The sequence below is a fragment of the Humulus lupulus genome, chromosome 2 (assembly GCF_963169125.1).
Source record: "Humulus lupulus chromosome 2, drHumLupu1.1, whole genome shotgun sequence".
NCBI lineage: Eukaryota > Viridiplantae > Streptophyta > Magnoliopsida > Rosales > Cannabaceae > Humulus > Humulus lupulus.
In genome coordinates this window covers 88,755,362-88,827,450 of record NC_084794.1, presented here as the reverse complement: position 1 = coordinate 88,827,450, position 72,089 = coordinate 88,755,362, and the positions used below count along the sequence as shown (strand labels likewise).

The window sequence follows — 72,089 nt, the reverse complement described above, 5'->3', positions numbered from 1 at the left end:
TATATGGTTTTATTATTTTTAAATAATTATGATTGTAAAATATCTCAGAAATATCTTATTTTAATTTATTTAATTATTTATTTATTTAAGTTTAATTCATGTTTGCAATTTACTGTTAAATATAAGAATATTCTGTTAAATATAAAAATATTCTATTAAAGCTAACTGGAAAAAATTAAAAAACCGTTAAAACAAAAAATTTGCGTTATCTACACACACTTTTTATATAGAATAGATATGTATTTTTTAATTAAGGCATATATTTTGTATATTGATACAATTAATGCAATTTTGGCCTTCCTGAAAAAAATTCTTGCATCCGCGGCCCGCCAACTGACTATCATCAACGGAGAGAGAGAGAGAATCAAGAAAGGACTTCGACTGGAAATGGAGAACATAAATGGACATAAATGAATTGGATCAACGTGTTACGATCATTCATCACAAACTAACCATCCCAACATTTGACTCGTGGCAACAACGTGTCAATGGTCAAACTCAAACTTACGTATTGATTGACAAGAATCCAAGTAGCTTCGGTTCTGTTATAGTAACAGTACCCACCAAACAGCTTTTGTGTTCTTTCTGTTTCGAAAACCTTTCTTCTTCTTCTTCTTCTTCCGTAAACAAACACCTCATTCTTTCTCATCTTCCCTTCCTTGACGATCTAATTCAGATACTTATTCGCATAAGAAAGTTGTCTCTCATTTCATTTTGGTCCCTTTACTTGCTCTGTTTAACTAGTGTCAAAAACAGAACGAACTATGTCAATGTTAAATAAAGATCCACATGCATTGGCCATGGCTTTTCATTGGAGGAATTTTAGTGCAAAAATTAAAAAACGCTTTAAAATTACAATTGGATTTTCTTTTATTTTTATTAATTTTTTTGTTTTGGGTCGTGTTTGGATTGGATAGTGCTTATAATTTTTTTATTGCAGGGTAGAGATGGTCCATGCTGCTTATTATAGGGGGTCCCCTCCCAGTATTTTGAAGGAGATTTGCTATGGAATAACTATTGGCCTCACAGCTGAGTACTTTTGGAAAAGGTACCACTGGAATGTCCAGAAGAGAAGGAAGGAATTTTACGATATGCTTGACAGGGGTGAAGTGAGTGTTGTGGTCGAAGATAAGTAGGGATATGTACACAAATAACAAGTATAGCTATCCAAATAAATAAATAAAAACTATGTTGTTTTAACTTTATGTCTTTTAATGCATGGTCTTATGTAATGAGATTTTATACTTTTGTAATACGTGAACCTATTGACCCTATTGATTAGACATGACTGAGTTTGTAGCTTACGTTTGATTTTATTGCAAATAAATTTTTGGGATGAGATGAGAGTAACTCAGTTGAGAATTTAGATTTATGCCTTGATTTGGATTAGGGTAGTGTGACAGATCACAGAAATGGTTTTTTATTTGGAGGCTTTCTCATTATACAATTCATATTCTCTCTGAAAGTGATAACAAGGCAATGAATTTATGTAAAAAAAATAAAAATGTGCACTTCTAAGCTCCTCTATAATGTCTTTTTCTCAATGTCTTTACAATGCTATTTAATCTTAGTGTTTCAGTAGACATTGTCAATAAACTTGATTTTAAAGATACTTATTTTGCTTTCACGTAATTTCATATCTTTCAGGATAGAAATAAGTTAGGAGTTTATGGTCCCATTTAGGGAGTAAATTAAGGTACAAGTTAGCTTAAAAAGATATTGTTGTGCTCATCAAAGCAACAATCTCCTCATTTATTACACAATTAATTATATAATATCATAGATATGCAAACTCACCACTTTTGTATAGTCTATGTCTATTCAAGATGTCACATCTAGTGTTATTAATATTACCTAACTACCACTACCTATATAATGCTGTATAATTCAATAACAATTATAAAAGCATTGTACCTGTCCCAGTGACAAGTACCAATTCGCATTACAGATTAAACCATATAATACACCGGTTTTGTCTAAAGAAGATAATGTTCATGACAGCTCAAGTAGAGTATAAGCCATAAGGAAATGAAACAAGGCCCCCCAATGAGTGTGAGACTAATACCATTAAGCAGGTCCTAATCAAACTGTCCCCACCTCCTCCTTTTGAAATTTATGGTAAGCATCAATTTTTGGAGGTGGTCCCTTGATTCTATATATAAAAAATATATATTCCAACATTGTGTACTGTATATCAATTCAGATTTGCTTTTCACATAACAAAAACTTGAGTAACCGTACTGTTAAACCAACCCTTGTGGCAGTATGTATGAGTAAACCATCCAAATAATTTGCCTCTTTCCCATTTGCATGATTAGTAATGGTTTTGCTATCAAGTAAAGTAATCACTTCACAAAGTTCGAATCTTGTACTTGCTAGTATCAGTCTCTCTGGACATGGTGAACTCTACTTGGACTCAGTTTAGTTTTGTAACTATCTATGCCAGTTATTTCTCATATTCTTGTTTGCCCTACTGAACTGTTGGAGCTAGAAATCTCTGAAGATGTGTAGGACGCTTCAACTCTAGTCACGGCGTTCGATACTAAGCTCTGTGAGCTGTAAGACCTTGTGGAGCTGGTTGGGTTTAAAGCACTGGCGTTTAGAAATGGGGGTTGGTTTGGAGCTGGTATCTCCTTTTCCCTGTTGGTTAGCATTGAAACTACTGCAGTCATGGATGGTCTAAAAGAGGCCGAGGCCTGCGTGCAAAGAAGCCCAATTTGAAGCACATTGGCTACTTCTTTTGCTGGGATGTCACCTTTCATGCAGTCAACAGCTTCGGCCAACTTATCTGACTTGTAGAGCATCCAAATCTGTATAAAGTCAAACAATCTCACTGAGTAAGATGCTTAAGAGTGAATATTTCCCACTTTCTCAAATAATCTCAAGAACCCATTTCGACAATCTAAGTAAAGATGCTTACTGTTTGTAAAAGAGAGCCTGAATCTTGTGTGAAAGCACAGTTTCTTCTACCGCAAACAATTTCAAGCACCAACACTCCAAAACTATACACATCTGCTTTTTCTGTGAGTTGTCCTCGAACAAGATATTCAGGAGCCATATATCCTCTGTTTCACATTATGGTATACAATCATTAATCATAAGGGGAACCAAAGAAAAAGTTTCATATTGAGAAACTACCTAATGGGAACTGGCAGGTCGGCAAAGAGAAAAAGTAGGGTGTAATAATAATTATAGAAAGGGAATGAAAAGTTTATTTTTAATAAGCCACCAAACTTTTAGGTACTCTCAATCTTAAAGAGAACAGTACAAAGTGCACATAAGAAAAATCCCAATAAAAAAGGGAGATTTTAACTCACAGTGTTCCAGCAATCCCAGTGCTGAGATGAGTCTTATCAGCACCAAAACAACGAACAAGCCCAAAGTCTGCAATTTTGGGAGTCAGATTCTCATCAAGAAGAACATTACTGCTTTTAATGTCCCTATGGATTATTCTTAACTGGGAACCTCCATGAAGATAGGCAAGCCCCTCGGCTGTTCCAACAATGATGTTAAACTTCTGCTTCCAGTTCAGAATCTGAACCTTGTTCTTCTCTGCATTTCAAAATATAATATTAGGACCCTTTGCTTGTATTGCAACCATTCAAATTGAGAACTAATGTAGAGAAAAAGAAAATTTACCAAAAAGAAACTGATCGAGGCTCCTGTTGGGTACATACTCATACACCAACAAGCTCTCCGGGCCTTCAATACTACAACCAAGAAGTTTAACAAGGTTCTTGTGTTGCATTCCACTAATCAAATTAACTTCATTGAAGAACTCATCCACCCATTGCCTTGTATTATAGATCAATCTCTTAACTGCTACAGTTTTCCCATTTGGAAGAGTCCCCTTATACACAGAACCAGCTCCACCCTGTCCAATTTTCTTTGAGGGACTGAAATAATCTGTGGCTTTCTCAAGTGTTTCATATTTGAAACTCAAACTAGACTTGTTAAAACAGAAAGAGCTCTGGCCCATGTTACGCCGAGCTAGATGAAAAATTCAACAGAAAAAAGTACATTAAATTAGTACCATTTTCTTGTTCATTCTTTTCAAACTGGAGAATTGTTAAGGCAGAAAGTCATACCAGCTTTAATCTTAATCATTTTAGCATAGGCTGCATAGGCACCAAACAGAGACAGCATTAAGAATGCTGCTGCTGCTAGAACAATCGCTATAATGATTCCTCTTCTTCTCGAAGTGCCTGAAACGCAAAGAAAATGTAAAATACATATATACACATAAGACAAAGTGTTGAATTCTGTTTGGTTACTGAGAAATTTTCTGGACTCACTCCTCTTCTCTGCTTCTGCCTCATCGTTATAGAACTTCTCAGTCGAATATCTCAAATAGCACCCTGCGTTCATACTCCTCCCTTCTCTCTTCGGCGCACACTTCTTCGCAGCCGTACTCGCCTTCTGCAAGCAAGCTCGGCAGCCCTCGGCGCTGACGGTTTTCCAACACTGAGCCAAGGCGTAAACACCATCTCCCGCCGCCACGCCAAACCCACTACCATTCTTAACCGTAGCAGCCCTCGTCGCGTTCCCAATCACGAACCCAACCTCGGCCACGAATTTCGACCTCGAAGTCGAACCATCCAACGGCGCAGATATCGCGCTGCAGTTGAACGAATCACGAACTGCGTCGGTACTCTCGTTATAGAAGCTGTAATTATCGTACCGAAGAAAACATCCGTCGAGGTAAATTCGAGCCGAGACGGAGGGCAAGCAACGGGGAAGCCTGGTTCGACTGGCGGCGTAGCAGAGGAGACAATCCATATGGGACAGGTCTTGATGACATTGGGCTAAACCGTACATGGGCAGCCCATTTGTAGAGTTATCGAAATGAGTGGCCCATTGGCTTGTGTTGACGCCTTGGGCAATGCTCTCCATTTCTCTGACGAAAGTCGGAACCAAGCTCACCTTCGCCGGAGGTTTCCCGATGCCGCAGTAGAGGCTGGCTTCGGTGATTCTAGGATCGGAGAGACATGGGCATGAAAGAAAAGAGAATATTATGGCCATCGAGACCAAGGATATGAAATCCCATGTCTTGTTTTTCTCATTGGAAATCAAAATTTGCATGGTTTTCATCATCAATCTACTGTGTAATGTAGTCGCAGAGCAAAAACATCAAAACTGAGAAAGTTAAAAAAAAAAAAAAAAACAAGAGAGAGTATTATTATTAGTAATACAAAAAAAGCTGCCAAATTTGACTACAAATATTACTACTGCTTCTTCTGAATTTTTTTATTCTTTTGGGTCATTATCACTGAAACGCAAGTGAAAGCAGCTGGTCTCTGGGTTAGGAAGAACAGAGTCATTATTAATTGCATAAAAAGTTAATTAAGATGATGATCATAAAATTGATTATTTGGATCACACTTTTCTTTTATAATCTTATATTCTTTACTTTTATTATTAGTTTTATTTTTAGAAAAAAAAAATAACTTTATTCTATCTTTGCTGTTCCAAATTGACCTGTATGATCTTTTATAATTAATTGTACTAAAATGTTGTTCTTTCCATGGTTTCTTTCTAGAATATATTACTATTGTTAGCTCACGTAGTTGGCATACCTGCTTCAACCCATAGTCTTTCAGACTTCAATTTTTTACGAGTGATTTTTCCATCAACTAAAGTTGTTTAATAAAAAATAAAACTTTTTGCGCTAGAATATTTTCAATGTTGAATTTTTCTTCCTTTCATTTTATTGGTTTAATATTTTGGAAGCTCTCCTGTCTTTTTCTTAAGCAAAACTTTAATACATTTAGCACGAGGATAGACATAAGACACCGTTTGGTGCTTAATCTAACTTGTGATGATGATAATATTTTAATTTATAATATTAGGACTTTTTTAAATTCAACATGTGTAATAAGTTGGATGCTACATTTTGTGATTAGTTAAATTTAATATTGAATCTATTTGGGTCAAAATCTTCCCCAAATCTTTTTTTTTTATTTTCATTTGAACACAAATTCAATTGTAGACATTTGTTAATGTAGTCCCGTTAATTAATACACATTCTGTTAGTTAAACCAATAGTATAAATGTGTTCTTCAATGGATTGTCTAGAAAGAACAAAAGGGAAGTACCTGCAAGAAGATATTCTGATGCTTACGTCAGTATATTGTTCTTACTCACAATCCACAGTCTATGCAAACTTTCATCAATCTAAAATTCGAGAGACCTAAGATAGGTCTCTGTAAAATCCATTTTTGGCTAAACTTTAATTTAAACAAAATATTTTAATTGTTTAAAGAAAAATCAGTAGCATATCTCTATATTGATTTTCGGTTTTATTGGAAATATTTTCAGCTGGTTTTGTAATGTGAAAAGATCTTTAAGTGTGAATATATTTGTTACCTTATTTATCTCAAATAATCAATTTTTGGTAAAAATATATTGTGCAAATATCTTGAGATTATTTTCAGGGATTATGTCTATTCTGGAATTAAGTTGTTGTCGAAAATAAACATGGTCAAAAGAAATGACCATGTTCGTTTTGCCAGATGAGACTAATTTCATTGCTGACTCATCAGTTTCCTTTTCTGTCGACACAGAATACATCTGGCTGGTTGATTTCCTAAATCAAAGGAATTCGCAAATTGATTCCAAAGGTACCAGAAAATCATGGCCTTGGACAATTTCCCTGCCTATAAATACCTTGCCAAGGCCTTTGGATTTTTCACCTCTTCCATTTTGAATATTTGTAAACGTTATGCTATTTTGAAGAGTGTGTTTATTTGTAGAGATTAAGTTTGTTCACCTTAATCTTTGTAAGTGTGCTGAGTGTACTTGTGGATATCTATCTAGTCCATTGTAATCAGATAGTGTCTATTGTGATCGTGTTCATAAGGATCTTCGGGAGAGGATTCGATCTAAGTCTCACTTCGGGAGGAAGTGTGCACTCGCTGTTCTTTGAAGGGAGTTCAAGAGAATCAGCGTTTCATCAAACCAGATTCGTAGAGAAGAGTACAACAAGATTGCGGCAATAGTTTAAGAGGGAGTCTTACATTGTTTAAGTCAATGCTTTTGTACACTTTGTTTCTTTACTAATTGGTTTATTCTCTGGGCGTGGCCTCAAGGAGTAGGATATTCGAAAGGGTTTCTGAACCTTGTAAAAATTCGCTGTGTTCTTTAATTTTTGCACTGTCTAATTTTTATGTTCAGTTCTGTCGTGACAAGTTCGGATTCTGTCCCGACAGAACCGTTTTCTATGTAAACAACTAATTACCATTCTGCATTTTAATTAATTAATTGTTTAATTAATCTGGTAATTACTAAAAACGGAATTTCAATTGGTATCAGAGCGGGTTACTAAACTCTTAGTGCGATCTTGTATTTTTTCGTTTGTTTTGTGTCTTGTGAAATGTCTTTCTTTGCAGAAGGTGGATCTATAACTCGTCCTCCTTTGTTGAATGATTCCAACTATCCTTATTGGAAGGTTAGGATGAGAGACTTTATTAAATCACAAGAAGAAAAGGCATGGAGATCAATCTTAACCAGTTGGACACCCCCGTCTGAATCTGATGATGTCACAAAGGTAAAATTTGAAATTAACTGGACTGATGCTGAAGATAAATTATCCAATTATAACAACAAAGCTTTGCATGCTATCTTTAATGGCGTTGGTGAAGGTTACATAAAATTAATATCTTCGTGTGAATCTGCCAAAGAAGCTTGGGAAATCCTTCAAACTCAATTTGAAGGAACTGCTGATGTAAAACGTTCTAGGCTCGTTATGTTAACTGCAAGATTTGAAAATCTCAGAATGACAGAGACTGAGTCTCTCACAGAATTCTATGAAAGATTGTCTGATATAGCTAATGAATATTTTTCTTTGGGAGAAAAATTAGAAAATAATGTGTTAGTTCGAAAAATGGTTAGAGTACTTCCTGACAGGTTTCAAACAAAGCTCACAGCAATTGAAGAAGCCAAAGATATCGACACAATGAAAGTTGAGGAATTGATGGGTTCATTGCGAACGTTTGAACTCAATCAACAAATTCGCCAAAAGGAAAATCCAATTGCTCCCAAAGAAAAATCAGTTGCTCTCAAATCATCCAAAATAAAAGATTCTGAAGAAAATGATGGTGAAGACGAAATGGCTTTGTTGACCAAAAATTTTCAAAAATACATGAAAAAGATTGGTAACAAAAAATCCTTGTTCAAATCTTCCAAAGGTAATCAATTTTCTAGACCTTTTGACAATAACAATAAAAGAGGCGTGCAATGCAGGGAATGTGAAGGATTTGGTCACATTCAATCTGAATGTGCTAACACACTGAAGAAAAATAAAAAGGTAATGGCAGCTACTTGGAGTGATCAGGACTCTGAAAGTAGTGATGAGGAAGATAACTTGAATCTTGCCTTAACCTCTGTTGTTTCTGCATTAACACTAAATTTGCAGGATAATAAAAGGGTTGTTTGTCTAAACAATACTGTACAGGAAGATAATTCTGATTGTGAATCTAGTGAGTCTGATCTAGACGAGGATTCTCTGAAAGAATCATACAAAGATATGTATGATCAATGGTTAAGGGTTTGTTCTGATAATCGGTTAATGGCAAGCAATAATAAATTCTTATAGGAAAAGAATGATGATCTTGTAAACATTGTGAACAATCTTGAAGAAAAAATTATTGCAAAAGATTGTGAAATTAAGCGATTGGCACATGAAATTAATCACATGATTAAAGGTGTTAAAATGCTTAATCCAAATTCCAGGATTTTGGATGATGTTATTGATGCAGGTCAAAAAGCTGGTAATTTTTCTGGATTGGGATCTGATGGTTTTAAATCAAAAGGAAAAACCATTTTTGTGAAATCTGGAATACATTCTGTTGCATCCGCTAACTTTTCTGCAGGTACATCTCACACAGTTGATTCAAAAAAAAGCAAATCTGTTTCCACATCTGTTAAACAGAGCAATTTTCTCAAAAGACCCAACACAGATCGATTCATTCCAATATGTCATTTCTGTGGAATGAAAGGACACATCCGACCCAGATGTTTTACTATGATGAATGTTTTCAAAAACAATTATTTAAATCATTATAGTAAAACAAAACATGTTGTGAGAAAACCTTCAAAATATGTTTGGGTTGAAAAAACAAGAAAAACTTGTCTTGCTGCTTTTACTTTGTCATAAATCTCGTGCTTCTAATTCTTGGTATTTTGATAGTGGATGCTCTAGACATATGACAGGTGATGCAAATATACTCACCAATTTCAAATCTATGAAATGTGGTGGAGTAACCTTTGGTGATGGTATGTCAGGTAATATTCTTGGAAAAGGTACTCTGAGTCTTGATGGTTTACCAAAATTGAGAAATGTTTTACTTGTTGAAGGACTTAAGGCTAATTTAATTAGTATAAGTCAAATTTGTGATCAAGGCTTCACTGTAAATTTTTCTCGTTATGATTGCAATGATGTTGATCAAAATGGCGTGAGTGTATTGAAAGGATATAGATCCATTGATAATTGCTATACTCTTTCTCCATCTCTCACATGTCACTCTGCTATAAGTAATACCACTGATTTATGGCATGAGAAACTGGGTCATATAAATTTCAAAAGTTTGAAAAAAATTGCAAGTGCAGGATTAGTTTGTGGTTTACCCAAGTTGGGTAATGAATCTGCAGGTAAATGTGAACCGTGTCAGTTGGGGAAACAATTAAAAAACTCCCACACAACTGTCACGGGAATCAATACTTCAAAAGTTCTTGAACTTTTGCGCATGGATCTTATGGGTCCCATTCAAGTTGAAAGTATCATGGAAAAAGGTATATCTTTGTGTGTGTTGATGATTTTTCACGTTTTACTTGGGTTGACTTCTTAAGGGAAAAATCAGACATGTTTGATGCTTTCAAAAATCTGTGCATTAAATTGAGAGTTGAAAAAGATTGCAATATAGGCAAGATTGTGAGAATTAGAAGTGATCATGGTAAAGAATTTGAGAATATTTTTTATGATGATTTCTGTAAATCTCTAGGAATCTCTCATGAGTTCTCAGCTCCCAAGACTCCAGAACAAAATGAGGTTGTTGAGAGAAAAAATAGAACCTTGCAGGAGATGGCCAGAGTAATGCTAAACAGTAAAAAACTCTCTAAACGATTGTGGGCAGAAGCAATATTCACTGCTTGCTACACAATCAATCGAGTTTTTCTTAGGCCAGGTACTTTCAAAACTCCCTACGAAATTTGGAAAGGTAAAAAGCCCAATGTAAGTTATTTTCATGTTTTTGGTTGCATATGCTATATTCTCAGAGATCGTGAGAATATTGGAAAATTTGATTCAAAAAGTGATATAGGAGTGTTTCTTGGATATTCTATGAATAGTAGAGCTTATCGTGTTTTTAACATGAGAACTCAAGCTGTAATGGAATCATCCAATGTTGTTGTTGATGATTTAAAAGATTTTTCTGAATATTCCAATGAAGAAGAAATTGACAAGTTTATTGCAGAAACCTCTCAGACAGAATCTCCTACGGTGAAAAAAGATGATGTTGTGCCCTCTCATACTGAATCTGTTACAACAGAAGCTGAATCTGTTCCAACATCGTCCGATCGATCAACAAAGGAAAGGCCAGAAATCATCACAGATTCAATACAGAGAGAACCTTTTACCATAATAAAAAATAATCATCCTTCAGATCTCATTCTTGGTGATATTGAAGAAAGCATGGTAACAAGAAAAAGGTATGTGAATTTGGTTCAATTCGTTTGTTTTACATCCAGCTTTGAACCAAAAAATGTGAAAGAAGCCCTGAATGATGAGTCATGGATAAAAGCAATGTAAGAAGAATTGGAACAATTCACAAGAAATAAGGTATGGACTCTTGTTCCTAGGCCAAATCATACAAATGTTATTGGTACCAAATGGATTTTCAAAAATAAAACTGATGAATTTGGTACAATAATAAGAAATAAAGCTAGGCTAGTTGCTCAGGGGTATACTCAAATTGAAGGAGTTGATTTTGATGAAACTTTTGCCCCTGTCGCAAGACTTGAGTCAATAAGATTGCTATTGGTTGTTTCCTGTGTTGTTGGATTCAAACTTTTTCAAATGGATGTCAAATCTGCATTTTTAAATGGAAATTTGAATGAGGAAGCATTTGTTGAACAACCAAAAGGATTTGAAGATCCACATAATCCTAATCATGTTTTTCAACTTAAAAAGGCTCTCTATGGTCTGAAACAGGCTCCTAGAGCTTGGTATGAAAGATTGACTCAATTCCTTGTTTCAAATGGGTATAAAAGAGGAGGAGTAGATAAAACTATTTTCATCAAAAATGTTTATTCTGATATTGTCATTGCTCAAATCTATGTTGATGATATTGTTTTTGGCTCTACTTCTAACACTTTAGTGTAGGAATTTGTCAAACAAATGACGAATGAGTTTGAAATGAGTATGGTAGGTGAGTTAACCTATTTTCTAGGTTTGCAAGTCAAACAGTCAGAAGATGGAACTTTTATCTCTCAAAGTAAGTATGCAAAAAATCTGGTCAAGAAATTTGGGATGGAGTCTGCCAAACACGCCAAAACACCAATGGGAACCATAGTCAAACTAACCAAGGATGAAAGTGGTGTTAAAGTTGATCCAACCTTGTACAGAAGCATGATTGGAAGTCTTCTGTATCTCACAGCCAGCTGTCCTGATATAAGCTACAGTGTGGGGGTATGTGCTCGATATCAAGGAGATCCTATGGAATCACATGTGACAGCTGCAAAGCGAATCATCTGTTATGTAAATGGTACTCAGGAATATGGAATTTGGTACTCAAAGGAAACAAACTCTAACCTTGTTTGCTTTAGTGATGCTGATTGGGCAGGAAATGCAGATGACCGAAAGAGTACAAGTGGGGGATGTTTTTATCTGGGAAACAATCTGGTTTCCTGGCATAGCAAGAAACAAAATTCTATCTCTCTGTCTACTGCTGAGGCCGAGTACATAGCTGCAGGAAGCTGTTGTGCGCAATTGTTGTGGATGAAAAAAATGATGACAGATTATGGGTTTGATCTTAAAACTTTGACTATTTTCTGTGATAACACTAGTGCTATTAATATCTCAAAAAATCTTGTCCAACACTCTCGCACTAAACACATTGACATTCGTCATCATTTTATTAGGGAACTTGTTGAAAATAAAAATTTGATCTTAGAATATATTGAGACTGACAAATAGATTGTAGATATTTTTACAAAAGCCCTTGATACAGGCAGGTTTGATTCCCTCAGGAAATCCTTGGGGGTTTGCCCCAATTAAATGGGTTTGTGTTGTACCTTATCCCTGTGCTTGAAAAAGTTGTGTGATGTCTCCTTGTCCTTGCTCACCGAAAAAGTCTCAATCATTTTGTCAAAATATATTTTTACTTTAGGTTAGAAATTATAGTTAATATATTTCATGCTATTTTTCTTTAAAATAAAATTCAAAAAACAAATAGTCCCTCCAATTAATATTTCTTCAATTCAATCTGTGTTTTTGTGTGTGATCTTTTGTTCCTCGAAAAGTATTTCAAGCTCCATCTTAGAATAGAGCTACCTACACTGTTGTGTAAATTTCTTAACCTTGAGTAAGTTGGAACTATGTAACTAACAATTATGTAGAAGATACTCTACCACTGTTAAAAACAAGCCTTCAGTGTAGTGTGAAAGCGTCTAATTTGGTTACTCATCGAGAAAAAGGCTAACAATTGCCACATAGGGCAATGTCCCTGAAAAAGGCTAAAAATTGCCATACAGGGCAATGATCTCTACTTTCACAATCACACACAAATGCTTGAGATACACTGTTGGGCAAAATTTGTAAGTCTCATACACACTGATTGATTTGAGTGAAATATTTTTTGTGATTGGAATAAATGTTTTGTGATATCTTATTTTGAAAAATAAAAGCATGATTTATATTAAATGTATTTTCTAAACCTTATAGTAAAAATGTGTTTTGATATAATGATTGTTTCTTTCTCCACATGCAAGGGCACGAAGACATTGGGCACTAATCAAAATGGGATATTTTTTTTGGTACATTCGATTCTTCTACTTAATATAATATAATAAAAAAAATATATATAAAAAAATAATAATATATATATATAATTATATAATAATATATTTCTTTTTGAGGGAAATCAAATCTATGTGTGTCAAAAAGGGTATGTTGTATCTTGATTGCTTTTGTCCTTATCTCATATTTTATTAAGATCAAAAGTTTCCATTTTTGGCTTGTTTCCCAATTTGTGTCGTGCACTATTGTTGGCAGTTATTATTGAGATATTTGGTGTGTTCTTTCCAAAAGTGTTTATCCTTTTTAATTGTCAAATAAAGGAATTAAAGATCAAATCCCTACCTTTTTCTGTCTTTATATTCGGATTTCCTTGGGCCCAATACTTCAACTGTCTCCATTCTTCTTCTTTTTGGTTCTTTGTTTTCCCTTGGCAGTTTTTCTCTCATTCTCGTGCAACAATGGTGAGAACCAGAGGAAATGGCTCTCGGTCTGTCAAGTCAGTGGCTGGTTCATTGACTGCATCTCCATCCCTCACCAAGAAGAAAGCTCGGAAGAGTACTTTGTCTCATCCCATCCACATTGATGGTTCCATCACCACGAGCAAAGCCGTGGTCATTCCGGACCTTGAAGCCCCCAAAGTTCCGACTGAACTCCCTACATCGGCGGCTCCGCTCGCCTCTGTCCCAGGGTCTTCCAAAAGGGGCTGAGCATCTCCATCAGAGGATGTCTCTGATCATGGTCGTGATCCTGCCAAAGCCCATTCTGATTCCTCAGAGTCACCTGATGTGCTTGCTCCCTAGAAGAAAAGCAAGGGTTGGTTCCAGGTCTCTTCTTTTCGAAAATCTCCTTGTTCCAAAGGGACTGATCCGTCTGATTCCTCACCAAAGGCTTCATCTCCCGTGGGTTCCACTCCTCGTTCCAAGTTTAGGTCAAAGGTAAAGAAAATTCCTCCACCTTGTTCTTCTTCTGAAACTGACCCTTCTTCATATTGTGTTCCCTCTGATGAAGATCCCCTTGAAGACGACCCCTCTCTTGAGGAAAATGTTGGCTTTGAAGACGAATCTGACCCATCAGAGGACCCTCCTGTTTCACCAAAGGGCAAGAAATCAGTGAAAATTCCTGAGATTCGCACCAAGTCTCCTTTGGGTCCCAAAGTCTCTCTAGGTTCTTCCTTTAAGGCTCACTCTCTAAATTTTTGTTTCAATGACAATGAGAAAAATATGAAGCACTATGTGCATCGTGATTTTATCTGTGAGAAAAAAATTTCATTCTCGGCCCATAGAGTGTTTGGAGTCATAAAAAATGTTGAGGATCGGGGGTGGTTAGGTTCTTTAACCGGGCTGGATGGTTTTGTTCCTAGAGTTGTTCAAGAATTCTATGCCAATCTCAATGATGATTTGTTTGATAGGAAGTATTTTATGTTTGGACAAGTTTATGTCCGAGAGAATCGGTATTTGTTCAATGCTGCTGAAATTGCCAAGGTTCTTAATTTGCCTCTTTCTGTTGATAATGTTGCCGTGGAGTTTAACAAAGATAAGGTGCTTTTGGAGTTGGTGGGACAAAATATGGTTTGGGAACCTCACTCAGTTCTCAAAGTAACTGATCTTACTTATTACTATGCTGTGCTTCACAAATTTGCCACCTCCAATTGGATTCCCACTACTCATACCTCCACCATTACCTTTGACACGGCCTTCTTTCTGAACAAAGTCGGAACTGGTCTCCAAGTTGATCTTGCCTCTCTCATTTTTGATCAGATCACTGCCTTAGAAAATGCCAAAAAAAAAGGTCAATATTTGGTGTTTCCCCATTTGATCTACAAGTTGCTTGATTCTCAAAAGCATCTTCTCTTGGAATATGAGATCTTGACTCCTTCTAGTGCCGGAGCAAACTACAAACTCAAGAAGGAACCTTCAACTGTCAAAGCAACTAAAGGAATTGCTCTCAAGACTGGCGATGCTGATTCTGTTGCTGCTGAACACGCTGGTGTCAAGGCCACCCTGGAATCTGTTCAAACAGAAGTGATCAGCCTCAAGAGTTATCTCTCAACCATGGTGTCTCGCTTTGCAGCCGATCCTTCCAACTGAGTTCATTTAGTTTTATTTTGCTCTTTTCTTTTTTAATAAATTGTAAAAGAACGCTTTCTTAGTGTCTTTTTGTTTTTTGGGCCACTCCTTTGGCTTCTTGCTAGACAAAAAGGGGGAGTACTAGTGGTTCATTTTTCATTTTGATCAGTTACATTTGAATTGCTTTTCGCAGGGGGAGTCATGCTATAATTTTTTATCCTTGTTACATTTGTGATCATTTTCGCAGGGGGAGCAATCCATTGCTATTTTGCTATTTTTGCTATTTGCTCTAACCTGTCTTATCTTGCAGGATATTTTCAAAATAAACACTTAAAATATTCTTGTCTATCAAGTTGCCAAAGGGGGAGATTGTAAAATCCATTTTTGGCTAAACTTTAATTTAGACAAAATATTTTAATTGTTTAAAGAAAAATCAGTAGCATATCTCCATATTGATTTTCGGTTTTATTGGAAATATTTTCAGCTGGTTTTGTAATGTGAAAAGATCTTTAAGTGTGAATATATTTGTTACCTTATTTATCTCAAATAATCAATTTTTGGTAAAAATATATTGTGCAAATATCTTGAGATTATTTTCAGGGATTATGTCTATTCTGGAATTAAGTTGTTGTCGAAAATAAACATGGTCAAAAGAAATGACCATGTTTGTTTTGCCAGATGAGACTGATTTCGTTGCTGACTCATCAGTTTCCTTTTCTGTCGACACAGAATACATATGGCTGGCTGATTTCCTAAATCAAAGGAATTCGTAAATTGATTCCAAATATACCATAAAATCATGGCCTTGGACGATTTCCCTGCCTATAAATACCTTGCCAAGGCCTTTGGATTTTTCACCTCTTCCATTTTGAATATTTGTAAACGTTATGCTATTTTGAAGAGTGTGTTTATTTGTAGAGATTAAGTTTGTTCACCTTAATCTTTGTAAGTGTACTGAGTGTACTTGTGGATATCTATCTAGTCCATTGCAATCAGATAGTGTCTATTGTGAACGTGTTCATAAGGATCTTCGGGAGGGGATTCGATCTAAGTCTCACTTCGGGAGGAAGTGTGCACTCGCTGTTCTTTGAAGGGAGTTCAAGAGAATCAGCGTTTCATCAAATCAGATTCGTAGAGAAGAGTACAACAAGATTGCGGCAATAGTTTAAGAGGGAGTCTTACATTGTTTAAGTCAATGCTTTTGTACACTTTGTTTCTTTACTAATTGGTTTATTCTCTGGGCGTGGCCCCAAGGAGTAGGATATCCGAAAGGGTTTCTGAACCTTGTAAAAATTCGCTGTGTTCTTTAATTTTTGCACTGTCTAATTTTTATGTTCAGTTCTGTCGTGACAAGTTCGGATTCTGTCCCGACAGAACCGTTTTCTGTGTAAACAACTAATTACCATTCCGCATTTTAATTAATTCATTGTTTAATTAATCTGGTAATTACTAAAAACAGAATTTCAGTCTCTTATATCCCATTTATAGAAAATGGCAAAGAATCAGGTTAAGAAAGTTTATCGTGATTGATCCATGTGTCTAACTTTTTAAACCCTCTTCCCGCCTTTTCTTCCCTTTACGTTATGAGCTCAAATGTTCATCAATCTTCTTGCGCAATCTAAGTTCTGGGCTCGTCTTTCGACCTATCGGTCTTGAGCTCAGCACTTATTCATCCATCCATTCATGTTGAGCTCAAAGTTCATCAATATATTCAGTCATTTTGAGTTCAGAGCTTATCAATCTATTCAACCATTTTGAGCTCAGAGTTCATCAACCTATTAAATCATATTGAGCTCGGAGCTCATCAATCTATTCAATCGTTTTGAGCTCAGATCTCAAAAACATCAATCTATTCAATCGTTTTGAGCTCATTAATCTATTCAATCATTTGGAGCTCAGAGTTCATCAATCTTATTTGTTCATTGTGAACCGAGGGCTCAACAAATATTTCATCCATTTTCAGCTGAGGGCTCATTAATCATACTTCAATTTCTTTAATGGAATCTTTCTTAAAAATGGGCATTTTCTCTTCCGTTATACAATGCCACGTCACTTTGGGGAAATTATTCCCATACAATTGTCCCTTGCCTTTTTTCACTAGCATTATGAGCTAATGAACAAAGGCGATTTCTGAGCCATTTCTATTCGCTCTGCTCTGTGATCTCACATTGATCTGCCGTGATCTCACATTGATCTGCACACGTGCCTGATTTCTTGCAAAGCATTTATTATCAATCCCATCTTTCAAATTTCGAGTCAACCAAGCAAGAAAAATTTCTCTCTCATCTAACCGCCTCGACTCTTCGTCTATCTCCCCATTATTCAATTATCTTTCATTCGCAAAAATTTTATTTCCTTCCTTCTTAAGTCTCCTTCCCCTTTCTTTTCCTCAAACTATTTCTGGTTTCATCTTCATTTACTGTTAGGTCTTATTTCCCTTTGAAAAATTGATCATCAATGACATCCAAATGCTCTTCCAAGAATTCTACTAAAGCTTCGTCTACAGCTTCTTAAAGTAAGGCTATCAGAAGTCTGAAAACCATCAAAGAGAAGTATGCAGAGGCATTTAGTGATCTTGAACGCAAATGCACACTCCCTTCTGAAATTACTATCAGGCGGCTAAGCGATGAAGAACTCAAAAAATGACATTATGAAGACATATGTGCTCAAACAAAACTGTCATCGGGCCCAAGCATCCGAAATTGCTTCGATTTCCAATCCCTCGTCTTCTCGTACATGTGCTTGAAATTACTGGGATTCACTTTATGCAGTTGGTCCCTAATGTTGTCCAAGCTATTTGTTGTTTTACGCGAACTCAATGCAATCGCATGCTCGAAAATCAACCATTTACTACCTTCTATCTTACCCCTAAAAAGGGGTGTTTCATGTTCAAAGATCGATCCTCAGTCATAAAAATTGGGATGGGCTTTCTTTTGTGATTGGGGGCAATTGGTATCCCCCTTACATACCTAAAGACATTTTTGTTCTATCCCGCGTGTTTAGAGAAGGTTAGTTTCCTCTCTAGTACTAACTTTTTTTTTCTTTTGCTTCACAACCTTATGTTAAATTCTCACTTTTTAATTAAAAAAATTTCTAGAGATAAAATGGCCTATGAACGTTGCATGGCCTAACAATTGTGAATCCCACCTTCGATTTTACAAGATCATTCTTGAGAACATGGATGATCCCATTGGTATTGGGATCCTGTTTAAAGAACCAATTAAGAGTTATATGGTCAGGCTTTGTTTCCCTCATTCCATTGATCGCCACGCAACGTTAATCTTACTTGATCATAATAAAGAAATAGAGCAACAATTTTTCAACCGTTATCTCGCATGTGTGACATCTTATAAAGCCAACCCTAACTTTGTCCATCATGCTCACCTGCCATTGAATGATTTGACCATGCTTCAACCCATGGTTTCTCAAGGTTTTGCGCAGTCTAGTGTGGCTTAAGAGGAAGTTTCAGACTATGAGCAGGATTCTGATGATGGGTCTGCTCAAAATATCCATTCCCCTTCTCATTCTCACACTTTGAGTGACGATGCTAACCCTGGAGTGACGTCTGCCCTTCATGATACTGTTTTCATCACTCCATCAACTATTGATCCCTCCTTCACTGTTGTTTCCAGTGCATCTTCATATCTCGAAGTTGAGGAGTTTACTGTTGCCCCTTCTCCTTCTGCCCGAAGGTCTAAGAGGAAAATACTAGCGCACAGGGACAAATGCCCTAAACTTTCCACTTCGGGCGCATCCAAAGGAAAACATTTGGCTAAATTAAAGGACAAAACTAATGCCTCTGAGCTTCCACCTGCCCCCAAGCGCTCAAAAATTTCTACAATTCCAAAATTTTTTGTCGATTCTTCTCATTATGTGTCTTCAACTGGTTCTTTTCCACCCAACCTGCCAAATTCCCCATCACCAAAATTACCACCTCTAGCTTCCCTCTTGCCTGGCTCTGACAAGGAATGGTGGATCAACCCAAAAATTTCAAACATGCTAGCAAGGGCTAGGAGTATTACTGCCTCCCATACCGACTTAAGTTTTAGATAGCCTCCTCTCTTAACAAGCTCAATTCAATCTCCCTTGATTAGCCCTAGATGTGCTTCTGCCCTGGACTCCATCGTTGTCACCACAATGATTGTCCTTCAACCAAGCATGTCATCTGTTGAAAATGTTACTGTTTCCACAGGGCTAGAGGATTTTCCACCTGCCAGCATTCATGCCCTACTTTCCTCAATTTCTCTTCCTTCTCCAGTTCTTGTTGAAACTGCTCAACCTCTTAGTTTAACTGTCCCTGCTATTGTTTCTAGAATTTCGGTCAGCTACCAACCTAATCCTTCAATTTTGTAGAGTGTTCAAGGGAATTAATCGTTGAAGATTTTCAAGACTTGCATTTCTCCCAAGACTTCCCTGAGCTTTGTATCACTTCAAATGATATTGTAATTGTTTGGATGTGGTGACCTTGGATGCTCCAACTGCACATCTGTCTAGCATTACTGCCTCTATAACTTCTCAAACCAAAGACATCATTGCTAGCTCTGCCCAAAATGCCACTCTTGCTTAAACTAGTCGTGTGGTTGACAGCGCAGCCATGAATGTTGCGTCCAACATATCTTGCTTGTTCCTCCCCCATGTGCATCACTTTCACTCAGTGAAAATTGATGCAATTTTGAAATTTGGAGTTGGCAATCCCCATTAGGTTATAGTACAGATTCCCTTTGTACCCCTTGAAGTTGCTCAATTGTTAGTACTACCGCGCGGTTCTATATTTGATGAAAAGAGAATCCTGGAACTTCCACGTGTGCAATTTCCTGAAACTGCACTACAAATGAGCAACACGATAACGACAGTCGTCATTCAAGAGAAACTCGACGCTCATCTTACCTTGGTAATAAATCAACTTTTTCATGCGCAAATCTTTCTTACCTTGTATTCATGCTAATGAGCATTGAACGTGCTACTCATGTGTACGCTAAATACTCTCAGAAGTTGCATAAGTCTTGTAGCGTTGTTGACATAGATGCACTGAGAGACCAGCATTCATAAGTTATTGCTTTACACATGTGTGCTATCCGGACCTTGCTCAACCGCGTACGAGATACGAATAAGGCACTACAAGAAGCGCAATCTGAGCTAAAACATCATGACTCAGCTAAGTGCAGACGCAATGAAAACCAGATGCTCAGACTTAGAGAACAGGTGCCAAGATCTTGAGTCAAAATTGGCTTCCAATGGCGATTGGTAGCAAAAACACTATGAGCTTGACAAGGAGCATGAACAGTTGAAGGAGAAAATGAAGAAGACAAAAGAGTTCGCAAACACTTTGAAAATTGCTTGTTCTGAAAGTAAAACCCTGGTGAGCAATCTCAAACTAAAGAACGCAGTGCTTCAGTTAGAAGTTGGAAAACTTAGCGCTAGTGAACATAGCATGAAATAGCTTGACAAACAAAAGGATGAGATGGTCGCTTCCTTTAGAATGAAACTAAACAAGGCTGTCCAAGATGTTGAGCAGCTCCGCGAAGGCCACTTAACTGTGACATCTTGATTGAACAACGAGATATCATCTTTGAACGCGAGGGTTCAAGGTTTAAAGAAGGTGAAAATAATTTTTAACTTATCCTCAAGAATTGGAACCGTCCTCTCTTCAATGATTGCACATTTTGTACTTCAGTATTGCTTACTTGATTTATTATGCATGAGCTAGACAAGAGTTATCTGGAATGTACAAAAGCCCATATTTCAGACTGGCATCATGCTGAGCAAAAAAAGAGAATTCAAGGGAGAAATGATGTAGCGTACTACTTGGATTTCCTTATCCAATGTGACAACTAGAGCCTGAAAGACAAACAAGACCTACTTCATTCCTACTTCACAGATGTAGGCTTGACTGTAGGTGAATATAGTGCTGATGTTTACATTGAAAGATTGGGAGGCTTCACGATCAATTACCTTGTTGAGCATATCCGGGTGCTTAGAGAAGTAGGAGACCCGCATGAAATTGTTTATGATGCCAATTGTGCACCCTGTCAAAGAAATGAGATGGAAGCCTCACAATCTTCTGCGTAGGAAAAGATAGGTGATCCAACCATTGTAAATGCTATTGAAGATGTTGCTGCGATCATTGGAGATCCCTCATCTAAAGTTGGACCAAGTCACCCCATATCAACCAATGTCGTGTTGGCTGACTACTCCAGCATCTCACCCCTTGAATTGGAGACCTCTTAAGGGGATGATGGTAAATAGAGTTTTAAGTACCTTTTGTTGAAGCTTAGATTATGTTCTTCCTCCCTTCACTTATGAACAAGACAAGACTATTTTTTAGCTCTTTTAAAATTGGCTTAAGAAGAATTTTTGTGGTCATACTTTTATTCTAGTGACCTTATTTGTTATTTCTCTCTACTCAGTCTCAACTTAGTTTCTTTTTAGTGATTGTGTTCAATCATCTACAATACATACTCTTGTTATGATAGAAGACTATACAGGTCATTTACCCCAGGCAATACTCGTGATCAGTATCGATGGTAGGAATCACTCCTATGCAATTATATTATTGCCCTTTTATAAGCATTCCTCCCCTATCCATAATAATTATAGCAAACTGAATCATAATGATGCACTGTCAGGTAAAGCACACCGACCATGGTATTCATCTCGTCGTTTGAGCAAAATTTTCTACAAAGGATATTGGCTTGCTGCTTCGCAAACTTTACATTGCATGATGAGCAGTTGCCTTCCATACTGCATAGCTTGTCTGCGCTATCAGCTGGGCTCTATTGCTTTACAAAATACTTTGTCTGAGTGTGCGCGCAGAACAGCTCCCTATGGTGCTTGGCCCGTACATTGACACAGACGACACTAACTAGCTTCGCAATGAAATTGTTGCTATCATTCTTTAGTTAACTGAACTATCATGCTCCTGCAAATGAACTTAGACAAATAATTAGCAAAATCACAAAATTATTTTCCCATCTGCTCAAATGTGGTATCCTTCACTCTACTGTATAGTTCAATTTTTGCTTGTTCATAGTAACTTTGATGCGATTTATTCCTTTGGCGATTTTGATTGTGCGTAGTCTATAATTCATTGACAACTGAACCCAAGGTCTTTTTAGTAATAACTTCATACACAAAATCGTTGAGCCACTCAGTCTTCATTTTTGTTGAAGAAGATTATTTTATTTGCGCAATCTACTAAGTTTGAGATATATATAAATCAATTTTCATAAAAAACTTGCTGCGATACTAAAATGCAATTATTCTTTGGAACACTTAATCATATGAGCATCTGTGAAAAAAAATTATCATAAATTGATTTGAACATAAATAAAAACATATCGTTCATCGGTCAATTTGATTATGCTCAACCATGCCTGAATTCAAGTTTGCTCAAATTTAAACAAGGAAAAATGTAAATTTCATTAATCATCGCATTGACATGCACTAACATAATACATTTAAATGTTATGATACAATCTACACTAGAAAGTTCTAATACATTGGCATATATAGCTTGTCCCTTCTACTCAAACTTTTCTTGCTCGCCTTATTTCTGCTACCTGAACTTTTCTTCGTTTAGGCAGTATGGGCGGTCGGCAGGCACTTGGAGTGTAATGGTTGGTGGCCATTACCCCTAATTGCAGATTGCAGTCACTGGGGGTGTATTGGCTAGCGGTCACCACCTGATGGGACAATAATTAGGTAGGGCTACGCTAAATGGAAATTTATTATTCAAAAGCAGGTTTCAGCATTTGCGCTCCTGCACTCGGGGAAAACTTTTCTGAGATGACAAATCCGACTTAGAACTTCCTCTACTCATCCTCAGCTTTCCACTCTTGCCATGCCTCCGTTCAACAGCTGTGACAACTCTCCCATGGTGTAGATCTCCTTATGCTTTTTCGAAGTTTCCTTGCTGGAAGCATTGGGGCAAACATTAGTGTGTTCTCTCCTTGAACACCTTCTTTTGTCTGAGCAATGCCTCTCTCTCAAGAAGTGAAACCCAGACTAGAAGTCAGGAGTGCTCGTGTTGCTTGGAAGGGTGCATTCTTACTATGCATGCTCAGGCTTGATTGGTCTTCACATGCACAAGTCTATTTCTGCTCCCCATTTGCTTAGTACCGATTGCTCTTCTTGTGAAAAATAATTTCGGTGTGCTCCATCGTCTTCTCCATTGTCAAACTCTTATCTGTGTCCCCAACTCGTTCCTTCTCGACCGATCTCTTCGATCGGTGAGCTTCAAGTTAACTCAAACATCTAACTTGGTCCATCGATGAAATGGAACCATGATATGGTGTTTCCTGAAATTCTAAGTGTTTGAAGAATTCTAGGTCAATTGATCTGGCCTTTATTTTTTTGTATAAGTGTTGGTGCATGATTCACATTCGAGAATGTGTTATTTATGGGCAAGTCGTAGGCTGGTAACCTAATGCTCTCCTCTTTAATTGTCGTAATGGTCCTCGAATTACTCGGTCAAAGGTGTATTTATTTTCATAACCGTTATTGATATTTTGCAATTTCCCCAGATTTTGAATTGTCTAAGCGGTGTGCTCTGATCTTACTGATAAGATCTGTTCGTACTCTAGATAAAAGCACTTCCATCTCTGATTCTAGTACATCATGGAACCACGTGGTTCACGCTCAGTGATGTGAATTATTTTGCACCATGTTCTGCTCAAGTCGTCCGAAAAGCAAAACCATTAGTCATCATAATGAAAGCATGTTAAAAGCTACATCCCACTGAGCGAGCACAAGTATAAAAATGTGAAAATAAACTAATGCTCTTCAAAATCTTCAAATTGTATTTCATTATTGATAAGAGCAAAAGGTTGCTCATTTTAGATAAACACAAACAGGTTGTTGTACATCGGTAATAAAGCACTAGATATGGAAAAACTGCTCATCATAGCTACATTTTTTTAGTATAAAGGGCACATTAAAATAATACTTTTTTTAAAGACATGGAATTCCACGTTCTAGGCAACCTTTTCCCCCCATGAATTTCTTGCAAAGGGTACGAGTCATTGCCTAACAATTCTGCTATTTGGAAAGGTCTTTCCAAATTTGGCTCTAATTTCTTCTAATTGTGAGTGAAGCGTCTAAGCACCCATTTTTCTTCTCTGAACTCGCAGGAGTTGACCCTTTTTTTAATATTGCTACTCAACCAAAATCTTATTCTTTGTGTTACGAATATGAGCAACTTGCCTGAATTCTTCTAGTATATCTAAATTATGGGCAAGTTGTGTGGTATTCAAAGTTTCAAATTTTGCAACTTCTATGTTTAGAGTTGGAAGACCAATTTCAATTGGGATCACTACCTCTGTTTCGTACACCATCGCATATGGTGACTCACCAATTAATGTTTTGCGAGTTGTTCGATAGGCCCAAAGTACTTTGGGCAAGTCTTCCAGCCAAGCCACTTTCTTATATTCCAAATCTTTTTTGATATTGGTGAAAATTACTTTGTTAGTGGCCTTTTCTTGCCCGTTCCCTTGTGGGTAACCAAAAACTGAGAACCCCAAGTAAATTTTGAGTTGTTGGCACAGTTCCTTAACATGGCATTGTTGAACAGAGTCATGTTGTTACAATGATCTCTTTCAGAATCTCAAACTGACAAATAATGTGTTTACAAACAAAGTTAACGGTATCGGCCTTTTCAAGCATATAGTAGGCTTCACCGACTACCCATTTTGTGTGGTAGTTGATGGCTAGCAGCACATAATGTTTCCCTCCAATAGCTCTTGTAAGTCTCCAACTACATCCACCCCCATTCGGAAAACGACCATGGTGCGACTACAAAGTGTAATGGTTGCATGGGTTGGTGTACCAATGGGGCATGCCTTTGGCATTTGTCGCACATTTTTTCATACTACCCTGCTTTTGTCATGATATAAGGCCAATAATATCTCGCAATTAAGGCTTTATGTGCCAAACTTCTTCCTCTTGAATGATTGCCACACATCCCTTCTTGAATCTCTTCAATCAACTTCTTAGCTTCACTTGGGTTTAAACATCTCAAATAAGGCCCATTGAATGATCGCCTATAGAGCTATTCATTAATTATCACATATCTAGCTTCCTTGGCTCTTATGCTCTTTGCCTCATCCTTATTAATAGGCTCTATCCCTTCTTTCAAATAGTGCAAAATTGGGTTCATCCAACAATCGTCGTTTTGTGTAATTTCGAAGGACATTTGACAATTGTTGGGCTCTGACGTACTGAGCGTAGTAGAGGATTTGTGAGTGCACTTGCCTGATGAATCCTTTTCGGCTAATTTGTTTGCTCTGTGGTTCATCTCTTGTGGTATTTGGCTGAGATTGAATTGTAAGAACTTCACTTGTAATGCTTTCACGATGGTTAAGTACATCCTCATTCTTGGCACTTTTGTGTCAAAATTTCCACTAGCCTGCTCAGTCACCAACTTTGAGTCTGCTCTGATTTGCAATCATTTTATTCCCAAAGCTCTCGCCATTTCTAGACTGTATATCAGAGCCTCATATTCTTCCTCATTACAGGTGACTTTCTCTTGTAGAAGTAGAGCTTCTTCGATCCTTAACCCTGATGGCACTTCCAACACTACCCCGATGCCAGCCAAATTTGAGTTCACTGAGCCATATGTGCTCATCACCCACACCCAATCCTCCTCTATGAGCTGCACTTCATGATCTAGTATATCTTCAAACGAATTTATTTCCACAAGGAAGTCTGCTAAGACTTTTCCTTTTTTTGGACTTTTGTGGGGAGAATCGAACATCGTAAGTAGATAAATCTATTGCCAATTTGGATATTCATCCAGAAAAATTGGGCTTAGACAATATATGTTTGGGTGGGAACTCAGTTAGCACAATCATTACACGAGTTTCAAAATATTTCCTAAATTGCTTCTTCACTGTCATTAGAGCCAATACTAACTTTTCCAACACACTACAACAAGTTTCTACATCTAACAACATTTTTCTCCCATAAAAATATTGGCTTCTGTTTGCCATCGACCTCTTAGAATAACATTGAGCTTAAAGCTACTGCCGAGACTGCTAAATACAAGTACAACTCCTCATCCTGCTCTGGGGCACTCAATATTGGTTGTGAGCTCATATACTTCTTTAATTCTTCAAACTTTTTACACTGCACTTCTCCCCATAACGACTGCAAATTATTTTTGATACATTGGAAAAAGGGTTCACACTGGTCCGACATTTGCAAGATAATTCTACCCAATGCTGTGATTTTCCCTGTAATTTTTTGCACACCACTCACAGTGCGAAGTTCTATGATCTTTGACAGAGTCGCTATCTGAATGGGGTTTACTTAAATTCCTCTCTTGCTCACTATCTGTTGGGAGAGAATGAGATTACAACACCATAAAAACTAGAATCTACACAAAATAATGGTTAACAGATACCAAAGAAAGATTGAGAAAGATGATGCAAACCCTAGTTTCTTCAACTTTTATGAACCTTCAAAACCCTTGTTGAATCCACAACTTTGAACTTCTCCTTCAATAAATGCAAAACACAAAACCAAGGCTTATACATGATTCATAACGCTGTCCTAATTCTCTACTCCTAGCCACCATTGATGCTTGAGGCCTTTTCTAAGAGGAAATGAGGATTGGGATTGAACAAGCCTTAATCACAAAGTCAAGCACTTTCTTTATGAGTTTCTTAGAGAAAACTATAGATTCTTGAAAGCTAGAGAGAGAGAAAAATTGGGGTTAGAGAGAGTGATCAAGTTTTCCAATACTCTATGAGAACCCTCATATAATGTAAGCATTGTCATTAGGTCTAACCAATAGGATTAGAGATAATTAACTCATCATTTGGAGCTTATTTTACTTGTTTGTACAACACGTCAGGTGAAACGTTGCCTGCATGTAGGCGATGTATCCCCTGCTGGGGCTTTTGAGCCCCTTCTCATTTAAGCAATGCAATGCCTTTACGAGGTGACGCATCATCACCCCCTCTGAATTTTGACCCATCCAATGTTCCTAAAATTGCTCCAAATGCTACCAAACTTTTTAGGGATCCTTAGATACCTCCATGTATCACTTTGGACCCAAAATACATCTTTAAAGTGCGTACAATTTAAACTCAAATTGCACTTCTATACTATGTGAAATTCACAAAGTGTTTATACCTAGCTTGTATATTAACACTTATCCTTTGTATTTAACCAATCATAACATTCTCCCACTTGGTTAAATACAAGCCTCAACCTCTACCTCAAACAGTTTTGGTGCATAGAGTAAAGTGTCTTTCAGTTTGAACTTTACCCTAGTGAAAATACCACAAAGTCTTATCGAAATAATTGGTAGCTAAAAATCTTGAACCAAGTAATTCTTATGATAAAAACTAGTGATAACTCACAGACCTCCACTAGATCTCCCACTTTCTCGTTTTAGCACTCATATGGCCATATGTTCATCCCTTCATGAACTTTCTGGGGAGAAGCTCAAACTCCCATGAGAGCCACCTGTTGGGATTAGGCTTCACAAACCTTTGTTTGTATTATAACTCAATGACAAAATCTTACAAGTAAATCAATCTCATAGAATAGTTAAACACAAATTACTTAAACACAATGGATGAAAAGTTTAGAGTAGACCTTCCTTGAAGAACAAACCCTAGGGAAATAAAATCACAAGCTATGATTTTATGTGAGACACAAAAGTGACAAGGCTTGACACAAATGAAGGTTTGTTGTCAAAAAATCTCTATTCCTAGCCCTCCCTTTGAAGATGCTTGAAGCTACAACCAATGGAATGAGATTGGGATTCACAAACCTTGGATCTCCATGCAATTTAAGAAGTCTTGATGAAGATCTTGGAGAAAACTGGTAATCTTGGAGCTAGAGAGAGAGCGAGAGAGAGAGTTCTTCTTTAGTGAGAAAAAGAGGTCATTGATCAAGCCACCAATTAACTCATTTAAACACCTTAAATAGTATATGATCCTCATCAGACTCAACCAATGAGATTAGAGCATTTAAATTTAAGTTTTAGAGCTAAAACACATAACCATATTGACATTCCATAACTAACCAGGTGATGCATCGCCTGGCAGGCGATACATTGCCCTATACCAGGTGACATGACACCTCGGACTTCTCTCTCTACGGTTTTGAGAGCCCAGGCTACACGTCGCCTCCTAGGAGGCAATGTATTGTCGATGCCTTTGTAATACGGCTCCATGAGGTGTCCCAAAACACCTCTACATGCTCGCAAAATTTTTGGGTCCTCTTATATACTCAAAATAAACATTTTGGACCCAAAATTTTATTTTAAAAATTCCTATACTTAAAGTCAACTTACACATGTTGACTTTTGTGAAATCGTTATTGTTTTTAGCACCTCTTCGTGCATAAACAATTCCACCATGTATTTAACCAATCTCAACAGCACCACCTCTAAGTTCACATAGGTGAAGTTTTTACAACATCTTTGCTACCTTTAGAGATTCTTGTTTCACTCAACTAAACATCATTAAAAGCCCTAGGCTAACCCTTACTCGATAGCAACCAACATTAACCATCATGGATGGAACTCACCATAAGTTTTAGTGTTGAAACCATGCACTTATAATTGACTTGTTCTTACCCAATTAACTCTTTCCATTTATGTATACAAGTTTGGAGTTAGGTTTCCATCATTGGTGAATATATTATTGTAGTAGTTTCAGTCCCATCACTTTTGAAGTGGAACTTACTGACCTTCTCACAAGAGGTTTTGTAAATTGATTCGCTAAGTTCTCACTTTTCTTAACATATGAGATCGATATGATTCCATCTTGAATCAATTGTCTCACATATTCATGTCTTAGACTAATATGTCTAGACTTTCCATTATACACATTATTATATGCTCTAGTATGTGTGGATTGGCTATCACAATGTATTGAAATTGTTGATACCATATATGCGGTAAAAGGGATATCCAACATGAGATCTCAAAGCCACTCGACATCTTTGCTAGTTGCTGCTAGAGCTACAAACTCCACTTCCTTGGTTGAGTGTGATATACAAGTACAAGTTTGCTTCTTGGAGGCCCGGGAGATTACACCTCCTCCAAGAGTAAACACCTAACCGGTGGTGGAGAGATTATCTCCCACTCCCGATATCCAACTAGCATCAAAATATCCTTCAAATGTCCTTGGAAAGTTTGTATAGTGAAGACAATACTCTTTGGTACCCTTAAGGTAACCAAGAATTCTCTCAATAGCTTTCTAATACTTGATACTTGGATTGCTAGTTAACCTACTAAGTTTACTAACCGCATATGCAATATATGCTCTTGCGCAATGAGCAACGTACATTAGGCTTACTATTGCACTTGCATATTCTAATGAGCCACTGCTCTTCCCTCATTCTTTTCAAATTTCATGTTTGAATCGAATGGTGTATATGCTTCTTTGATTTTGAGATGACTAAATTTGTCGAGCATTTTCTCAGCATAGTGGGTTTGACTCAATGCCAAACATCCACTATTCCTTCTAATTTTGATACCTAGAACGGTATCCACCTCTCCAAGGTCTTTCATTTTAAAGTTATAAGATAGAAACCTCTTTGTTTCTATTAATTCTCTCATGTCTTTGTTCAAAATCAACATACCATCTACATATAGACACACTAATATGACATAGTCATCACAAGTCTTAGAGTACAAACACTTGTCCGCATTATTGTGTCTAAATCCATTAGAAACAATGACTTTATCAAACTTCTCATTCCATTTTTTTGGAGCTTGTTTAAGACCATATAATGATTTGACAAGTCTACACACTTTATGTTCATTTCCTTGAAGAACAAAACCCTCCGGTTTTTCCATATACACCTCCTCTTCGAGATCCTCAATTAGGAATGTCGTTTTAACAACCATTTGATGAACATAAATGTTATATATAGAAGATAAGGCAAATAACAATCTTATAAAAGTAGCTCTTGCGACCAGTGCATAAGTGTCAAAGTAATCTATTCCCTCCTTTTGTTTTAATCCTTTGGCTACTAATCTAGCCTTAAAAGTTTGTATGGTGCCATCGGTATGGTATTTCCTTCTAAATACCCATTTACACCCAATTGGTTTAGACCCCCTTGGAAGGTCAACCAATTCCCAAGTGTGGTATGACATAATTGAATCAATTTCATCATTAATTACCTCCTTCCAAAAAGTGGGGTCCCTTGAGGACATTGCTTGTTTGAAAGTTTTGGGATCATCTTTTATTTGAAGTATTATTGGATATTGCCAAGTAACTTCCTCATTATCACCTTCAACAAGGTATAGTGTTTCTATTTGAGAACACTTCTTACTTGATCCCAAATCTATGAGCATTTGGCTCCTTCTAGGCAATTGAGGTTTCTCACCAACCATTTTAGGAGTCTCCTCTTCAGGCTTTCTAGTTTGAGTTGGTTCTATTAACTTGTTGTCATTTCATGACATGTTCTCAAAGAACTCAAGCTCTCTTGATTCAATTATCACATTAGACTCCAAGTCTAATAACCTATAAGCTTTACTATTTTGAGCAAAACCCACAAATGCACATCTTATAGCCCTTGGACCAAACATGGTCCTTTTAGGATCAGTGTTCTTTCAATAAGCAAGACACCCCCACACTTTATGATAATCAATGTTTGGTTTCTTTGCTTTCCATAACTCATATGGGGAGCAATTGTTTTTTCTTCATGGGAATACGATTCAAAATATGGCAAGCAGATTGTTGCATAAAATATAGCGAAGTGCAAGTGATTAGTAGTGAAAAATACACATTTATTAATTTCAATAGTCAAAATAAATTAAGTTTTAATTAATATTTTCATGGAATTAATATGATTTATTTAATAAATGAAAATATTTTATTATGATTTAATTTATTTTTATTTTGTAGGAATTAAAGTGTATTTTGGCACTTTGAAATGAAGAAGAAAGAAACAATTAAATTTGAATAAGAAAAGAGAAAAATGGCATTTCTCTTGAAACAAAGGCCCAAATCTGAAGGCCCCTCCCACGCCCATTTCCTCCCCTCCAGGCATGTTTCCTTCCCAGCCCGAGCCAAGCCACACCTGACGCCGAGACGAGCCACGCGTCGCCGAGCCGAGCTGTACCTAGCCTCCTGCCACTTGTCAGCCTCCATAGCCCAACATAATCTTCCTTCAGCCTCCCCCAAAGTTAGCGTGTGACCCCGCCCTTCTCCTCCATCCCACGCCCAAGCAACCCAAATGGCCCTTCTCCTCCAGCCCACGCCCAAGCACCCCAGTAAGCTCTTCTCCTCCAGCCCAATGCCAACCAGCCATTTTCCTTTAGCAGCCTGCCTACGTGTCGCACTCCCATTGGCTGGAAATGGGTCAAACCCTCATCTGCCACCAGCCACTTTCAACCCATGTTTTGTGGGTATTGGCCCTTTCAAAATTGTTATTTTGAGCTTTAAAGTTCATACTTTGTGGTATTTTAGAAAAATGGCATTTTGACCATACACCAAAATAACTAGGTTAATATTTATAATAAGATTTGATTTTTCAAAATCATATTTTATTATTAATATTTCAGATTTATTTTGTAAATCTCATTTTATTGTTTAATTTCTTTTTAATCATTTTCTCCCTCTATAAATAGGGACTCTCATTTCACATTTACTATGTAGTTTTTAGGTAGCAAAACTCTACCAAATTTTAGTCTCATTTCTCATATTTTCTCTCTAGAATTTCATGAGAATGTCTAGCATAATAGGCTAACCTACATAGGAAGGTTAGGATGATCTTATATGCACTATGACTTTGTTTGATATTTTTGATTCACCATGTGCTTAAAGTTTATATATTTGAGTGATTTATTTTCTTTCATCTCTACTTATTCATCTCTATTTCTTCATCTTGTTATCTATATTTATGTTTACTAATAGTATATAGATTTTTTCAAGCACTTTCTATGTATTATCAAATTAGTGAAAATAATATAGATAATATTTTTATCATTTTCTCCATCTCATTCATATATATTTACTTTTGCTAAAATCTATATAGAATTAGTCATGCTCTTTCTATGTATTTTATAAATAGTAAAAGTAATATTTGTGTTAGGTTTTATGTCCAATCTTTTATTGCATTATTGCCAATGGTATAATGTAATTTTTAGATTTCTCATAAGATTTATCTCATCATTCCATGGTAAAGAATAGTAATCACTTGAATACATTTTTGTGAAATATATTTGTGCTTCAATGTTAAATCTTCCAAATGAATAGTTGGGATGTGAACTATCTATTTGTGTAATTTTTGTGAATCAAAGATCCAAATAAATATCACTTGTTCTATTTTTTTATATTATTTATCTCTAACATTTATTTATTGATTAACTTTATTCATTTGCCTCCTTGTGGAATTGACCGCCCGATCTATACTACAACCACCACTAAGTGGAAGTCACGTTTGGGCATTAAACAAATTTTGACGCCGTTGCCGGGGAGGTAATAGAAAAAAAAAAGTTTTTCAATAAATTTTGCAAAAGAGGTGAGTAATTCTATCTTTTTCTTTTTGTGTATATTTCTCTAAGATTTTTTTTTTTAGATTTTTCTAATTTACTCTAAAAAAAATCAATATCATTTTTTTTATTGTTCCTTTTTAGTTAGTTTTTTCATTTTTTTACACTGTTGTACTGTAAGAAAAAAAGAAAAAAATATTGTCATTCTTTCTTTTCTAGGATTTGTTAGTTGTATTCTTAGTTTATTTTGTTGTTATTTTTCTTTGGTTAGTTTTTTTCTCTCTCTTTTTTATTTATTATTGTTGTAAAAAAAATTTAAAAAAATAAAAATAAAAAGATTGTTGTGAGTGTATTTTTTTTTCTTGTTAATTTATTTTTAATAGCTTATTTTATTTTATTTCTTTTTTTTATTTTTAGAAAAAAAAAACTTTAAAAAATAAATAAATTGGTTGTTATCTTTTGCTAGTTTAATTTTCATTTATTTTTTTTATTTGTGTTTAGAATTTGTTACATTTTTTATCTTACTTTTGTGTTTTTTTTATGTGGTTGTATGATTAATTTAGTTTTGTTGTTTACTTAGTTAGGTTTTCCTCTATCTTTGAAAAAAAAAATATTACTTTCTTAGAATTTTCTTATATTCATTTGTTTTTTTTATAATATTTTTTTAGGCTTTGTGAGCATCTTATTTCTTGTGTTTAGATATATTTTTTTAGTTATTATTGTTAGGTTTGTCTTTTTATTTAAATTTTTTTTGTTATTAGTTTTTTTTTTAATTTTTAGGTTTTAAATCTTAAAAAAAAATCATAAAATACAAAATAACAATAATAATAAAAACAAAGCTTGTTTTGTCAACATAAGCAATTTTTGCTTAAAGGCCAATTTGAGTAACGTTTCATCCTTGCTTACTTAGTAACATCGGGGAGTTCTAGTAAGTGTTGGTTGTAAGAGGACCGTTTTTATGAATTGTGACCCTTCCACAATTATCTATGAACATCGGGGAGTTTTAGATAAAGTGTGGGTCTTAAGTAGGATCATTCTAAAAACCTCAAATCAACCTGGAAACAAGTAAAACAAAAAAAAAATTAAAAAAAAAATCGCAAAAGCAAATAAAAAAACAAAAAAAAATGAATGAAGAAGAAAAGAAACGTTTCGATATGTATTTTCTAATGTATTATTCTTCATTTGAAAATAACTATAATTCTAGTGCTACTGAGGGTACTAGCCGTTTTAGGAGTGCATGCAAACTTAGTGTAAGAGAATACCAAGAACTTGAGGTCTTAGAAACTAAGTTTGAAAGAGGAAGTTACGAGGTTCCTAAGTTAGATTGTGGTGAACTTTATCATGACTTTGAAAGAGTCGACCATAAGAATCATAATTCTAGCTGGACCAACTCCGTAGATTTTAGTTGGAAGCCTGAGTACAACTACCATGCACCGCCTCACATGAATTTTGAGCAAAATTTTCCTAACTTCCCACATGAACCTCCCTATAATGCCTGCACTAATACGAATTCTTTAGAGGACACTTTACAAACATTTATAGAGGAGCAAAGAGAATTCAATAAACAATTTGTGGAAGATTTTAGGGAAACTAGTTCTCAACTTTTAGAATTGACCAAGGCTATTATTTCACATAATTTAAGTCAATTCCCGTCCCAACCTGAGGACATAACACCATCCCCTACTCTCAGTTCTACACCCGATGAAGATGATGCTATTACCAATTGGAGTGTAACTCTTTCCCATACCGAAATTCTTCCAACCACTCCAAAGAACAATGAAAGCTATCATACTGATGTGATAGACTTAATCGCTGAGGAAATCATAAACATATTTTCCATGAAACATTCACCAAATTTCCTCCACGATTTTGAACCCGAACATTTTCTTTATCCTGAAAATGTTACTAACGCTTCTATTTTTGAGACGCATGATAAAAGAAAATTCATTTTTGATACAGGATAGTACGCAAATATGCAGTTGGTAGACTTACCTGAGAGCGATGCTTTTGTCTACCAAAGACTGATCAGGTTTTATCTTTCTTTTTAGCGTGCTTTCTTTTAATTTTTGTTTTTATTTTATGTTGCGAATTTTACTTTTTGGAGTTTTTTTGGTTATCGTATTCCTTTTTTCTCCCACAATGGACTTAACGTTAGACATTGAGGATAATGTCTCATTTAAAGTTGGGGTAGTGGGCATATTCATGCGTTGAAATATATTTTGATTACCATTTAAAAATTTTGAGTTAAATGTTTGCAAAACTCATGACAACAAAAATTTTGCGAGATAGTTTTTGCTATTTTTACTATTAGGAAGTAATTTTTTAGAGTAATATCATGCACAACCAAACATTGAAAGAAAAAAATCACACATTCAATTGAGAAAAATCCTAAAGTTTAAAGCTTTTAATTTTTGTGAAATGTGAGAATGAGAAAACAACTTTGAAAACTTTTATTAATCATTTGAGTTGGTAAAATTAAATTTTGGAATTTTAAGACATGACATTTACTAGAGGGATAATTTTTGTTTTAAAGAGCCTATGTTGTATTTAATTGTAATTTCCTTTTAAATTTTTTGTATTTTTATGTTGTCTCTTGTCAAAAAAAAAAAAATATAGAAAAAAAAAGAAAAAGAAGAAATATAAAAAAATGAATGAAAAAAAAAAGAGAACAATAGCAATATTTTTCATCTTCATCTTTTGTAGTTTTGTTGAAAAAAAAAATTGTCAAATAAAAAAAAGTAAAGTAATAATAAAAAGTAAACATTACTACATTTGTTTTCAATTTATGTCATTAAAAACAAAAGAAAAAAGTTTGTGTATTTTATTTTTTGTTTTGTTCTTTATTTTGGCTATTAATATCATTTTGTAAAATCCTGAAGGTTCTTATGTCATTTAGATTCCAATTAATTGATTAGCCTATCTTTTGATCAATATTCGTTAACATTGTTTGTCCTAAAACGATAACATCCATTTTTTAGTGTTAATTGATTAATTTCCAACTCCAAGAGTGTCAACCATCTTCCATAAAAATACTCTCAATACCCTTGTGAGGATTTGAAGTTGAGACTTTATTCTTTGGTGATTTTTCAATATTGTTTGTGCTAATTTTGGAAAGAACGATATGGTTTGGTGCACACACACAAAACTCTTTAATTACAACTTTGATAGTTTTAAATAGCATTTTCTAAATTCTCACTAAACATTTTCTTAAATGATTTTGCATAATTTAGTTCACTAATTCATCTTGGTAATAATTTTTATTCGCTTGAATTGCTAGGGACTAGTAATAAGCTAGTTGGAGGTTGTGATTAGTGGTGAAAAATACACATTTATTGATTTTAATAGTCAAAATAAATTAAGTTTTAATTAATATTTTCATGGAATTAATATGATTTATTTTATAAATGAAAATATTTGATTATGATTTAATTTATTGTTATTTTTTAGGAATTAAAGTGTATTTTGGCACTTTGAAATGAAGAAGAAAGAAACAATTAAATCTGAAAAAGAAAAGAGAAAAATGATATTTCTCTTGAAACAAAGGCCCAAATCTGAAGGCCCCTCCCAGGCCCGTTTCCTCCCCTCTAGGCCTGTTTCCTTCCCAGCCCAAGCCGAGCCACGCCTGACGCCGAGCCGAGCCGCACCTAGCCTCCTGCCACCTGTCAGCGTCCATAGCCCAACATAATCCTCCTTCAACCTCCCCCAAAGTCAGCGTGTGACCCCGCCCTTCTCCTCCAGCCCATGCCCAAGCAACCCAGTAGGCTCTTCTCCTCCATCCCAACGCCAACCAGCCATTTTCCTTCAGCAGCCTGCCTACGTGTTGCACTCCCATTGGCTGGAAATGGGTCAAAACCCTCATTTGCCACCAGCCACTTTCAACCCATGTTTTGTGGGTATTGTCCCTTTCAAAATTGCTATTTTGAGCTTTAAAGTTCATACTTTGTGGTATTTTAGAAAAATGGCATTTTGACCATACACCAAAATAACTAGGTTAATATTTATAATAAGATTTGATTTTTCAAAATCATATTTTATTATTAATATTTCAGATTTATTTTGTAAATCTCATTTTATTGTTTAATTTCTTTTTAGTCATTTTCTCCCTCTATAAATAGGGACTCTCATTTCACATTTACTATGTAGTTTTTAGGTAGCAAAACTCTACCAAATTTTAGTCTCATTTCTCATATTTTCTCTCTAGAATTTCATGAGAATGTCTAGCATAATAGGCTAACCTTCATAGGAAGGTTAGGATGATCTTATATGCACTATGACTTTGTTTGGTATTTTTGATTCACCATGTGCTTAAAGTTTATATATTTGAGTGATTTATTTTCTTTCATCTCTACTTCTTCATCTCTATTTCTTCATCTTGTTATCTATATTTATGTTTACTAATAGTATATAGATTTTTTCAAGCACTTTCTATGTATTATCAAATTAGTGAAAATAATATAGATAATATCTTTATCATTTTCTCCATCTCATTCATATATATTTACTTTTGCTAAAATCTATATAGAGTTAGTCATGCTCTTTCTATGTATTTTATAAATAGTAAAAGTAATATTTGTGTTAGGTTTTATGTCCAATCTTTTATTGCATTATTGCCAATGGTATAATGTAATTTTTAGATTTCTCATAAGATTTATCTCATCATTCCATGGTAAAGAATAGTAATCACTTGAATACATTTTTGTTAAATATATTTGTGCTTCAATGTTAAATCTTCCAAATGAATAGTTGGGATGTGAACTATCTATTTGTGTAATTTTTGTGAATCAAAGATCCAAATAAATAAGTATGCATATTGATGACTCTTGATCCTTCCTACTTGTTACCTATTGATACATCACACTTTTTTCTATCTTTATTTCTAATCTTTAAATCTCAAAAACAACAAAAAATATCACTTGTTCTATTTTCTTCATATTATGTATCTCTAACATTTATTTATTGATTAACTTTATTCATTTGCCTCCTTGTGGAATCGACCGCCTGATCTATACTACAACCACCGCTAAGTGGAAGTCACGTTTGGGCGTTAAAAACAAGTGTACACTATCAACAACAAGTAATACAGTAGCAAGTACCTGATATCGTCTCTACAAGGACTATTTTTTTTATGCTTTTTGATCGTGAAACTAAAGTCTAACAAAATGATTTAAAAGCACTAGAATTAATTGAAAAGGTTGTGATCTAAGAACTAAGTAATTAAGGACCAATTAAATGCAGAAAAATAAAAGAAACAACTCAAGAAAATTTTATCAAGGAGTAATAGATGGTATGATGGCAGCTAGAATAATTATCCCCCTAATATCCAACTCTGTTAGTGATGTTGGATTGATGCTACAGCAACCGGTAGTCTATTATTCAAGAATTCCAATTAATTTTCATAGGTTTTCGTCAAAGAACTATGATTCTAATCTTTTAATTAAACCACATATGTCTATGCTAATTAAATTTCAAAGATTCCATTCAAGCATCAATTCCATAAGACTATGCATGGTAATAATACATGTCTATGTCACTACAATATTGAAATCAAAGAATTCAAGCATGCACCATTCAAATTGTGTGTCAATTAATTCCAAACTTTTCAGATTTGAACATTAATTCAACTACTCACTAAGGGGGTGTTTGTTTTGAGTAATTAAGTTGCCTTGGAAAATGTAGAAGGACTTAGGATGGATGTAATATTAAACTCTAGTGTACAAAAGGGTTCACTTTACCCTTAAAATACATGTGGGGCTCACACAAATTATTAACTTTACCCCTTTAAAATTTGAACCAAACATAGGAAGGGATTTAGATTCATATTCTCACATTTACTTTACCCTATACCAAACACCCCATAAAGGTGATCATTCATTAGCAAACATTAAACATGATAAACATTTGAATGAATAAACCTCAAGTTGCTTTTAGCATCATAATCAAAATATCATAAGTTACATATTATGGTTCAAATTATTCTAACTAATTAGAGTTTAGCTCATAGTTACATACTCAAAACCAGCCAAATAAGAGCAGTCCATAATCAGAAATTTGACAAGAAAAATTAAAGATACTAGAAGTAGAGAGAGAGAGAGAGGCAAGCCAATGGGAGGATGTCTCAAAGTTGTCCTTGTCTTCTAGCGTCACCCTTGCCTTTCCTCTTTTTCTTCACATTTAAAGCTCTCCAAAAAATGGGTGTTTTTTCTGTATCAGGCAGTTGCTTTCTATTTTGCTCTCTGTTCGTGTCTTTCCAATTGAGAAAAAGATGATGATAGGTCTAGGTCATTCCCCTTGCTTACCCACGTGGGCCTTTTTTTCTCCAATCTCCTTTCTTTTCTTTCTTAAGCAAAATGGACCCAAGTAAATTAAAGGCCCAAAAGTCATTTAATTACCTTTCAGCCCAACTCAAATAGGTCAAAAGAAAGAATATGGGCTGGGTATGATGGTTATTTAGTCTCCCACGTGGTCTTTGAAAAAGCTGGCAGGCAGAACGTAATGATGCTTCCATGTTCCAGCATCCCAAAATCCTTATTCAATAAAAGCTTCAAATCCTTCTCAAAATGTCCAAAGCTTTACCAATCATCTGTCAAGACAAAATTCAACAAGTTAGAATTTATTTTTCAAACACTATACTAATATTTAATATTATCTTATTATAATTAATATTTGACAAAACTAAAATAAAACCACTACAAAACATCATAAACCACTATTTTCTTGATAAAAATATAAGCTTAAAAGCATAAAAATAACTCTAATTCCTAGAGTTATCTCATCCCCAAACTTATCTCATTGCTCGTCCCAAGTAATGACTCTACTACCTAAAAACACAGAACACCACAAAAGACACAAACGACACCACAAAGACACAACAAAACAAAACAAGAAACATGGAATCAATTTGAAAAATGGTCATATTAAAATGGGGATTGTTAACAGTCAGAAAATATTACGTTACAGAAGGATGTTTCCGTTTCCTAAAGTCTATAGGAATTCTCTTTTATTATATTTATGTTGTATTAAAGATATTTTAATGTGTAAATCTGTATATAAGCCTAAGTTCTAGTTTGTAAAAATACACTGAAAAAAAACCATTTTCTTCTCCTCACCGTTTTATATGGTATCAGAGTCGTACGGTTCTTTTTTCTTTCTATCCTCTCTGATTGGCTCCCGACGTCATCTTTGGTGCTCCAGGCGGCTTTTGCAACTTCTGGCGTCATCTTCGGCGACATCTCCGGCGCTCCAGGAGGCTTCTGCAACTTCCGGCGTCATCTTCGGAAACATCTCCGGCGCTCCAGGCGGTCTGCAACTCTAGGGGCAATCTCTATCCAGCCCTCCTCGAGCTCTTCCAAAGAAAAGGTTCGATAACCATGAAGGCCGAGTGTTCCTGACTTCATTATATGAGATATAAAATTCGTATTTAGCCAACCCTTCCTTATCCTCTCGCATTTCCCTACCATAAATTTTTTTTATTTGATACATCTCCACTTGTCAGCCAACCCTAGCCACAAACTTGATGGTAGAAACTATTTACAGTGGGCACAGTCAGTAAAGTTAGTCATTTGTGGATGTGGAAAACTCAGATATCTCACTAGTGACCTTCCTACCCCTCCATTGACTGACTCAACCTACAAGGTATGGCAGGCTGAGAATTCTATTGTACTTGCATAGCTTATTAATTCAATGGATCCAAAGATCAGTCGCAGGTATTTATTTTTTTAAACTGCTAAGGAAGTATGGGATGCTGCAAAAAAGATGCACTCTGATCTTGGGAATGCCTCTCAGATTTTTGAAATTCGTACCAAACTCAAAGAAATCAAGCAAGGTAATCACACTGTTACCCAATATTTTTCAGACTTACAAGACTTGTGGCAAGAACTCGATTTGTATCTGGATACCACTCCTTTGTGTGCTACCTGCACCGCTCTTCAGCGCCAATAATTAGAAAAAGATCGGGTCTTTGAATTTCTTACTGGGTTGAACAGTAATCTTGATGAAGTTCGGGGTCGTTTGGTGAGTCGTTCTCCATTTCCTGACACTGAAGAAGCTTTCTCTGAGGTCAGACGTGAAGAAGCACGTCGTCGCGTCATGCTCACTACTCAAGAATTATCGTCCGTGGAGAGTTCAGCTCTTGTCTCAAAATCTAGTCCACCACTGTTTGGCAGATCAAATCCTGATCCTTGACCTAATCGCAAGGGTGATCGACCTTGGTGTGATCACTGTCAACGTCATGGTCACACTCGCTCCACTTGTTGGGAAATTCATGGCAAACCACCAAATTGGACTCCCCATCGCCAAAATGACAGAAAGGCCTACCAAACCCAGTCTGAGAATAGCACTACTGCTGCCCTTTCATTCAGTATGGAACAACTCGAACATTTATACACACTCCTTGGTCAATCCTCCATAAAACCCAAATCTGGTCCCGAGTCTCATAGTGCTTCTGTTGTACACTCTGGTAATTTCTCTTCCGCTTCCCATACACCATGAATCATCGATTCAGGGGCGACTGATCACATGACAGGTTTACTTCTTCTTTTTTATTCTTATAGTCCCTGCTCTACTGCCTCTAGTGTTAAGATTGCAGATAGTACTCACTCACCTATTGCAGGCATTGGCACCATAAAATTGTCTACTGATTTATTTCTTAAATCAGTTCTCTTTGTTCCTTCCTTAAAATGCAACTTAATCTCTGTTAAAAAATTAACCTCTCATAATCATTGTCTTGCTAAATTTATGTATGATTCTTGTCAATTTCAGGATCTATCATCGGGGAGGACGATTGGCAGTGTTAGGATTCGTGATGGCCTTTATTTCTTTCAACACCCGAACAAAGAGTTGCCTTACCTGCACTCTTTAACTTCAAGTTCTATTTCTAATTCATCTTTTGATGCAACTTCTCAAAAAATTATGTTGTGGCATTGTCGACTTGGACATCCAAGTTTTTTATATTTAAGACATTTGTTTCCTTCTTTGTTTTTAAATAAAAATGTTATGGATTTTCAATGTGATATTTGCCTACTTGCTAAACATACTCGTGTTTCATTTCCTCACAAATTGTATACACCCTCTAGTCCTTTCTCTCTTATTCATAGTGACGTATGGGGACCATCCAAGGTCACGACTTCTTCTGGTAAACGTTGGTTTATTACATTCATTGATGACCATACACGAATTACTTGGGTGTACCTTCTTAGGCACAAATCCGAAACCTGTCGGGAATTCAAAAATTTCCACAAAATGATCCAAACACAGTACAAGACATCTATTTGGACACTTCGTACCGATAACGGTACTGAATACTTCAATACCACTCTTGGTCCCTATCTTCTACAAAATGGGATTGTTCACCAAAGCTCGTGTGTAGATACTCCGCAGCAGAATGGAGTAGCCGAAAGGAAAAAATGTCACCTCTTAGAGGTAGCCCGTGCTATCATGTTCAACATGAATGTTCCAAAATATCTTTGGGGCGATGCTGTACTCACTGCTACTTATCTAATCAATCGTCTTCCCAGTCGGCCTCTTCAATTTAAGACACCATATTCTATTCTTCAGTTTCTTTATCCTCACATTTCCACAAATACTCTGCCAGTAAAAGTCTTTGGGTGCACCACCTTTGTCCATGTGCACTCCCAACACCGGAGTAAACTTGATCCTAAAGCCATAAAAATAGTTTTCCTAGGATATTCTCCTACACAGAAAGGCTATCACTGTCACTATCCCCTCACCAAGAAAATCTACATCTCCCGCAATGTAACTTTTTTCGAAAATACTCCATACTTCACTCCCACTCCGCTTCAGGGGGAGCATATTCATCACGAGCAAGAAGCTCAGTGGTCGTGGGGTTTATAATTACCCCTAGACGTGTCCTTTCCTCCAGTGAATGAAATCATTCCCGAACCAGAAAATCTTCCACCTTCTTCTCATGACTCTCAAAATCAAAACATGCATAAAGAAATTCGGGTGTATACCAGAAGAGAAAGAAATAAACAAGTGACGAATTCTCATCACAGTCAAGAGGCCGATCCAGTGATAGAACCACCTCAGTTAAAAGATTCAGGTACTCTACCCTCAAACACTCAATCAGATCTAGATATTCCTATTGCTTTAATAAAAGGAAGTAGATCTTGCACCCAACACCCTATTTCAAAATTCATCTCTTATGCAAAATTATCATCTCCATTTAAAGCGTTTACCACTAGTCTATCAGATGTTGTGATTCCCAGAAATATCAATGAAGCACTTGGTACTCCTCAATGGAAGACAACAGTTCTCGAAGAGATGAAAGCACTTGATCAGAATGGTACTTGGCGATTAGTGGAGTTACCACCAGATAAGAAAGTAATAGGGTGCAAGTGGGTGTTCACAGTCAAATATAATGCAAATGGATTTATTGAGAGGTACAAAGCTCGGTTAGTTGCCAAGGGTTTTACTCAAACCTACGAAATTGACTACACTGAAACATTCGCTCCGGTTGCCAAACTCAATACCATCAGAGTATTGCTCTCGCTTGCAGTCAACTTAAATTGGGAATTACATCAACTTGATGTAAAAAATGCATTCTTAAATGGTGAGCTGGAAGAAGAAGTGTACATGAGTCAGCCTCCGGATTTTGAAGAATCTCCCAATACAACCAAAGTTTGCAAACTAAACAAATCGCTCTACGGTTTAAAACAATCTCCTCGAGCATGGTTCAATCGGTTCTTGAAAGTTATCAAGGGACTTGGATACATACAAGGTCAAACTGACCATACTCTCTTCATCAAACACTCAGAAAGAGGGAAAATGTCAGTTCTGATTGTATATGTTGATGATATCATTGTCACTGGCAACCATACTGAAGAGGTGATTCAGATTAAAGAAATGTTGGCAAAGGAGTTCGAAGTCAAGGATCTCGGTGAACTTAGATATTTTCTGGGAATGGAATTTGCTAGAAGCAAAAAGGGAATTTCTGTTTCTCAAAGAAAATACACTCTTGATCTCTTGAATGAGACAGGAATGCTAGGCAGTAAACCTAGCAAAACTCCAATCGAGCTCAGAGACAAGAGGAAAATGTTTGAAGGAAACCCAGTTGACAAAGAAAGGTACCAGTAATTAGTAGGAAAGCTTATCTACCTCTCTCATACCAGACCAGATATTGCCTTTGCAGTAAGTCTGGTCACTCAATACATGCATGATCCATGTCAAGGACATCTTAATGCAGTATATAGAATTCTGAGGTATTTAAAGCAAACACCAGGAAAAGGTATTTTCTTCAAAAAGACTCCTGAAAGAAAAGTTGAAGTATTCACAGATGCAGACTGGGCTGGGTCAGTTGATGATAGGAAATCTACATCTGGATATTGTACAATTGTATGGGGCAATGTGGTAACATGGTGAAGTAAAAAGCAAACAGTGGTTGCAAGAAGCAGTGCAGAAGCAGAGTATAGAGCCATGGCCCACAGAATATGTGAAGCAATATGGATCAGACGCCTGTTAAGAGAACTAAAGATTGAATATGATGCTCCCATTCAGCTTTACTGTGATAATCAATCTACCATCAGTATTGTTCGCAACCCTATACATCATGACAGAACTAAAAACGTGGAAGTAGATCGTCACTTTATCAAAGAGAAGATTGATGGGGGAATTGTCAACATCAAATATGTTCATACGGATCAACAGTTGGCTAATATTCTCACAAAGGGGTTATCCGAGCGAGTATTTGAGTTCCTAGTAAACAAGCTTGGACTCATCAATATCTATGGTCCAGCTTGAGGGGGAGTGTTAACAGTCAGAAAATATTACGTTACAGAAGGATGTTTCTGTTTCCTAAAGTCTATAGGAATTCTCTTTTATTATATTTATGTTGTATTAAAGATAGTTTAATGTGTAAATCTGTATATAAGCCTAAGTTCTAGTTTGTAAAAATACAAAGAAAAAAACCATTTTCTTCTCCTCACCGTTTTATAGGGATAAAGCTCTCAAATAAAAGATTAAATTGATAACTCAAGTGTAGATACAAGCCAAATTCCTCAAGTATTAAGATACTAACCCAACCAAGTTTTTGATGTGCCAAGTAGTGCACAATTAGTTCTTCCCAATCAACCGATCTTCCCTAGATTGAACTAAGAAACTATCCTAAGGTTTAATCTATGCTTTCATATGTTGAACTCAATAACCCCTCTCCACTAATGTAGTTGGCAAAGTGATTTAAATCAATAGATCTTTACATGGTTGTAATGTAGGCTAGGCTAAAGGTATGGATTAAGATGGATTTTGTAGGCTAAAATCCTTAAAACCTAGCTTGCCTTAGACCTAGTGGATTCATTATCCTCTACCCATTACAAGTGCACTCAAACCCCCCTCCCCCAACTCACTCAATAGCATTCAATTCCCTCTTTATTTTCTTTTTACTACACTTATATGCTCAAATATGGTTACAATGCAACTTCAAACAACTCTTTTATTTACACTTAACTATATATACATATCTCTCTATTTTATTTTATGTTTTTTTTTTCTATTTTATTTTATTTTATATTTTTGTTTTTTTGAATGAATATGAAAACAAGACAACTTAAATGTAATATACTTAAAAGAAAAATATTGAAGATAATAAAATACAAAAACAATTAATAAATTTGAGCATATAAGTGCATTAATTAACAAATACGAACACCCCAAGAACCAAGACACTCTTTCCTCACTTCCTCCAAAATTATCTCAAATAATATCCAAGACAATCTAAGCCTAAGGTTTGGTGAGAAATAGAAATGGGATATTCCAAAAGGGATTGGCTGTCATGTTGAGGTTATATGAACAAAATAGGTCACTAAGCTCAAAGTTAGGCCACTAGGGATACCTTCATGAATACTTAGTTCAATCTAGGGTGATGGGTTTCATGGTCAAACTATGCACACTCTTACTATGGTTGAATTAGCACCAAAAATTTTGAGTACTAAAGGCTCACTAATACACAAGAGTTAACAAATATTGCAATTTTGTTTTTCTGAAATTTTATCATCGAGCCCACCCCACACTTTAGCACAACCATTACAAAAATTGATTCCAATACAATCTAGACTCTAGACGCGACACAAAACAAACCTAAACAACACATAAAACTTAAGAAAAATATAAGACATTAAGGCAACACATATAGAAATTATAAACAACACCCGCCAAACTTAAGAGAGAGCAATGTCCACATTGCTACCCAACACAAACAACAACAACAGTAACAAAACATCACAGCAACCAGAAACAGTCCAAAGTAATGCTAAATAAAATTAGAAGGAAAATAAAACTCCCTCCTATCACTGGTCGCCACCATTGACGTTTTCATCGATATCCTCCTCATCGTTCTCGGTGTTATCTCCTATCCATGGAATTAAGATGTTATCTAGGAATTGTGGCAAGAACAAGAAAGGCTTTGTGAATTCTTCGCAAGCATGCTCTCTATGGATTGATCGCACACTTTAGCATAGTGTCAATATGCTCTCTATGTTGCTGCTAATGCATAAAGTGCATCATGTCCATCATTTGATTGTGGTGGGGGTCAACCACAAGGGCAACACTAGAGGAAGCATTAGCAGGCATAGCGAGAGCCTTATTCGCAACGGGTGGCGCAACTAGCGGGTTTTGCTCAACATTGGAGGCAACAGAAGAACCTTCCCCATGCTTCTTTGAATCATAAGTCCTTAACACGCGAGCTATGTCATATGGGGTAATGCGACCTTGGATATATTTTTCATGACTCTGCTCAGACATTGGGACATCAGTTTGGCAACATAGCTGCGTGATCAGTGAGGGAAAGAAGGTATGTCCCGCCGTCTTACTAGTACACTCTCGTATCTCTTGGGCAATGATCTTGCCCACATTGATGGTATAACCACCTATGATGTAAAATAGTAGGAACATCCTCTCCATATTAATTGCGAAAGTGTGCATAGTGGGCATAAAATTGTTGCGGACAAAGTAGAACCATCCTTCAGCTTCTGGGGACAAGAATTCTTGCCAACATGTGAGACAACCTTGGGTGGAAGAGGATATCCATTGAGTGTCAGGAACAGTAAGATCATCCAATACTTGCTGGCATAGCTCCCTGACACAGTTTTGAAACATGGCTGCATAGTCATCGTCTTCAATAGCTGGTAACCCATAAAGAGCATTGATGGTAATGGATGTCAACGGGACTTCTGTTTCGCGAACTGTGACACGTTGTGACTGGGTGGGCCAAAGGTTGGCATAGAATTCTCGCACAACAGTGTCAACTGGCATAGAGCGAGGGCTACAAAACAACTGCCAATGGAGTGCTTCAACAGGATTCTGAATATAAAGGGGCACTTCCGCTTCGTCAACACTATTCAAATTAAATCCCTTGTCTGTTAAAAAAACTTGGCTACGAAATGTGGTCTCATAGCGATCAACGTCCTCAGTACCACTGAACTTAACATAAGAGATGAGCGTCCTAGCAACTTGCTTCTTACCACGAGGAATTTTCAACAAAGAATCACAGCAATAGAATGCAACCCAAAGTTTTGCTTACCAAAAGGCCCCGACAAATCAAGTGACATGCACCCCAAAGTATAGGAAAATGGCTCTGAAATTTAGCTTCAAAAGGTGCCCAAGAATAGCAAAACTGCCCAGTAATGTATCCCCCACTTTGGCAACACAATAGTCTCGGAATTGCACTTAAAAGCATGCTCAAACACACAGCTAGAATGACTAGAAAAATTTAGAGATAGCACCAATTCAGTTAAGTTTCTTGATAACTCTAGGAATTAGAGTTATTTGCCTGGTTTTAAGGTTAGGTTTTCAACTAGAAAATAGTGGTTTAGGGTATTTTGTAGTGTCTTTTAGTTTTGTCAAATATTAATTATAATGAGATAATATTAAATATTAGTTTAATGTTTGAAAAATATATCCTAAATAGTGGAATTTTGTCTTGGCAGGTGGTTGGTAGAGTTTTAGATATGTTGAAAGAATTTGAAGCTTGAATTGGACTCAGGATGATGGAATGCTGCAACATGGAAGCAGCATTACGTTCTGCTAGCCAACTATTTCAAAGGCCCACGTGGGAAAGAAAATGGTCAACTCAGATTTTAGGATTTATGTGATTTAGGCTGAACAGTAACTAAAATGATTTTGGTCCCTTAAAAGCTTTTGGTCCAATAGTCTTTAAAGAAAGAAGGAAAAGAAAAAGAGGCTCACCTAGAAGGAAAAGGGAATTAACCTAACCTATTATCACCATCTTTCCCCGGAGAGTAAAAAAAAAACGCTCAAACCAAAAAAGAAAAAGGAGGAGTCGCCTGGTACATTAGAGACCCAACTTTTGGAAGAGCTTGAAAATCCAAAAAAAAAAAGATATGTATATATAGTTAATTGTAAATAAATAGATTTGTATGTGGTTGCATTGTAGCTATATTTGAGCATATAAGGGCAATATTCATAGAAGAAAGGGAAGTGAATTCTAATGAGTGAGTTGAGGGGGATTGAGTTCATTAGTAATGGGTAGAGGATAATGAATTCATTAGGTCAGAGGCAAGCTAGGGTTTAAGGTTTTAGCCTACAAAATCCATCATAAATCATACTCTTAGCCTAGCCTCCATTACAACCATGTAAAGACCTATTGATCTAAATCACTTTGCCAACTACATTATTGGAGAGGGATTATTGAGTTCAACATATGAAAGCATGAATTAAACCTTAGGATTGTTGCTTAGTTTAATACAGGGAAGATGGGTTGGTTCGGAAAAACTATTTGTACATTATTTGGGAGCACATTGAAAAATTGGTTTGGTTAGCATCTTAATACTTGAGGAACTTGACTTGCATATACACTTGAGTTATCATTTGAATAATTGATTTGAGAGTTTTATCCCCACTTTGGTATGACCATTTCTAAATTGATTCCAAGCTATTTGTTTTGCTTTGTTTTGTTTGTGCCTTTTATGGTGTTGTGTATTTTTTTGGTAGTAGAGTCATCACTCAGGACGAGCAATAAGATAAATTTGGAGGTGTGATAACTCTAGGAATTAGAGTTATTTTCATGCTTTTAAACTTAGGTTTCTTCCAGAAAATAGTGGTTTAGGGTGTTTTGTAGTGTCTTTATTTTAGTTTTGTCAAATATTGATTATAATGAGATAATATTAAATATTAGTTTAATGTTTGAAAAGTATATCCTAAATGGTGGATTTTTTTTCTTGGTAAGTGGTTGGTAGAGTTTTTGATATGTTGAAAGAATTCGAAGCTTGAATTGGACTCGGGATGATGGAATGTTGCAGCATGAAAGCAACATTACGTTCTGTAGCCAGCTGCTTCAAAGGCCCACGTGGGAAAGAAAATGGCCAACTCAACTTTTGGATTTATGTGATTTGGGCTGAACAGTAACTAAAATTGTTTTGGGCCCTTAAAAGCTTTTGGTCCATTGGTCTTTAAATAAAGAAGAAGAAAAAAAAGACAAAAAAAAGGCCCACGTGGAAGGAATAGGGAATTATCCTAACCTATTATCACCATCTTTCCCTAGAGAGTAAAAAAAACACGTTCATACCAGAAAAGAAAAAAGAGAAGTCGCCTGGTACATTAGAGACCCAATTTTTGGAAGAGCTTGAACGTGGTAGGGAAGAAAATAGAGGAAAAGCAAGGAGAAAAAGCTAGAAGACAAAGCCATTTGGAGAAATTATTTTGGCTTGATATTCTTACCCATTCTCTTAGATTTTCATTAATTTCTCTTCTAAATTTTTGAATTATTGATTTCATTAAATTGGTTGTTTTTTAGATTGTAGCCATGAGCTAAAATAGCTAGGATAATTTGAACAATAATATGTGACTTATGATATTTTTATTTTTATGCTAAATGCCACTTGAGGTTTATTCATTAAAATATTTCTCATGATTAATACTTTCTAATGACTAATCACATTTAGTAAGCAGTTTGGTTAATGTTCAAATCTGAAAAGTTTGGAATTAATTGACACACAATTTGAATGGTGCATGCTTGAATTCTTTGATTTCAATATTGTAGTGATATAGACATATATTATTACCATGCATAGTCTTATGGAATTTATGCTTGAATTGAATCTTTGAATTATATTAGCATAGACATATGTTGTTTAATTAAAGTATTAAAACCATAGTACTTTGACGAAAGCCTATGAAATTAATTTGAATTCTTGACTAATAGACAACTAGTTGCTGCAGCATCAATCCAGCATCACTGTCAGAGTTGCATATTAGAAGGATAATTATTCTAGTTGCCATCTTACTATATGTCACTCTTTGATACTATTTTCCCAAGTTGTTTATTTTATTTTTCTACACTTAATTAGTTATCAATTTCACAATTCTTATATCACAACATTCTTAATTAATTTATGTGCTCTTGAACCATTTTGTTAGAATTCATTTTCACAATAAAAAACTTAAAATCATTCCTAGTGGAGACGATATCTGGTACTTGCTAATGTATTACTTGTTGTTGACATTGTACACTTGCACTTAGCTTTATTTTACACAAGTTGTTGGCATCGTTGTCGGGGACTGTTAAAAGTTCTTTATTGTGAAATTAATTATCTTGCAATTTGGTTTTTTTTTTTTTTTTGTGTGATTATTTGGGTGATTCTTGTGCATTGACAGGTGTTATCTCTTTATGAACGAGAGTCAAGACCCCATTGACTCTGAACTACTCCCTATAGATCTTGAAATTGAGCGTACATTCAGAGAAAGAAGAAGAACACAACGATTAGCTCAAGAGGGAGTAGTAGTGCTGGATGATCTTGATGGTGAACCACAAGTTCAAAAGGAAGTTGCACCTAACAATGGTCAAAATGTAGTGACTATGGCTGATGATAGGGACCAAGCCATTAGACAATACGTTGTCCCCCTTTTTAATGAGCTTAACCCAGGCATTGTGAGACTAGAAATGCAAGCAACACATTTTGGATTGATGCCAGTCATGTTCCAATTGTTTTAAACTGTGGGACAGTTTAGTGGGATGCCTACCGAAGATCCTCACCTTCATCTTCGTCTATTCGTTGAAGTGAGTGATTCTTTCAAGCTTCCTGGAGTTATAAAAGATTCCTTGAGACTGAAGTTGTTTCCATACTCTTTGAGAGATAGAGCAAGGGCTTGGTTTAACTCCCTCCCATCAGATTCAGTGACTACTTGGCAAGAATTGGCCGAGCGATGCTTGATGAAATACTTCCCACCCACCAAGAATGCCAAGCTGCAAAATGAGATCACTTCTTTCCAACAACTAGATGAAGAGTCTTTATATGAATTATTTCACAAAAAAAAACTTAAAAACAATCCTAGTGGAGACAATATCTGGTACTTGCTACTATATTACTTGTTGCTGACAGTGTACACTTGCACTTAGCTTTATTTTGCGCAACACTTCTCGTGGTCACCTCAATATAATTTAAGCACAGATACCCAATATGAACCAATCAAGAAGAAATACCCAATGCAAGGACAACAATAAACCTTTTCATAGTTGGAAGCAATAGCACAATCAATAACTCAAAAGTGTTGCCTATTAACAAGAATTGTAACAATAAATCGCATAAGAATATATGGTATACTAGGCAGGCATTCAACTTTAGCACCCCATAACTCATTATACAACAACTGAATATTACCTCACAATCAATGTAATTGGGTACTCAACTGGGCTCGGGTGAGAGAGAGAGCCAAACTTGACAGAAATCGGGCCTTGGTGTTGGTGGAAGAACCGAGTCGTGTGACTGGTTGCATGGGTGTAAGACAAGGGGTGAGTTCATGGGGCCTTCGTGCCTGGTGAGTACGGGCCTGCAACAGGGGCTCTCGGCGAAGTGGTCTTGGGTCATGGGGATCATGGTCAAGTTCAGGTGGGTCAGAGATAAGTGGCTTTGGTTGTGAGGTTGGCCTGTGGGTTTGTGGGTTAGGGTCAGGTTGTAGGGCGGCAGAGCTGGGTGGTGTAGCCGGTGGTCTCATTAGGGTGGTCGGAGGTGCAGAAGGTGGTGGTGATTTGGAGGTGAGGGTCGACTATGGAGATGGGGGTATTAGTTTGGGTAAAGAGGTGAATTTAGGGCTTGGTGAAAAGGGAAAGTGATTTTGATGAGGGTAATTTCTGCAATTTTTTTTATAAGTGGCGATCCCACGCCTCCGTGCGGTGATACATCACAGGAACTTCTGTATTTTGGCCCAATTTTTTTTGCCATAACTTACTCATTTTTGCCCAATTTTTGCCTGACCACAATGCTACAACATCACAAAAGAGCCTGACAGCATAGCCATAGCATCACTCCCAGACTTTCCATAATTCAAATCAGCAGGACACCAGTCATAAATATATCCAAGTACTGACCCGAAACCTATCCAAATTTGCTTCATTTGACCCATAAAAATACCAGAATCATCATAGCTACCCCATAACATGAACTCACTCAATTCCACAACATAGACAGTGAAGGAGGGAGGTGAAAAATACGAACAAAAACATAATACAGTATACTATATATGTATCAAATTAATTTGCTTCTCTCCAAGTATATCTTTAAGCACAACAGCTTAACACATGACTTTTCAAGGGTCAATTAAGGTAAGTGAGGTCTTGTTTCGCTCAACCTTACCACCCCAATAGTGTTTCAACCTCTGCCCATTGACCTTGAATTCACCTCCTTCATTTCCTCTAAACTCCACAGCCCCGTAAGGATAGACCTTAGTAATAGTAAATGGCCCAAAACACCTTGACTTGAGCTTGCCAGGGAATAGCTTCAAGCGTGAGTTGAAAATCAAGACTCGCTGGCCCTCTTCAAACACTCTTGGTTGAATTTGCTTGCCATGCCATCTTTTTGTTTTCTCCTTGTAAAGTATGGCATTTTCATAAGATAATAAGTGTATCTCATCTAATTCATTCAGTTGGAACATTCTTTTTTCTCTTGCAAGTTGCAAATCCATATTGAGTGTTTAAATAGCCCAATAAGCACGGTGCTCAAGTTCTAGCGGTAAATGGCAAGCTTTGACAAACACCAAATGATATGGTGACATCCCCAATGGTGTCTTGAAAGTTTTTCTATAGGTCCACAATGCATCATCTAACCTCTTGGACCAATCCTTGCGATTGGGGTTCGCCACTTTTTCAAGGACACATTTGATCTCTCTATTTGACAACTCAACTTTCCCATTAGTTTGAGGAATGTATGCAGTAGCTACTTTGTGCCTCACATCATATTTAGCCAACAAACTTGCTAGTAACTTATTCACAAAGTGAGTGCCTTAATCGTTAATGATTGCCCTTGGGGTGCCGAAACGAGTAAAAACATTCTTTTGTAGGAATTTCATGACGACTTTAGAATCAATAGTAGAAGATGCAATTTCTTCCACCCATTTTGAGACATAATCCACAACTACCAAGATGTACAAATCGCCATAAGATGGAGGAAATGGGCCCATGAAATCTATACCCCACACATCAAACAATTCAACTGCGAGAATATTCGTTAAGGGCATCTCATTCCTTCTAGAAATATTACCAACCCTTTGGCATCGATCACATCTCAACACAAAAGCATGAGCATCTTTAAACAAGGAAGGCCAAAAGAATCCACATTGAAGTACCTTAGATGCAGTGCGAGTTCCCTCGAAATGCCCTCCACAAGGTGAAGAGTGGCAATGGTGTAGGATATCTTCCATCTTTTGCTCGGGGACACATCTCCTAATCATTTGGTCGGCACATTATTTGAACAAGTAAGGCTCCTCACAAAAATAATGTCTTACATCATCCAAAAAATTCTTTATTTGTTGGCTTGTAAAATCCGAAGGCAACAACCCACTAACCAAATAATTAGCAAAATTCACAAACCAAGGAACAACTTGAGAGTGGTTTTGTAACACCCTACTTCCTTAGAACCATTACTATGTGAGTTAAAAATGTGCCATTAGCTCGCTAATCAAGGTTTTAGGTTAAAAGTGTAACTAAACTGAAATAAAAGTTGTTTAAAGATATTAAGTATAAAAATGTAATCATTCATTGAAATTGTAAAGAGTTATACATTTGGGATCCTAAAATATTGTTTAGAAAATACTTTACAACACAAAATTATAATTAAGGTCAACCTAGTGAAAAATCAACCAATACAATGCATCTTCCCAAAATAACCTTGACCGTGGCAGCCAAGTAGGAAGAACATGTACCCGTCGCTCCACGCTCTCCGTACTCATGGTTGGTCGACCTTTTGTTTGCCCTAACCTGCACCATAGAGGATCCGTGAGCCGAAGCCCGGCAAGAAAACTAAACATAAGCATATAACATATATATGACAATCCACAATATATATATAACAAACAGCCAACGGGCTAAACATATAGCGGCCAGCGCCGTCCTAGGCGCTTTACCAGGCCCAGGGTTCACAGTCTTCACTGAGAGGGTGACTCCAGCACCCTAGGAGGGTCTCGCCCTAACGGCCTGCACTCAGCGTGCTCAACACCAATCTCGGCCCCTTGTCGTATTCGGCTTCCTGCTGTTCTCAGGCTTTGCTATTCCTGGCCTTTGTCGTTCACTCACAAATATGGATCTCATAGCAAAATATTAACAGATATTTAAACACATATTGAATATAAACATTAGGGTCATGCCCTGAATACAAACAATAGGTATACGCGCTGCAATACAAACAATGGGGCCATGCCCTGCTCTACGGGTACAACAGTTTCCTTACCTATGTCCTGAGCTATCTGAGCACTGCGATCTCAAGCACAGTCCCCTAACCCGAGCCTCGTTAAAGTCCTAGTTACAGCACATTCATAATAATCATCCATCAAGTTCTAAACCAATAAATAAATTTGGAACATAAATCTAGCCTCCGGGACCTTGGATTCTACCAATCCAGGTAGTAAAATCCTTCCCGAGCCTTAACATTTGAGTTCCTAAGCTAAAAACATTCAAACAGCCATTTCTTTGCATTTGAGTTATGGCCTAGCCCCTTAAGGTTCGTGGGGTCAGGGAAAAATGCCTCTCTGTTGAGGGACACGGGCCGCGGCGTGCTACACCTTGCGCCACGACGCGCCTCGGCAAACAAAGACTTTCCAGCCTCTTCGAACACACGGGTCGCAACGCCTGAAAAACAGGGCCACGGCCCGAGCCCCCAAACCCAGAATATCAAACTATTTCCTGCATTTTTCCTCGAGCCGAAGCCCTAAATTCACACCCCAATCATAAGCCAAACTTAGATTTAGGTCTAGAATTCTCTTTCACATAACCTAAACATCACAACAAAACCACTAACAACTCCACACACTCATCAAACATCCAAAATCAAACTTAGAATTGAACTCTCTTGTAAACCTCTAACCCTAGCAGAATTCAATAAGAAGAGCAGGTTTAAGAGCTTACCTCTGCACTTAATTCAACCCTAAATCATTTCCCAGCACAACAAGCTTCCAATCCACCAGTTCTTTAGCCAAAATCGTCAAGGTTTCTCCAAAATTCTTAAGCACCATAGAGAGGGAGTGAGAACCGACTATGAAAGAGAGAGAGAGAGAGAGATATATATATATATATATATATGAAAATTGATGTTGTTTCCCTTCTTTTTTCTTCTAATGTCTCAGGAGTCCAAGTGCTTAAGCTTATCCCTTAGGCAAAAGTCAAAATTACCCCTTAAGTCCATCTAAATCCTCAAGTGTTCCTATAAATCCCGTTTAATCCCGACATGTCCAAATCATTGCTAAATTACTACCTGTTACCCGGTAATTTCCGAACACATATAACATTCCCAAAATACCCCTAGGCTCCTCTAGAGCCGGGTATTTGACCCCACTGTGACTATCTTGCTAAACTACTCCCTAGGACTGTCTCAAATAGTGCATCACAAATATATCACCACTCACTCGTGGTATCAATCACAATATACACAAATATTACATTTATGCCCTCAATGGGCTAAAATTACAAACACACCCCTAATAGCCAAATGGGACCCACATGCATATTTAATTCACCTAAACATGCATTTCTAATCACATTATCATTAAATTCACATATTAACATAATTAAATCAACTATTTCCCTCCCGGCATGCTAATCAAGGCCCTAAACCTTATTAGCAAATTTGGGACGCAACGGGTTCACCTCTAATAATTGCTCATCCGGGAATGTCTCCTTGATGGGAACTAAAAAATTTGATTCCTTATCACCTTCCATTCTTGACAAATGATCCTCCAGTTGGTTCTCCACTCCTTTTCTATCTTGAATTTCGACATCAAACTCTTGGAGTAAAAGCACCCATCTAATCAACCAAGGCTTAGCATCCTTCTTTTCAATCAAGTACTTGATGGCTGAATGATCCGTATAGACTATCACCTTGGTGCCTACCAAATAAGACCGAAACTTGTCAAAAGCAAAGACAATGGCCAAAAGTTCTTTTTCTTTCACTGTATAGTTGAGTTGAGCACCTTTCCAAGTACGACTAGCATAGTAAATGGAGTGAAAAACCTTGTTTATTCGCTGACCATCACTGCTCCCACAGAAAAATCACTTGCATCACACATCAATTCAAAAGGCAAATCCCAATCTAGAGCCACAATTATTGGTGCTGAAACCAATCTACTTTTCAAATCATCAAAAGCTTTCAAACATGCTTCATCAAAGTGGAAAGGTGTATCGTTCTCCAATAAGTTGCAAAGAGGCTTAGAGATCTTGGAGAAATCTTTTATGAACCGCCTATAGAACCCCGCATGGCCTAGAAACCATCTAATGTTCTTCACTAAGGTAGGAGGTGGGAGCTTTTCAATAAACTCATTCGCATGACCTGGCGCGAGGCGCTGCTGCACGGCCGAGGCGGTGGTTCCGTGAAACCTGGTGCGAGGCACTGCTGCGCAGTCAAGGTGGTGGGTCCGCGGGACCTGGTGCGGGGCACTGCTGCGTTGCCGAGGTGGTGGGTCCGCGGGACCTGGCGCGGGGCGCTGCTGCATGGCTGAGGTGGTGTCCACGGGACCTGGCACGGGGTACTGCTGCGCTGCCGAGGTGGTGGGTCTGCGGGACCTGGTGCGAGGTACTTCTGTACGGCTGAGGTGGTGGGTCCTCAGGACCTGGCACGAGCCTAGGTGGTGGGTCTGCGGGACCTGGTGCGAGGCGCTAAGGTTCGTTGCACCTTAGCGCGAGGGGTTCTAGTCTTCAGCGAGGCGGAGGCCTCATGAGCCACAGGGGAGCATGACTCCTAAGAGCTTGGCACTCGGATCTCCAACGACGCAAGGGTCTCACGAGGGACATGGACGCCCGACACATGGGCGCGAGGCGGGGGCCTCACAAGGCCCAGGGGTGCGAGACACACAAGGGTGTCATGAGCCTTCTAATCTTCAGCAAGGCAGAGACATGTGGGGCACTTGGGAGTGTTGGCTAGAACGTGGCCTCGTGAGACCTATAGGCCCGAGCTCGATAGCATGACTAAGTGACCATTTGATTAGTGCTCAAAAGATGTCATTTTATCAAGTTTAAGTTCAAATTAAATTAAGTTTTGAATAATATTTTCTTGAATTTATTATGATATATTCTTTAAATGGAAAATATTAGTTTTAATTTAATTTAAAAATATTTTACATGAATTATAATGCATTTGAGCTTAATTAAAAGAAAAAAATATAAAAAAAGAAAAGAAAAGAATTAAACTTGAAAAATGAGAGCTGAAAAATGATATTATTGTAGTTAACTTCTTTTTTTTGTTTCATTTGAAGCCCAATGGAGGCCCACGGTTCCATGTTCCTTCCCAACCCGAGCCGAGCCGCCTGCGAGCCGCTGAGCCGAGCTTCCGCGAGCTGAAGCCGCCTGACGCACCTGACAGCCTCCCTGCCAGCCTCCCTGCCAGCCAATCACGCCCTGCCACGGTGTACTTCATAAAGTTGCAAATGCCTATCATCCACAGACCAATGGTCAGGCCGAGTTAGCCAATAGGGAGATAAAACACATTCTGGAAAAGACAGTAAATCCCGACCGCAAAGATTGGTCTACACGACTTCTAGACGCTCTTTGGGCATACCGCACTGCTTTCAAGTCCCCTCTTGGGATGTCTCCCTATCGGCTCGTCTTTGGAAAAGCCTGTCATTTACCTGTCGAGCTCGAGCATAAAGCATATTGGGCTATCAAATCCCTAAACTTTGATCTGAATGCCGCAGGTATCAATCGCAAACTCCAGTTGTCCGAAATTGAGGAGTTGAGAAACGATGCATATGACAATTCCAGGATTTATAAGGAAAAATTGAAAATCGCTCACGACAAACAAATCCTGCGAAAACACTTTGATCCAAATCAAAAAGTGCATCTGTACGACTCTCGCTTGCACTTGCATCCTGGTAAACTGCAATCGCGATGGTCTGGTCCATTTGTAGTGAAACAAGTATTTCCCAACGGTTCGGTGGAGGTCGAGGATCCAACCGATGGGAGAATTTTTCGCGTCAATGGCCAACGGCTGAAGCATTACATTGAGAGTGTGAGTCATGTTGAAGAGGTCCTTCTTAAGGACCCAATCTATACACTCTGAAGTTTTGAACGGTTTGTTGTAATTCTTTTTATTTTTCATTATCTTTATTTTTCTGTCTTTCTTTTATTTTTGTATGCTTTTCGTTTTTGTATTTTGTTTTGGGGTTTTGTTACCAGGCTATTTTCGCTCTCACCTCATGGACATGGTCATCATCCAGGTGTTCTCTTTCCTTATCTTTTTCATTGCTTATTCATTTTGACATTGAGGACACTGTCTGATTTTTGGTTGGGGGTGGTGAGCATGCATTGGCTTTCATTTGGAAAACATTATTGTCTTGTTGAATTTTTAAGTCAAATTTTATCAAAATTATCCAAGCATGAGTATAATTTGTTGGTTTGAGTCAGTTTTTACTATGTTTAGCTATCAAGAAGTGATTTTCAGAGTTATTTTGTGCACTTTCCAAACATATGATAAATAAATTGGTTGTTAACATAAATAGTTGAGAGAAATTTCAAGTTTAAAGTTTTTCATTTCTTGGTGAGTTGTGAGAGTTGAGAAAACAACTTTTTGAACTTTTATTGATCATTTGAGTTGGTAAAGTCACATCTTTGGAATTTAAAACATGACATTTACTAGAGGGATGTTTTTCATTTAAGAAAAGTCTTTGTAATAAATTTGTGTTCTATTTATTGTATTTGTAATTTCCTTTGTATTTTTGTGTTGTCTCTTGTCAAGAAAAAAAATAATAATAATGAAAAGAAGAAAAAGAAAAAGAAAAAAAAAGATAAATAAATGAAAAAAAAAAAAGAAGAACAAGAGCAACACTTCCTTCTATTACTTTGTAGTTGTTGAAAAAAAAAATATATATATATTTTTATTATTTTGTGTAATTGTATTAAAATAAAAAATATTATCATTATAGTTCATTTTCTTATTTATCATGTCTAATTAGTTGTCATTTTGTTCTTGGAGTTTTCTCATGTAAATCCCAAAGGTTGTTTGTCATTTGAATTCCAATAAGTTGATTTGCCTATCTTGTGATCAATATTTGTTCAAATTGTTTGTCCTAAAAAGTTTATCTTTTCTCATTTGAGCGTAAACTGTTACATTTCCAACTCCAAGAGTGTAATCCTTCCCATACAATACTTTCAATGCCCGTGAGGAATTTGGAGTTTAGATCTTTATACTTTTGAGATTTTTCGATACTATTTGTGTTATGACTTGTGAGAAAAAGAATATGGTTTGGTGCACACACACACAACTCTGAAATCGCAACTATAGTAGCTTAGATAGTAATTTCTGACTTCTTGCTGATAATTTGAAAATGCTTAGATGATTTTGCTTGGTTTGACTTGATTATTCAACTTGACAATTTTCTTTTTCGCTTGAACTGCTAGGGACTAGCAATAAGCTGGTTGGGGGTTGTGATTAGTGCTCAAAAGATGTCATTTTATCAAGTTTAAGTTCAAATTAAATTAAGTTTTGAATAATATTTTCTTGAATTTATTATGATATATTCTTTAAATGGAAAATATTAGTTTTAATTTAATTTAAAAATATTTTACATGAATTATAATGCATTTGAGCTTAATTAAAAGAAAAAAATATAAAAAAAGAAAAGAAAAGAATTAAACTTGAAAAATGAGAGCTGAAAAATGATATTATTGTAGTTAACTTCTTTTTTTTGTTTCATTTGAAGCCCAATGGAGGCCCACGGTTCCATGTTCCTTCCCAGCCCGAGCCGAGCCGCCTGAGAGCTGAGCCGCCTGCGAGCCGCTGAGCCGAGCTTCCGCGAGCTGAAGCCGCCTGACGCACCTGACAGCCTCCCTGCCAGCCTCCCTGCCAGCCAATCACGCCCTGCCACGTCGCCGCCAACAGCCCCATTTGCACCCCTTCAATCTCACGCCTCCTTCAGCTCCATCAATTAGCAAGTCTCAGCAAGCATTATTTCCCTCATTTTTTCCCTCATGTTAAGTCCCTCCAACGGACTGCCAGGCCCAAAGGTCCAAATGCCCAAATGCATTCCTTCAGCAAGCTAGCAAGCTCCCAACGTGACCCAACTTCCAGCAGCCCAAATCCAGTTTTCTCCTCTCCTAGCTAGTGCCTACGTGGCACCTCCTCATTGGCTGAAAGTGGGTCAAAACCCTCTTGTGTCACCAGCCATATTTTGTGGGTATTGGGTTTGTAAAATTGCCATTTTGAGCTTTAAAGCTCATGTTTTTGTGGTATTTTAGAAAAGGAGCATTTTGACTATACACAAAAATAGCTAGGGTAATATTAATAATAAGATTTGATTTTTCAAAATCATATCTTATTATTAATATTTCAGATTTATTTTGTAAACCCCATTTTGTTGTTTAATTTCTTTTTAGTCCTTTTCTCCATCTATAAATAGGGACACTCTCTTCACATTAAGTATGTAATTTTTAGAGTAGTGAAACTATAGCAAAATTTCCACTCACTTTCTTCTCATATTTTCTTCTTAGAATTTTGTGAGAATCATGAGCATAATGGCCTAATCTTCCTAGGAAGGTTAGGGATGATTCCATATGCAAGTGATGTTATTTTGCTACTTTGATTTACTATGTTCTTAATGTAATATATTTGGGTTATTTATGTTCTTTCATCTCTATCTTTATTTTGTTATCTTTATTTACTTATGCTAATAGTATATAGGATTAGTCATGCTCTTTCTATGTGCTTCTAATTAGTAAAAGTAATATTGATACATAATTTTATGTCTAATCTTCTATTGCATTATTGCCCTTGGGTATTTTGTCATTTTTAGATTTTTCATAAGATTAACTTTGTGATTTCAAAGTAAAGAACTTTATAACTCAAATGGACTTTTGTTAGAAAAGAATATGGATTTTAATGTTAGATTTTCCAAGTAAATGTTGGGATGTGAACTATTTACTTGTGTATTTTTGTAAATCAAGTAACTAAGTAACTAAGCAAGCATATGGATGATTCTTGAAACCTTTCCATTTCTCAAACTCTTAATTACATCTTACATTTATCTCACTTTATCATTTCATCAAAAAAAAAAATACAATACCAAAATCTCAACCCTCTTTCCATTTACAATTTTATTTATTTCTTGTTACTAACTTTTTGTGTTATTTTTTTACTAATCTTTTGATTTTAGGTTACCTCCTTGTGGATCGACCGCCCGATTATACTACAACCACCGCTTAGTGGTTGTCACATTTTGGGCGTTAAACACCATTAGCCACATATTTCAACCAGGGATCAGAGATTTTTTCCTTGGTGGATTTTTGGCATCCACATATATTAACACTTATCATTTGTATTTAACCAATCATAGCATTCCCTCACTTGGTTAAATACAAGCCACAACCTCTACCTCAAACATTTTTGGTGCATAGAGTAAAGTATCTTTCGGTTTGAACTTTACCCTAGTGAAAATACCACAAAGTCTTGAACCAAGTACTTCTTATGATAAAACCATTGATACCTCACACACCTCCACTAGATCTTTTGTTTTCCCACTTTCTCGCTTTAGCACTCATATGGTCATGTGCTCATCCCTTCATGAACTTTCTGGGGAGAAACTCAAACTCCCATGAGAGGCACATGTTGGGATTAGGCTTCACAAACCTTTGTTTGTATTACAACTCAATGAAAAAATCATACAAGTAAATCAATATCATAGAATAGTTAAACACAATGAATGAAAAGTTTAGAGTACACCTTCCTTGAAGAACAAACCCTAGGGGGGTAAAATCCCAAGCTATTATTTATGTGAGACACAAAAGTGACAAGGCATGACACAAATGAAGATTTGTTGTCCAAAAATCTCTATTCCTAGCCTTCCCTTCGAAGACGATTGATGATACAACCAGTAAAATGAGATTAGGATTCACAAGCCTTGGATCTCCATGCAATTTAAGCTTTCTTGATGAATATATTGAAGAAAACTAGTAATCTTGGAGCTAGAGAGGGCGTTCTTCTTTAGTGAGAGAAAAAAGTTAGTGATCAAGTCACCAATCAACTCATTTGAACACCTTACATAGTATAGGATCCTCATTAGACTCAACCAATGAGATTAGAGCATTTAAATTTAAGTTTTGGAGAAAAAACACATAACTGTACTGACATTCCGTAATGAACCAGGCAACGCGTCGCCTAGCAGGCGATACGTCGCCCTATACTAGGCGACGTGTCACCTGGTACTTATCTCTCTAGGGTTTTGAGAGCCCAGGTGATGAGCCTCCTCCTAGGAGGTGATGTATTGTCGATGCCTCTATAATACGACTCCATGAGGTGTCTCAAAACACCTCAAAATGCTCGCAAACTTTTTGGGTACTCTTATATACTCCATACAAACATTTTGGAACCAAAAAATTAATTTAAAAATGTCTATACTCAAAGTCAACTTATACATGTTGACTATTGTGAAATAGTTATTGTTTTTAGCACCTACCTCTTCATACCTAAACAATTCCACCATGTATTTAACCAATCTCAACAACACCACCTCTAAGTTCACATAGATGAAGTTCTTACAACATCTTTGCTACCTTTAGAGATACATGTTTCACTCAACTAAACTTCATTAAAAGCCCTTGGCTTAACCCTTACTCAGTAGCAACCAACACTAACCATCTCAGATGGAACTCACCATAAGTTTTAGCGTTGAAACCATTCACTTATCAATGACTTGTTCTTACCCATTGAACTTTTTCCTTTATGTATACAATTTTGGAGTTGGGTTGCCATCATTGGCGAATATATTATTCTAGGAGTTTCAGTCCCATCCCTTTTGATGTGAAACTTACTAACCTTCTCACAAAAGGTTTTGTAAATGGATCCACTAAGTTCTCACTTTTCTTAACTTATGAGATCAGTATGATTCCATCTTGAATCAATTGTCTCACATATTCATGTCTTAGACTAATATGTCTAGACTTTCCATTATACACACTATTATATGCTCTAGTAATTGTGGATTGGCTATCACAATGTATTGAAATTAATGATACCATATCTACGGTAAAAGGGATATCCACCATGAGATCCCTAAGCCACTCGGCCTCTTTGCCAGTTGCCGCTAGAGCTATAAACTCTGCTTCCTTTGTTGAGTTTGATATGCAAGTATAGGTTTCCTTCTTCGAGGCCCATGAGATTGCACCCCCTCCAAGAGTAAACACCCAATCGATGGTGGATAGATTATCTCCCACTCCCGATATCCAACTAGCGTCGGAATATCCTTCAAATGTCCTTGGAAAGTTTGTATAGTGAAGACTATACTCTTTGGTACCCTTAAGGTAACCAAGAATTCTCTCAATATCTTTCTCATACTTGATACTTGGATTGCTAGTAAGCCTATTAATTTTACTAACTGCATATGCAATATCTACTCTTGTACAAAGAGAACACTTCTTACTTGATCCCAAATCTTTGAGCGTTTAGCTCATTCTAGGCAATTGAGGTTTCTCACCAACCATTTTAGGAGTCTCCTCTTGAGGCTTTCTAGTTTGAGTTGGTTCTATTAACTTTTTGTCATTGAATGACATGTTCTCAAATAAACTCAACATCTCTTGATTCAATTATCACATTAGACTCCTAGTCTAATAATCTATAAGCTTTGTTATTTTGGGCATAACCCACAAATGCACATCTTATAGCCATTGGACCCAACTTGGTCCTTTTGAGTTATCCACATTTAATTGCTCTTTTAATTATGCAAAATCATATATGTGCAGGTCTAACATGCCACAAATTAATAGAATTTGAGTCAAGCATATAATTAGAAGAAGAGGATGCTTTATTTTTCACATTGTCAATAGTAGTGCAAAGTTTAAACATGCAATCACAAGCATATCCCTTGCCCACAAACGCATTTCCCTTGGACAAAGTAAGCTTGCAAAAATCTAACACAACATTGATTCCCGGTTTGCCAAGAAAATTAACGCTCACATGGTTTTTACTCTTTTATGGTACATACAAAACATTGGTGAGTGGAACCTTTTTGTCGTATGTGAAGAACAAATCAATAGTCCAATTTTCTTCAACCTTGGTCATTCTTTCATTGCCCATTTGTATTTCATGCCCTTCCTTTGAAGATTCAAAGGTCTAGAATAGAGATATATCATAGGTAACATGAATGGTATCAAAAGTATCATACTACCATTCATTCACCCTTCCATGAATGGCCTTAACTTCGCTTAGTGTTGCCACTAGCTCATCTACGGTTGAGTTGACTCTTGCATCATTGTTATGGTTCCTCCTAAACCTACAATCTCTAGCAAAGTGGCCATTCTTTCCACACACAAAGCAAGGTCCCTTGGAAATTTCGAATCTTCCCTCATTATTCTTGGGCCCTAAGAGTTTTTTACCATTTCCCTTGTTCTTGCCAATTCCTTTGCCTTTAGGAGGATTAGCCACTACATTGGCCTTTGAAGTCTCTCTATTAGACTCCTCCTCATTCTTATCTCTAGAACGAGATTCCTCCTCAATCCACAAGTGTTTGAGGATTTCCTCCAATGAAATCTCCTCATTCTTATGGAGGATCTTCTTCCTATAGCCCCTCCAAGATGGAGGCAACTTGGCTATTATGGCTCCCACAAGGAATTATTCCAGCAATACAATATTAAGCGTAGACAACTTATTCACAATAATTTGTAACTCATGTATTTGGGGGAGAAGGGGTTTCATATCATAGAACTTAAATTCCATATATTGAGTAATAAGGAATTTATTTGTACCTTCTTATTCCACTTTGTACATCTTTTCCAAGGTTTCCCGTGTCTTGGTGTTGGTGTAGAGATCATAGAGCCTATATGAAAGAGCGTTGAGTATGTGACCCCTATGTATCAATTCATCTTCTTCACACTTCTTCCTTTTTTTGACAACTTCTTGGTTATCATCTTCCTTGCCCACTTCCAATAGTTTTATGTCTTTATCCAAGACATAGAAGAGTTTTAGAGTGATTAGCAAGAATCTAATCTTGTCTTGCCAACGAACAAAGTTAGTCTCATTAAACCTATCCAATCTTACAAAGTCTTGAATCATGAACTTCAAAGCCGAAAAAAAGTAAGATTCTTCCATGATGTTCTACCTCAGATAATAGAGAATTAGAATGTTGGGGGATAGTGAGCTTACACCACCACAAAAACTACAATCTACACAAAATAATGGTTGACAAAGACCAAAGAAAGATTGAGAAAGATGATGCAAACCCTAGTTGTATAAAAATCTTCTTCAACTTTGATGAACATTCAAAACCATTGTTGAATCCACCACTTTAAACTTTTCATTCAACAAATGCAAAACACAAAACCAAGGCTTATACACGATTCATACCACTGTCCTAATTCTCTATTTCCTAACCACCATTGATGCTTGAGGCTTTTTCTAAGAGGAAATGAGGATTGAGATTGAACAAGCCTTATACTCACAAAGTGAAGCACTTTCTTTATGAGTTTCTTAGAGAAAACTAGAGATTCTTGAAAGCTAGAGAGAGAGAGATTGGGGAGAATTGTCAAGTCGTCCAACAATCTATGAGAACCGTTTATAGTGTAGGAACCATCATTAGGTCTAACCAATAGGATTATAGATAATTAACTCGTCATTTTGAGCTTATTTTACGTGTTTGTACTGGCACGTCAGGCAATACATCGCTTGCATGTAGGTAATGTATCGCCTGCTAGATGATATGTCGCCTACTAGCAGGCGATGCAACGCCTCTTAGGAGGCGATGCATCGCTACCCCCTCTGACTTTTGACCCATCCAATGGTCCTAAAATTTCTCTAAATGCTACAAATTTTTTGGGGATCCTTAGATACCTCCATGTATCACTTTGAACCCAAAAACACATTTTTAATGTGCTTACAATTGAAACTCAAATTTCACATCTACACTATGTGAAATTCACTAAGTGTTTATACCTAGCCTGTATATTAACATTTATCATTTGTATTTAACCAATCATAACACTATGTGGCCTAGAAAAGGGCCTAAAGTGACTCCAAATGCACATTAAGCAGGATTCAACTTCATTATGTATTTGTTTAGCACCGCAAGGCACTATCTTAAATGGTCTAAATGGTTTGCCTCTTTTTTTGACTTCACCACCACATCATCAATGTACACTTCCATTATTCTTCCTAATTGATATGCAAAAAAATTATTCATGAACCACTGATATGTTGCACCTGCGTTACTGAATCTGAACATCATCACCTTATAAAAGAAGAGCCCTTGCTCAGTCTTGAATGTTGTATGAATTCTATCATCTTCTGCCATCAGGATTTGTTTATACCCAGAATATGCATCTAAAAAACTCATATGCTCATTTCTTGTAGTCGCATCCACTTTTTGATCTATTCTTGGTAATGAGAAGTTGTCCATTGAGCATGCTTTGTTCAAGTTGGTGAAATCAATCCACACTCATTTCTTCCCATTATTTTTCAACACAACAATGGAATTCAATGTCTAGGAAGGATATAAGCATTCTTCGATCGCCCATATCTGCAACAATCGCTCCGCTTCCTCATTTATCAATCGATTCATCTCAGGGGCAAATCGACCTTGTTTCTGTTTTACAACTGGGAATGGGTTATCTATGTTTAACTGATGTGTCATAACCGCAAGATCTATGCCCGACATATCCTTTGTTGTCCATGTGAAATTTGACATATTTTCTTTGAGGAGTTTCATCAACAACTATTTTTGCTTATTAATCATTCGGGCATGTAAAAATATAGTTTTCTCAGCATGTTCTTCTTCTAGTTGTACTTCCTCCAATTCATCTATAGCTGACAACAATTATGTGCATTTCTCCTCTTCTTCCAGTGTCTTCAAGTAAGTTGGTAATTTTCCCTTTAATTGTTATGCTTCATCTTCACATTCTTCTTCTCCTACTTCAACTTGGTTCATCTCTTTCAACAACACGCATCACTTTTTAGCCTGCTTTTGGCATCCTTTTATATCAATTGTGTAAGTTCCGTAAGGTGACTAACAGCGCAAAACTTGACGCAGAGTTGAAGCCACTCCTTGCATTTTGTGCACCCAAGGTCTTCCCATGATTGCATTATAACTGGAGTATGAATCAATTACTAAAAAATCCACCACTTAGGTACGCTCAGCAGCTGTCAATTTTAACTCAATTGCTCCTTTTGTTATTACTTTTGTATTGTTGAAAGAAAGGATGGGGAATGTTGATGCTCTTAATCTTTCCTCTGGAATCCCCATGGCTTGGAACGCATCATAAAAGAGAATTTCAGTGCTGCTTCCACCGTCTACCAATACTCGACTCAATTGACAATTTTCTACTTGCAGTTTAATCACTAGAGTGTCATCATGGGGGAGGTGTACATTCTTCAAATCATCTTCAGTGAAAGTGATGGGATGTGCGGGGAAATAACATTCAGCCGGGGCGACGTAGTTCATTGTATGATGCAAGTAGCGCATTCTCTTCACCCTTTCTTCCGTTCACTTTTCGAATTTCATTTTTACCTCCCTCTTTATTCAAGGCTCTACATACCCAAATATCATCGATATCTGCTTTAGTGGATGTTGCGGTTGATCTTCATTCACTACCTATTGTTCGGCGTTCTGCTCTACTACCACAAAAGAGTAGATTGATTTTTGGCTTCAACTGCTTGAACTACCTTAGCACTGGTCCCGCCAAGGTAGTTGTAAAGGCTCTACATTACATAGCTTCATTTTCAGTTTCCATCACCATTTTCTACTAGAATTGTAAGATATGGTGCGATGGATCTGAACTTCCACCAAATTTAGCAAAGCTTGCCATCACAAAGTCTTTTGACTTTGGTTCACTCACAATCCAGTCAGTGAATAGCAACTTGAAAATTCCTTTGATTTCTTCATTGGCCATGTCCATAGAATTCCTGACTCTCGCATTGTTCATTATATCCAATACTTCCTTCATCATTTGTTCTTTCTAGTCTAATGGTATTGTTGGCGTTGACAGTGACTGGCAGGCTGGTAATTGTTTTTTAGCAGTCGGTGTCTCTACTCTCTCCGTGGTAAGAGTTCCATTCTATTCTTTTTCTCTCTATGAATATTTTTGCACTTCTTCTTCATAAATCTCTGATGCATCCTCTTCCTCTTCTTGATGTTCCATATTATTTTTTGGCTAAGCCTCATCACCTCGTCTTGTTATTGTGTTCTTTGTTCCCCCTTGATGGACACCATTCTCCCGCCACATCATTGCTAGCTCTGCTACCAACTTATCTTGTTGAGTATCCATTTCCTCTATCTGCTTTTGATGTCGTTCCTTAACCTGTTGTCATCACTCTTCTGTTAGGCAAAATCTTGCATCATCTTGTTCTTTCATCTGTTGCATGTACTGCATCACTTTATGTAATTCTTGCATGTAGTCGATTTGAGGAGATTGACTTGTAGCTTCTTCCTGTTGAATTTTTTATCGAGGTAATTTGTTCTTTTAGACTAAGTATTGGTCAGTTTATTTTTCGCAAGAAGATACAAAAAACAATAAATGCATAAACATTAGGAAATCATTTTCGGTATCATCACACAGTTTTATCGTTTGACGTATCCCACATACGATGCCAATTGTTTCGGTCAAAATCTCCCCATATTTGGCCTACCTAATACCCTAGGTAAAGGAACCATGACAGGAGGTTTGTACCATACTGTTAAAAAATGATGGACCTAAAATGTAAAGTTTTATCTACTACTACAATATATTTGGGATAGGAAAAATCATGGTGTACAACCAATTGGTCAATGCATTGATGTAAGGTCACATTCAAGTCCGAGTTTACAAGATGTCGACTCACAAGCTACCTCGAATTGAATCAGGTTAATGCAAAACTGGCAACTGCCTGGTTTATTTCCTTGTCTTTATTACCTTTGCCGAAGGTGCCAACTGCTGCCCCCGATTCGGCATGACCTTGGTCAGAATCTTGCTTGCCTTCAGTGATCTCTCTTTTACGCACCAACAATGCAACCTCCTCAGCGATTGATGGTAGCCCCTTGGGAAGATTTTGAGGCTTGATGGCCAATGTCTGATCTTCCTTGATCAACTTGCAAACCCCATGGTGACGTCATTCACCACCGCCCTGAACTCTTTCTCCTCGACGGGAGCGTTGGCCAAAGTATTGTATTGAACCCCACACGTCTCAGACCACACCATTCTCTTATATATAGCTTCACAAGATAAAAACTCGATCAGAATAAGTTAGACTTAACAAAAGCGAAGAATTCATATGGAGATAAAAGCAAAGAGACTTATGAGGCCAGTTGAAATAACGGCAGTCGCAATTCTAGAATCCGTTTGACATAAAGAACTGATCTTTGAAGTCATTCGGATGGCTGGGGAGGCCGATGATGCTAGCGAACTTGGGAAGCTAGGTGAGGTAGTGAAAACCATCACATCAGGTTTTAGTGTCTGGATTGGCCTTCAAACAAAAAAAATACAAAATGTCCTTTGGGGTGATAGAATTTTAATCCCGCGAGGAGGCGATAGAATTTTCGCGAGAGCCTGAATGGGGCAAGCTTCACATAATTCAGGCGCAAAATATTGGTCCAGAGGGAGGAAGGCATCGACCTTCAAGTGTTCATCATTCCATGCCCCGAAGTCGTCCTCCAACGAGGTACATCTCTATTCACCTTCTAAGGGAGGTTGAGCATAGAAGTTGGGATTCATATCGATCCCATGACTTAACATTATTTTATTTACTTTGGGTTGAGAAGTAATTCAAGACACGATCCTCTCGGCCTCAAAGAATGAGGGTCTTAGGGGCGACCTGCTTATCCTTGCCTCGAGAAGAGGAGCCTGTCACAGTCTTTTTCTTTTGAGAGGCCATGACGATTGTTTTAGTTCGCTTGATTACAAAAGAACTCATTAGAGGCGACCTAGGGATGTAACCTAGTTCTAAAAATTGAAGAAATGGCAACCTAAAATTCTAAGACTTTACTACTCGACCTAAAGCATCTGCGAGTTAAGTGCAGACTTAATACCTTGACGTGTGGTCTCACACGTGTCTCTAACTCACGCACCTGAATCTCGGGAAGGTGCTGAAATTTTGGGATTCGTGTGTCAGTCACTGTGGTTTCGAAAAGCTGTTTAATGCAAAACCACCCTAATATCGTATCCCCTAAGCTACCTAGATTTGAGCCTAAACCCTTCACCTTCCAGACCAAAAAAATTACACATTTAACCTCTAAACCGAGAAAATGGCCTCTTTTTATGCACTAAATTTAACCGTTTTTAATCATATTTGTTTTGTCCTAGTATAACCTAAACAGAACCCGTATAGAATCAAAATAAGGCAACACATACTAGAAAATTGCATGAACTTGAAAAATAAGTGAAAAAGAAATTTAAACCAGAGTGAAGACGTACTTACAGATTGATTCTTGATCAAGGTTGTAAAAAAGGCGATGAACAGTGAAGGTTGCAGAAATTGGGTGGTAACCATTGGAGGGATTTCTAAGAGGGAAGAAACTTGGAAGGCTTTCTGTAAAATTTTGGAAAGAAGCAAGAAAGGAAATTCGAATGCAAAAGGTAGTGAACGACAGGTCTTGTTCGCCTATTTATATGTCAAATTATGGGGCAAATCTTAGCCGCACAATTAAAGCAAGAAGAGATCTGAGGTTCAAAATTAAATAAATCAAATAGTGAGAAAAGGTTGACAAGACAACTGTCATGGTACTCGAAACCCAAATAGGCACCTATAACAAGCAGACACGTGTCCCGTACTCTAGTGAGTGGGTGGGCACATTTTTTTATAACAATAGCCAAAAAGCCCCTATTGTGCGTGTTAGAAGTGACATCATGCACGAGCAGGGGCTTGGGAGGAAAATGGTGTACCCTAAAAACACGAGCTCAATTATCTTGATCAGGCTGCAGCTGGCACGAAATAAATAAAGGACGAAAAACTTCGGAGACATCTTGCCAATTCTAGGTCAATCAGCTCAAGGCTATGTCACTAAATTCGAGATGGCCCAAGATCCTTTAGATTGTTTGAAGTGCGGATGACAAAAGCCAAAGTATCCAATGTCCAGTGTCCAGATCGCCTTTGCTAAGCCCGAGTATTGTCTGACTCAATCTGTCCTGATCCAGTTACGTCCAGTTCAAGTATGGAATCTAGCTCGAGATAGTTCAACGATGCACATGGAAGAATCCCTACAGACTCAAATGCCTGATATGCACAATAAATGCACGCAATCGTTATCTACATTTATTGACTCCTGTAAATGGAAATAGGATTTATTAGAATAATTACATATCCATTAATTTGGGTAACTTCCCAAGTATTGTATGTTATCATTTATAGCACGATTACCCAATATTGTCCTTCATAATTGCCTATAAATATAAGGGGAATGGACAGAAAAAGGGATCAGCATCTTGTATGCAAAAGCTCTGTTGAAATTGTCATAAATAATTTCTTCAAGAGACCCAAAACAATAATAAGATTGACTCGTGGAATAGATGGATTTTAACCACCAAACCACGTAAAAGTTTCATGAGTTTATATTTACGGTTTATTATCAAGCTTAATCTCTATAATCAGATTTCTTTAGTCACCTGCTGGCAAAAAACCGCATCAACGGAGAGTATTTTGGGAAGTTGGGAAATCAATAGCAGCAAATTGAAATGTGAATAGTAGATGACATTTTTTTAATTAAGATACACCATTATGCATAGAAACTAAAATTTCCTTTGGAAACTCAAGGTTTCTAGGTTAGGTTCAGGGGCTCGGGCTCAGCAGTGGATGACAGGTGGTAAGGACTCTACGGATCGTTTCACTTGGTTGCTACCTTTTGTTTTATTTGATGATTTATTATGTTTAGTTGTTTTCCATTTTGTTTGTTTAATTTTCATAATTATGGTGTTTATCTCCTACTGTCCTCCTACCTTACCAATGGGACTAGTGGTTTTTATAGCAGTGTTTTTTTTTGTATTGGTTTAATAAAGCTACTCGACGTACCAATCTTGTATATCACTCACATGGATCTATTTTAGATATAAATATGGGCACTGTTTAGGTGGATATTTATTCCTTGATTTGTGATCTACTGGCGGGTTATGTCGGCCCTCATTGAGTTTGCGGATTATTGTTTTATTTTAAAAAATAATATTAAGTTTATT

At 36.8% G+C, this 72,089-nt stretch overlaps 3 protein-coding genes across 3 annotated transcripts; 1 reads left to right on the top strand and 2 right to left on the bottom strand.

Annotated features, from left to right (window-relative positions):
* Positions 1-1,719: 1,719 nt before the first annotated feature.
* LOC133818183 (cysteine-rich receptor-like protein kinase 42) lies at positions 1,720-5,281 on the bottom strand. The gene is made up of 6 exons (XM_062250911.1): positions 4,296-5,281; positions 4,089-4,205; positions 3,640-3,990; positions 3,318-3,552; positions 2,921-3,065; positions 1,720-2,810 (listed from the first exon to the last, which is right to left on the bottom strand). The coding sequence occupies exons 1-6, from the start codon at positions 5,092-5,094 to the stop codon at positions 2,454-2,456; spliced, it is 2,004 nt and encodes a 667-aa protein (XP_062106895.1). The 5' UTR covers positions 5,095-5,281; the 3' UTR covers positions 1,720-2,453.
* Positions 5,282-11,392: 6,111 nt separating this feature from the next.
* On the top strand, positions 11,393-15,099 carry LOC133814503 (uncharacterized). Its single transcript, XM_062247451.1, has 4 exons — positions 11,393-11,759; positions 11,838-11,896; positions 13,447-13,692; positions 13,813-15,099. Exons 1-4 carry the CDS (start codon positions 11,393-11,395, stop codon positions 15,097-15,099), a joined length of 1,959 nt encoding a protein of 652 aa, XP_062103435.1.
* Positions 15,100-51,760: 36,661 nt separating this feature from the next.
* Positions 51,761-52,459, bottom strand: LOC133814501 (uncharacterized). The gene is made up of 2 exons (XM_062247450.1): positions 52,132-52,459; positions 51,761-51,873 (listed from the first exon to the last, which is right to left on the bottom strand). The coding sequence occupies exons 1-2, from the start codon at positions 52,457-52,459 to the stop codon at positions 51,761-51,763; spliced, it is 441 nt and encodes a 146-aa protein (XP_062103434.1).
* Positions 52,460-72,089: the final 19,630 nt, after the last annotated feature.

Excerpts from the sequence above, each read along its gene's own strand:
- LOC133814503 (XM_062247451.1), top strand. The coding sequence starts at position 11,393 with ATGACGAATGAGTTTGAAATGAGTATGGTAGGTGAGTTAACCTATTTT. Across the intron at positions 11,760-11,837 it reads AATCATCTGTTATGTAAATG|GAAATGCAGATGACCGAAAG; the intron begins GTACTCAGGAAT and ends CTGATTGGGCAG. Across the intron at positions 11,897-13,446 it reads TTTATCTGGGAAACAATCTG|TTTTTCTCTCATTCTCGTGC; the intron begins GTTTCCTGGCAT and ends TTCCCTTGGCAG.
- LOC133818183 (XM_062250911.1), bottom strand. The coding sequence starts at position 5,094 with ATGATGAAAACCATGCAAATTTTGATTTCCAATGAGAAAAACAAGACA. Across the intron at positions 3,553-3,639 it reads CCTCGATCAGTTTCTTTTTG|AGAAGAACAAGGTTCAGATT; the intron begins GTAAATTTTCTT and ends TTTGAAATGCAG. Across the intron at positions 3,066-3,317 it reads ACTGGGATTGCTGGAACACT|AGGATATATGGCTCCTGAAT; the intron begins GTGAGTTAAAAT and ends AATGTGAAACAG.
- LOC133814501 (XM_062247450.1), bottom strand. The coding sequence starts at position 52,459 with ATGGATTTGCAACTTGCAAGAGAAAAAAGAATGTTCCAACTGAATGAA. Across the intron at positions 51,874-52,131 it reads GTTGAAACACTATTGGGGTG|GTTTCGGGTCAGTACTTGGA; the intron begins GTAAGGTTGAGC and ends AAATTTGGATAG.